This window comes from the organism of the source record quoted next, unplaced genomic scaffold (genome assembly GCF_019419815.1).
Source record: "Pyrus x bretschneideri cultivar Hongxiangsu unplaced genomic scaffold, Pyrus_bretschneideri_v1 Contig75, whole genome shotgun sequence".
NCBI lineage: Eukaryota > Viridiplantae > Streptophyta > Magnoliopsida > Rosales > Rosaceae > Pyrus > Pyrus x bretschneideri.
In genome coordinates this window covers 650,261-722,349 of record NW_025999815.1, presented here as the reverse complement: position 1 = coordinate 722,349, position 72,089 = coordinate 650,261, and the positions used below count along the sequence as shown (strand labels likewise).

Below are 72,089 nucleotides of genomic sequence, written 5' to 3'. Positions count from 1 at the left end.
AGAAAATTATAGAAGCTTTAGAAAATTAAAGAAGTATGTTTCACTTGAACAATTCTCCAATGAAATTCCAACCTTCAAACTAAACATTCAAATTCAAAGGCTTGTAAGTTGTAACACTTTCAAACCTTTACAAGGAAAACAATCAAATTAAAGTCTGAATAAATGAAGCGAAAATGAGGGCGTACCGAGTTGACTAGGTCAACGTGCTTTCTCGTCTACAACCAAGTTCGAATTCCTCCCCTGCAAATATCATCCAGTTTTCGATAACTCTACAGAATATCACTTGAACTGAAGAAAAAATTTCTCAGTGTAGAAAAAAAACTAACCAAGAATTTAAAGAAGGAAAAAATAATGTAAAGAAATTAAGACATGAAAAGTAAAACTGAATGACCTTTGAACTTTGAAGAGCTTTGAAAGTTGAACAACGATGGTGTGCGTGCGTGTTGAATTTAGGTACAAATTCCAAAGTCCATGAGAGAAAAGACCTTCACAACAGAAACGGACCAACTGAGGCAGGCTCTGCTCTTTCCGTGTACGTTAGAGAGAAAGCTGTCGGAGTCAGGCTCTTCCTGGCCCGTTTATACCTCCCTCCAATGAATATTCTTTTTTTTGTTATTATTATTATTATTATTATTAGCGAGTAATGCTCTACTTATTATTTATTTATTCATTCACTTGTACCATCTTTCTAATAGAGTTAGAGTCTGCCAACGCATGTGAGTTCGGTAAAAATTAGTGGTAAGAGTAGCATTTTGGTTATTATTTACTATTACATTTCTGCTAGTTTTATAAATACTACGACAATAACAATAAAGTCTTATCCTATTTAGTGGGGTCGGCTATATGAATCTTAGAACACTATTGCGCTAGGTTTTATGTCATGTTTTTTGTTAGATCCAAGTAGTCCAAGTCTTTTCTTAGAGTCTCTGTCCAAATCTTCCTAGGCTTTCTTCTACTCCCTTGATCCAGGCTCTGTTTCGTAATCATATCCTCTAACTGAAGTGACTGTAGGTCTTCATTTCACATGTCCAAACTGCCTTATCCCATTTTCGCTTATAAATAACTTTATATGTGTCATAAACCCCTCAGTTTGAGCTTCATTGATGTCTCGAAGTAGGTTCTTCTTGGCCAATAAGTGGCCACTTGTAATATAAGTTATGGTAGGGTCTCAACCTTATATGGGCAAAGGATTTTTATCACAAATGGCCCCTAAAATTGACCATCACCATCAAAATGGTCCTTGAAATTAAAAATCAATCAATGTAGTCCCTAAAAATAGGTGTCGCAAATCAATGTGGTCATTCCGTCACAATTCTATTGAAAATTTCGTTAAGTGCTGATGTGGCACATAAATGGGCCCTACAAGATTTACGGATTTTTATCATAAATGGTCCCTGAAATTGACCTACACCATCAAGATGGTCCTTGAAATTAACCCACACCTCAATATGGTCTATGAAATTGAAAATCAATCAATGTAGTCTTTGAAAATAGGTGTTGCAAATCAAAATAATCATTTCGCCACAATTTTGTAAAAAAAATTGTTATGTGTGCTGATGTGGGTTTAATAATTGATTAAAAAAGTTGTCTAAATACCTTTTTGCACAATGAATTTTTTTTCTTCTTATAATAGGGCCTACTTCGAAGATACATCCCTTCCATAAATTCTCAAAGGCACAAGGCTTAACCAAGGTCTAAGAGGGTGTGTGGAAATAGTTTTCAACCAACAATGGACGCACCTCGATTATAACCTCATTATCTCAAGGCAAACCTCGTCGTTCTTTGCATCACCAGACCGCCAGGGAAGTGTTGAACAAGCTCTTAACGATTAAGATTGTGAGGATGTTGATCGCCTAAATGTTAACGGTGATGTCTTAGTTTTAACAACCCGTTTCGAAAATTTCATTTTAATTAGTTAAAATTACGAAAATACCCTGAACATTGACTTGCGTTGACTTTCGTCCATTGACATATTCGAATTCTTCGTTTATTGTATTTCCGTAGCTCTCATTGATACGAACACATATGAGCGAACAAAATCGAATTTGGAGCTAAAACGAAGCTCCTACAATTTTTGAACGACAAAGGCATTTTTGTAATTTCACAAGTGGAGATATTTCTCCACTTTTGGACCTCTACATAGGTGACATGTGGCACCCTATGTCTGGTGCCCTTTTTCTTCCTTCCCTGTGATCTCTCTCTAGAACTCTCTTCCTTTTCTCTCTCGTCTTCACTCTTCTCTCCTCTTCGGCAAACTCACACACACCCACCTACATACACATAGATCACCACCATCACATCCATACCATTATCACCACCTGGACCTTCTCTCTCCCTTCACCTCTTCGATATCACTCTCTCTTATTCTTAGCACTGTGCTAGTGAGCTCCGACGAGATCCCAAGCTTTTCAGACCTAGGTAAGGCTCCAAACGTTCCTAAATCTTTGTGATTCATGTTTAGAAGTAGGTTTAGGTAGTTTTTGAAATAATTTGGTGACTTTTTTGACCTAGAAACCACTCGAAAGGATCTCTTTAGTTTTTCCGGTGAAGGATCGACGGTTGCAAGCGATTTCCGGCCGATTCTGACCTCGACATCATCCCTTTCTGGTATGACTCGAATCCTCACTTCTGTTGGAAGTATGCCCACAAAGCCACTCATTTGATGTAATAGCTTTTGGAATACTTATTGTGTTAAATTATTATATGTTTAATGAAGGGCAAAGCTTATTGTTAATCACTATTTATTGTATTATGTGTTTAAGCAATAAGGGAATCCAAGGAATGTATTTAATCTAAGAGAGAAGTGATCTAAGTAAGTTAGATTAACGAGATCCTTCTCTTATGTTCATTCCTAAAACATTCATAGCCATAGGATTACCAATTGGGCATTGATAATCTGCTAAGGTTAGTATGTGTTACGTTAACTTAAGCGTGAGTATGACTAGTCTCAAGTCATTTAGTGTTGGACATTGAGACAAACACATAGGTGCTCAAAAGGTAATTTAGTACATTGAACCACAATCAAAAGAGAGTTCAAACATACATGTCATGTAAGAACTCAAAAGTTGCAATATGCAAAGTAGTCATTTGACCTGAGGCATCATAGATGTCTAATGGTTAGGTCCTTGATCTTTGATCATGTCAAAGGCATTCCATCGAAAGTGTCCATGACAATGTTGGGGTTAAGCTATCTAGTTATGTAGGCATATGAATGCACAACAAGGGATCTTTAACCTTCCATGGTGGAGGAAGAATACTCTGAGATATGATTCGGGAGTCTTTCGCCAAAGTATACGAATATGACTTAGGAAGTTTGTTCCAAATCATATTCAATTGAATCATATAGAAGTATCACATTAGATAGTAGACATGAAACAAAATATCAGTCAAACAATGTGATTAAGAGTATTGCATTAGAGAAGGACTGTATTGCATTGTAATTGTAACTGGATAGGTTATCCAACCACTTGTACTTCGCTTGGGTAGCCATGACATATTGCTAGGTGTCACTCATGGTTTGTGGAAACCCTGAAGATTAGAAAACACTAATCTTCATCATAGGGAGTATTGAAATGTAGTTTCAATTCACAATTGATTGTTAAGAGTAACAATCACCCACTGCCTCGCTAATTGGAACCTAATGGATTGTACAACGAGTAAGGATGAAAGTGAAGAAATATAAATGAGATGGATAAGCAATTAAATGGTTTAATTGGGAATGGTCAACATTAATTAATTAGTTAATTAATTATACGAAAGGTTCGTATTGGGCTTTCAAGTTAGTTTCGGGACTCGGGCCTAAAAGGGTTTTGGTCCACAAGGCCCAATATGTTTAAGTTGTATGACAACTAAAACAAAATGGGCAATTAGCCTAATAACTATAGGATGGCCGGCCATAGGGTAAGTGGTAATGGACTTGGCTTAATTGCAAGTTTGCCACTCACATGTGAGGTGGTATAAAGGAAACTTTATAGACATTCTCTCACTAGGGTTTTCTTTGAGGAAAAAGAAGAGAAACTTTTTCTCCCTTTTTCTCTATAGAGGCCAACCACTTAGGGGAAAAATGGCTAGCAATCTTTTCTTCCTCTAAGTCATCCATTTCATCTTCCCACCTCATCCTTGGTGTGGAGACTTAGAGACACCAAACTTTTGGTGTTCTTGGAGATCCTTTCCTTACATCCTCAAGGAGCAAAGGACTATCAAAAGGAGGAAAATCACAAAGAAGATCTAAGGAGATAGGAGGTGACTTGAAAACCCTCCACTTGGGTGAATCCCTTATGTAAACAAGGATGAGCTTCAAGGGTAATGAATCTCAAAATCATTTCTTCTCTTTAATGTAGTTAAAGAGGTTTGTGGTTCACCATTCACTAGGCTTTGAAAGTCATGGGTTTTAGATTTTTTTTTTAATGCATGCCTACTTTAAAGTGTTATTAGTTTGCTTGTTCAAATGTTCTCAGATGTTCTTAGCTAGGACAAATTTATCCTTCAACTTCTCTAGCTTTGTGTTGGCGTTTGAATCATTGTTTTTAGTTGAGTTTCGACCCCAAAATTGAGTCAGAAAAATTCTCGGCCGAATTTCGGCCTTCTTCTTCACTAGGTCCGGTGACTCGTGAGTTTAAAAGGCCAAGCCCGGCTCGAAGCAACCTGGCCCAACTCTAAACCCAACCTAAAACCTTGGGCCTATATAGCTAAGCCCAAAACATAACCTGCCCCAAGCCCAATCCTAAAATCGGCCTATCCACCTATTAGCCTAGGCCCAATCCTTTGGGCCTAAACCAAAGGCCAAAACCCACATTGAGAACTAGCACAATCCAGAAACCTAGTTCCACGGTTGGTGTGTGGGTGTGCATGGGCATGCATGGCGACTGGTGCACGGAGCACATGCGCCTCCATCGGAGGTACTGTGATGACTTTTCTGGTGAATTTTCCGGCAACCCAACTCGGCGTGTGGCGGCCCATGTGACGGCTTGTGGCCTTCCGGGCTGCCGCCCTGGGGCGGCGTGTAGGGGAACCTGAGGTCCCTCTTTGGGTTTTTCGACGTGCCGAATTCGAATCCGCTCTCTTTGTGTTTAGGTGCATTGGTTGGAAGTGATCCAATCCTCCCTAGTTCGAGTAGCTCTCCAGTAGTGGAATACTTGTGAGTGGATCCCTTCTTAAATTGTATATTTTTATAAAATCTTAGGTTTGCATGCATTTCATATTTCATGAATCGAGCACAGTTTCTATTATGTTTCACGGAGTTCTATATTTATAATTTATTTGAATTACTCTTATGAAATAATTATGATTTATTGAATTACATTTTCTGAAAGGTTATGAATGATGAGATTTTAGTATATGACATTCTATGGCTTTTGAATATGATTACTTTATGGATTTATGAATATGGTTTATCATGATTGTGACGAGGCTTGAGCTTTTGAGTTTCAGATTTGGATATGAGGTTTTGAGGTATGTTTTCGGTACGTCTCTAGTGGATTATTATACATCCACACAACATGGGTATGTAAACGTCTATGACCATAGGACACAGTTGATGATGTTTATGTAGATACTTATTCTCCGGCGTAATCCAGAGTCGTACAACTTCCCCTTCGGGTGATGGACCATGGTTTCTTCATTGGCGTAACCCAGTGTCATACAGTTTCACCTTTGGGTGATGGACATTTATTGCCTTCGGGCGGATGAGGAGTTGATAATATTTATCCTATACCCCCAGTTTCACTAGACCGGGGCTAGTGTCAGTGTGTGATGTTATGCATCATCTTCTCCAGCGTAACCCGGAGTCGTACAACTTCATCTCCGGGTGATGGACCATGGTTTCTTCACTGGCGTAACTCATTGTCGTACAACTTCACCTTCAGGTGATGGACAGGTACTGCCTTCGGGCGACTATGATATCCCTAGAAAATAAGTGTTGATGAGACTTATGGATTTTCCTTCGAGTGGTGATATTCATTTTTGAGCACTATTTTATACATAATGATTTTATGAACGTTTGCAACATGCTAGAGTTTTTAGAAAATTTACTATATGTAGTACTATATATGTTTTCAAAACAGGGGGTTAGTATGTTCAAAAATTTGGAAATGGTTTTCCTATTATTTGTATTAATATAAATTACGGCCCATTCACGTTTTTTGTTTTTGCGCCCTCTCAGGACATAGTGACGACGAGTACAACCCGAGCATCGAAGCGCTTCCCTACCAGTGACCTTGCGTCCCTACACTTAAGTATGACTTCTTTTTATGATCATTGTTACTTGTCATTCTACATTCTTTGACATTTTCATTTTATGGTATGCTCTGGACATATTTATTATCGTTGAATATCTTGTTTCGTTCATGCTTAAGTTAAATTTATTGTTATTATACGTTGTGAATGTCATTTCCTACAAAAGTTTTGCATTGCTTGTTCTTTCTTATCCTCACTAATTCACACATTTTTGGCTTTCGTCACCCTTGGGCGTCGGCCAGCACGTGCCATCCAGGTATCATTTAGATATCTGGGTTGGGGCGTGTCACCAGTAGTTGTTGCCAATGGGCCAAGTCATCACCAAAGGTGATCTCAATCTAGGTTCAATTTGGTGAAGGGTGTCGAAGTGTGTAAAGATGGGTGTATTGAGTCTTTTTTTTAGAGAATAGAGAGCGAATGAGATAGAGAAATGTGGACTGGGATCAGAGGTGATTGCAGGACTGGGTTTTTGGGTTGACAAATTTTTTTATTAACTATTAAATTATTAAGCCTATTTTGTATTTTTTTAAAATTTAATTAGACTTGTATGACCTATTTATGTGTCACATCAGCTGTGACATCCCACATCGCCCAGGGAAGTGAACCTTAAAATATATATTCCCATTTCTACCTAGCACAAGGCCTTTTGGGAGTTCACTGGCTTCGGGTTCCGTAGGAACTCCGAAGTTAAGCGAGAAAGGGGCTAGAGCAATCCCATGATGGGTGACCCACTGGGAAGTTCTCGTGTGAGTTCCCAGAAACAAAACCTTGAGGGTGTGCCGGGGGCCCAAAGCGGACAATATCGTGCTATGGTGGAGTTGGGCCCGGGAAGTGGTCCTGCCCGGGCCAGGATGTGACAATTTGGTATCAGAGCCTAACCCTGGTCGTGGTGTGCCGACGAGGACGTCGGGCCCCTAAGGGGGGTGGATTGTGACATCCCACATCGCCCAAGGAAGTGAACCTTAAAATGTATATTCCCATTTCTACCTAGCACAAGGCCTTTTGGGAGCTCACTGGCTTCGGGTTCCGTAGGAACTCCGAAGTTAAGCGAGAAAGGGGCTAGAGCAATCCCATGATGTGTGACCCACTGGGAAGTTCTCGTGTGAGTTCCCAGAAACAAAATCGTGAGGGTGTGCTGGGGGCCCAAAGTGGACAATATCATGCTATGGTGGAGTTGGGCCCGGGAAGTGGTCCCGCCCGGGCCAGGATGTGACATCAGCATATAATAAAAAATTTGACAGAATTATGGCAAAAGGACTACATTGATTTGAGGCACTTACTTGCGGGACTACATCGATCGATTTTCAATTTCAAGGACCATTTTGATGTCGTAGGTCAATTTCAGGGACTAATTTGATGTTGTGGGTCAATTTCAAGAATCATTTGTGAGAAAAAAGGATTTAGGTGCCTATTTATGTGCCACATCAGCATTTGATAGAATTTTTAAAAGAATTGTGACGGAAGGACCGCATTGATTTCGACACCTATTATCAGGAACTACATTGATTGATTTTAATTTCAGGGACCATCTTGATAGTGATGGTCAATTTCAGAGACCATTTGTGATAAAAACCCTATGGGCAAATGATACATACAATCAACATTCAGAGATATTTTGCAAGATACATGGAACATGAGCTAATACACATCACGTATTATAATACAATGTGAAGAGACGTTGTAAAATATTCTCTCTTCGCTTATATTATGACATGTAATGTATTAGCTTGTGTTCCTGTGCCAAAGAAAAACGCATATGCACGTTTATGGGTAACAACCAAGTTTCCATCACTTTCTTGCAAAATAGACATTTGGTAAACTAAATGATATGAAAATTGATGATTGGATTATTACTGAAGTATTGATTAATGTACTTATTTTTTATTCGTCACATATTATTTAGTTTACAAATTTAGTATCCCTAGCATTACCCTTAAGTTAATGACATGATTGTTATCATAAATGATAGGGAGGAAATACGAAGACAAAAAGAATACTTTTCGACTGAATTCGAGATGAAAAATCTTTGTGAATTAAGTATTTTTTGGTCATAGAAGTTGATTGATCTAAGCGAGGCAATAAATTGACATCTCGAATGAATTATGTTTTAGACTTGTTTGGCTTGCTCAAGTATTGAAGCTGGCATATAAAGAGAGAGCCAATGAAATATGTTTCTACTTATTTGGCTTAAAATTTGTTGACTCAAATTGAATTTAATCTAATCTGATGATGGGTCTATATTACGATAAAAAGGTTACAGGCGACATTGGTTATAATTTAGTTCAAAATGATCGTTCTTAACATTATATACATATAGCCTCCAAAATAGAAAAATACATGTTTTTGATGAGTATTTATCAAATATAGTAAAAAATTAACTCTTAATTTCAAATATGTTTCTACTTGTAAATATATCCAAAATTTCACTTAAATAGACACAAATACCCTCAAATTTAACAATTAAATAAATTAAAAGCTTCTTAGCTACTATCGCGTCAAGCTCCGGTCCAACTTCACCTTTGCTTCTACACTCCACCATCACAACCCTATCCCCTTCGACCCCCTCATCATCGACATTGAGTGCCGCCGCAGTTACCGCAAGTGGAGCAGCAGAATTTCAATCATGCCTTCAACGCCTTTTTTCTTACCAATATCATTTTTAGTTTTAAATATAAAAATAGTTTTTAAAGTTAATCCCACATGGTGACACATCATCACACTAACAAAGCAATTGACAGATTTTTCACAAAAAAACTAAAATGATCACGATGGACAAATTCAAAGAAAGACAAATGATTCATGATAGACAAATTAAAAAACACTACTATTGATTATCATTAATTATTACGGACCAGATTAAGGAGTTATGTTAATGGCACGAATTATTTTGGCTAAAAAGCCTTTATTTTATTTGATTGTTAAATTTGAGGATATTTGTGTCTATTTAGGTGGAAATTTGGATATATTTGAAAGATTTAATAAAAAGTGACATTTTTGAAATTAAGAGTTAATTTTTTGCTATATTTGACAAATACTCGTTTCTAACAAGCAACGATAGATTGGTATTTCATTCATCATCTCAAATAGTACATAGGTGCCAATTGGGCACAATACTCCAGTGACCAAACAATGATCTGGAGGTGAATTTGCTCAAACAAGATAACAATAACAAAACCCCTAAACAGTTGCCATATGTGCGAAAACTTTACACGCCACCATACAAAACTATCACGGAATGATAGATATAACAAATTTATATCAGCAATTGCAAAGGGTCATTGCCGAAGAGCAAGGCCACATAAAGTCATCGTAGGTAGACGAGACCACATAACACATCGCTCAATGCGAAAACTATATCCAACCAACATTGCAGTGTGGCCACATGGTGGAAGAGAAGGAAAAAAAAACCATGGATGGGGGAAGGAAAAAAGGTGAAGAAATGTAGAGAGAAAGAAAAGGGCGGTGAAGCAGATGAGAGGAGAATGAAAAACTAAAGGAAGAAAAAAAGGAAAGGGAAGCTAGGAGGAAGAGACAGGGATGGGCTGCTACTGGCCCCAAGCTATGGCAAGGGGCCTGCAACTAGGGTGATTTGCAAGTTAGGGTTTCTGGAGGGAGAAAGGGCGATCACCTTTTCAGTCTGTAAAACAAGCCATAGAAAACTAGATAATAGTGTTATAGAGGTGGATGACCCACTTGAAGAAAAAGCCACCGATATCGAATAAATATTCAAGTTGTGCTGCCTACTTTCACACTTCTTAACCTTAACAAAGATGATATGGTTTTTTTTATATAAAGGCCTATCAGCTTACAAATAGAATAGAGAAGCATAGATACAACGTATTATTTCTATGACTTTGTAATTTCAGTATGATAATGAGAGAGACTGCTGCTATTACCCCGAGGACGTAGGAACACTTGCTCAACCTCGTAAATATTGTGTCTTATTTACTTTATGTTCCACTGCACTGTATCTCTCATTTTCACAACACATCATCAGCACTAGAAGCTCTCATGTCAGTGGAAAGTACAACGCCATAAATTCAGGGAAGCACTGACTACCTCTCACCTCTGCTGTAATAACTTGTCCCTAATTTTACAATTTTATTAATTTTAAATGTGTGAATTGATCAAAATGCCCCTAGATGAGAGATTGTTGACTTTCGTTGACCGTCATTTTGTGATGCATATGAACTGTTATTTTACCGTATTCTTGAAGTTCTCGACGATACAAATGCGCATAAGCGGAATCGAAATCAGAGTTACAGTTAAAATTTTATAGAATTACAAATCCGAAAGATTATTTTTGTAAAATTATTATTTTAGTTATTTTATTATTATTATTATTATTATTATTATGTTATTTTAAGTAGGATTTTTATGTTGTGGGACCCACACCTACCACTCACTCTGTTTCACGTGTCTCCCTCCTCGACTATCTTGAACACTTTCTCTGTCTATCACTTTTATCTCTCCCTCGCTCTAACTCTCTTCCTTAACACCTCTCATCTCTCTCTTAACTCCCTCTCTCTCAGCAAATGCAAGGAATTCGAGGACACCATCACTCGCCACTCTCTCCGACGAGCCTCACAACCTAGATCACAGTCACAAACCATCACCTGGATGAATAACACCTAGCGAGAAACAAAGATTGCATTGCATAATGGCCATCGCCACTGTTCATAATCTCTCCGACAAATCCTCCATGATTGCAGCTATGGTAAACTCAGAAATAGACGTCAATCATTTTAAATCACTGTTTTGTATATGATTCTTGCCTTATTTGAGAGACATGTTGAAGTTTTGATGCATATGAATTCTGGAGAAACTCTCCCCAATTTTCCGATGAGAATCTGACGCCTTTAAGCCATTTTCGGCCAACTCCGGCCACGGCAGGGCCTTATGTTGGTATATTTCTCTTCCTTTCCTCTTAAGCTTTAATTTGGTAGGTAGAATGTGAACAATGGTGGAGATTTTGAGCCAAACGGAGTCCGGAAAGTATCCCAGCCAAAATTCCTAGAATCCGACGACCTGCAATCGAGTTGACCCGACCTGATGGGAAAAAAAAAAGTAAAAAATAATATCTAAACCCGAATCCAAGCTTGGATCTGAACTTGGGATCTGACTCGGGCCATTTTCGAAATGAATCCATAATATTCCTGAATCGTTCTCTGAACTATTCCTTTCGTTTTTTTTTTTTTTTGAAATTTTCTCAAAAACCCTTATAGACTAATTTCGATGCTTAAGATCCCTTTTTGACATCCATTTAGTGATATTTCGAAGTTTTAACGTAGTTGACCGGCTCGGTGTTTCAGTTGACTTTTTTGTTGACCGTTGACTTTATCATTGACGTTTTATAAAATTTACCCGGAACCCTTCTTAGCATATTTTACGCCTTGATTCCAAATCTGTGCTCCGTTTTTCCTAATTTAATCATTTTAGTTAAGTTTTACTAATGGGTCCCAATATTATGCTTAGGTGTGATTACTATCGGAAACTCCAGCTTTCCTAGTTCGAACAGCTGCGACCTCGCAAGTATCTGTGGATGGGTCTTTGCTTTTAAATATTATATATTTATTTAGTTTCCATTTATATATTTGATAAAGAATTTTTTACGTTACGCCTAGATTAGATTAATGTTTATAAAAATTAACGTATTGACGGAATTTATAAAATTATGTTGCATCTTGCAGTATGCACAAGTATGCGTATTATTATGGGATGCCTTAATCATATTTATAGCCCTGAATAGTATTATGTTGCCTAGAATTATCAATTTAACGTTGCAGGATTATATATACATTCTTTGCTTATCATGTGCTATACTGGTGTTAGTACTCGGCTAGGACATGTTTAGTCTTCACGTTTATGTTCACATCGCACCATATGCTCATTTTGGATCCATTGTAGGTACCAGTCCTATTCTAGATTGCTTTAGGCAATTAGGACTCGTATGTGGCGCATAGCACCAGTCTTCACGTGATTGTAGTATTAGAACGTAAATCATTTCTCTACACCCAGACCTGTTCATGTTAGAATACCTCTGCATGAACTCGTGTGACAACATATGTCGACGAGCATTCGATATAATAATGTTTGTTTACGCGATAGATTGTAACTACCAGACGTTATGTCTTTATTTATGAATTATTGTTAAGTATTGCATTCTTGGGATATTGCTGGCTACGGTAAGTATTTTCATACCATGCGTGGTATGTTATATTTGGAAACTATACTTGTTTTACGGCGAGGGGTTATTACATTTTTGAAAAGGTTTTACAAAACTTTATTTTTAGGTCTACTCACCCTTGTTTTTCGCCCCTCTAGGTTTTAGTAGCAGAGCTTTTGTGTCGACGAGGATTCTTGGCAAATGTTGGTGTAGGAGGGTACCCTAGATGGTATAATTCTTATTCTAGTTTTATTGTACTTTACTTATATTCTGACATCACGTGTGAAATGGGTTCATTCCCACTCACATGCGCACCTTTTCATTTAATCACTTATAAGTTTGAATTTACTCACATTTTCCACATCACTACACTTTATGGCTTCGTCACCTTCCTAGTGTCGGCCAACACACCTTAATTCAGAGTCCAGATGGACATTGTCATCTACCTGCTAGATACACAAAGATAAGAGAATTTTCTCATTCTATTTTCATCGAAAATGATCCTCGCTGAATCCCTTTGATCCTAGGAATCCCGCAATAGTGACTGTTTATCATACATTATGCGGTTAGAAATCATTTCAAAATTTAAAATTTAATATAAATAGTATCTAAAGAAAACTGACCGTACGATCTACAATGAACGATCACGATCCAGATCCTTTTCCTATTTTCATATCTCAGCACGATTAATTTTCTTAAAACAGATATATCTTGTGATATGACTTCTATTATTTGCAGAATAAAGGGGTATATACATGGTGCAAATTCAACTATGCACCTGGGAAAGATGATGGTGAAAATTCCAATAAGAAAAAGAAGAAAAAAGAAGGAAAAATGAGGGGAAGGCTCTGCTTGCAGGTTCCCACTTCCAAATCCACAAAGTCGCAAAGATTGTTGAACTTTGGGGCTTCACAACGCATCAGTGATTTTTAGAGCTGGAAAGCGGTGGTGGTTGTTTAAAGAAAAAAAAAGGGGAGAGATTGGAATCAATTCCACAGCCCATCGCCTGAAGCAATTTCGACTTTTATACCTTCTTATCGACATCCAATGCCCGAAGCGCTTGGAATCACCATGTTTTTCTGGTGACAAGATCGACGACGGCCCAGGCTCGGATGAGAACGTGGAGGGTCGTATCGTCCTCGAAGTTTTCACGGATGATGGCCTTGAGCCTTGAGCTTGGCCCTCGTACTCCATATGTCGGAGATGGCAGTTTGCCGGCGAAGCACAGAACGCCCAGATCACTTGGGGTGCACTGGTTAATGACCCATGTTTTTTGCGCTTTAGGCATAGTTTGGTATTAATGTGTTTTTTTTAAAAAAAACTGCTTCTGTCGTGTTATGAAAATAAGCAACTGTAAAATTAAGCAGTTTACTATTTGGTAAAGTTTTTGTAAATGTGTTTTTTTTTTAATTAAAAAAAAGAAGCAGCGTCTAAGTATTTGGTAAATTTTTATAAAAAAGTGCTGTGAATATGTTAAATGACCGAAAATTGTATAATAAAAAAGAGTATGATGATATAATAATAATTTATTTTATTTTTATTTTATAATTTATATATTTACTTTTTTTATTTATAATTTATTAAAAAGAGTATAGAGTATGGGGTGTGATTAATTTATATATTTATTAGTCATTTAACATGCAAGAGCAAAAAGGCTGACTTTTTGAAGGCCTAATTCTTTCCATTTATTTTTACATAATCGAGTCACTTAGGGTTTTTTGCTCAAACACCGCCAAAGAATCTATTACATTATCAACCACAACAAAGCAGTTTGTTTTCTCCGTCACCCTCTCTTTTACGTCTTCATTTTCTCCGCTATCAACTCAAACTGATCCTCGAAACAAAATCCGCAAATTGCTGAAGCAGATCACGCGATTTCGGGCTCTTTTTTGCCTGATTTCAGGGTTTTCTTCCTCAACCCCTATTTGAAAAAAATTTCCCAGATCAAGATCGATGGATCAGTCGACTTTGACAACAAGATCCACATCATTATCGTGCGCAAAATAGGGTACGAGGATGGCTTCATGTGGGTCTCCCAATATGTCGAGTTTGATTAGATTGATAGACTAATGGAAAAGGAATGGATTCAAGTGGCTACGGGGGGATGGCTTTAGGTGGGATTCTAAAGCAACCCAGTTTAATATGATAATGTAAATTATTGAATTGCTTAAGGTTAATATGGGTATTTGAAAGTTTCATTAAAGGCCTCAACGTCTTTTGGAAAAGAGGTTTGCGCAGAAGCACAAAAGCTGGGTTTTCAAAGCTAGGAATTGCTGCTGTGGCTTTTTGGTTTTTTTTCATCTTAAACTGTGAAAAAAAGCTTATTCTAAGATGTTACCAAACACAAAAAATGTCTCAACTTTTTTTATACCTGTTTTTTTTTTTTAAATCACAAAAATACCAAACTGGTACTTACTCTGCAGGTTAATCTGCTCTTGGGCTTATTGCAGCAGCAAGCCCCACTTTGGGCTTCTCCTTTGTAGTCAAGGCCCAAATTGACCAAAAGACTTCAAGCCCATTTTGATTCATAAACCTGGTGAGGAGAAATTTGTCCTAGCTAAGAACATGTGAGAACATTTGAACACATAAGCAAACTAATCACACTTTAAAGTAGGCATGCATTCAAAAGTAATTCTAAACCCATGACTTTCAAAGCCTAGTGAATGGTGAACCAGAAAACTCTTTAACAAATTAAAGAGAAGAGAGAGTTTGAGTTTCATTACCCTTGCAGCTCATCCTTGTTTACACAAAGGATTCACCCAAGTGGAGGGCCCTCAAGTCACCTGTTTTGCTTCTTGGATGGTTGCTTCTTTGCTTCCCCTTTGCTCCTTGAGGATTTGAGGAGAGGAACTCCAAGAACACCAAAAGTTTGGTGTCTCTAAGTCTCCACACCAAGGATGAGGTATGAAGATGAAATGGATGACTTAGAGGAATGAACATTGCTAGCTATTTTTCTCTAAGTGTGGCCAACCTCTTTGGAAGACAAAGAGAGAAAGAGTTTTGCTCTTTTGCCTCAAAGAAAACCCTTGAAGTGGTAAAGCTATAAAGTTCCTTTTATAGCACCTATTGGGCTATTTACCCATTTTGTTTTAGTTGTCATACAACTTAAACATAATGGGCCATGTGGACCAAAACTCTTTTGAGCCCCGAGACCCGAAACTGATGAGCGCATATTTTACTACTTATTTTACTCCGAAAGCTACATTTTCTTGTGTTATGTTTGTTCAAAATGAATGCAAATTCATGGTTTTGAGAAAAATATGAATTCAAACCTTTTAAGTTCAATTCAAGTAAAGTAGCTGGAATGTGGTTTTGTTCAGTAAGTGGATTGAGTGGAAGTGTGTTTGTCATTTTTGTAAGTTGAAATTGGTCTTAAGTGATATTCACAAGTTGAGAAATTTTTAATTACATTTTTCTGGCTCATCCAAATCTTATGCAAGTCTTTCCTTCAAAAATTAGAGCAGCTTATTTGGTTGAATTTTTGTGTAGGGATCATATTGTTTTACAAGTCAACAAAAGGTGGAAGACATGCCTTGCACATGATTTATTCAAGTGCACAAAGGCTGGCCTTATCCTCTCATTTACACCGACAGTGGAAAGAAAGGCCTAGTCCAATTTTTCTGGAGCAAACCACCACATACAACTGCAGCAGAGCAAGGGGCTTTAGGCAATCAAATTAAAAAAGAGATGGAAACCTAGCTTCCTAGATCAAATTCCAGTTTGAGGGTCTCAACCAAAAGTATGAACATGAGATATTTATTTGATGATTTTGATTTGTTGTGGAGATTGGTCAAGTTGCAAATCTGGTGGATGTCCATTTGGGAGATGTGATTGTCAGTCAACACTTAGTAGAGCATTGAAGAGGTAAATTGTGGAGGCCTGCTACTGCAATGAATTGACTAAGAAGAATGAGGCTAGGGGTTATGGCAGTGAGATACTAATGAGAAGGAGTTGAAGTTTCTTATGTTTCTCTTCATTCATTCTTGTCAATTAATGGGTTTTAAAACCTTTGTCGGTTACGGAAAAGGAAGGAGAAGTGGAAAAAAAAAAAGCAAGAGAAAAAGAAAACAGAGAGGAAGGGAAGAAGGGAGACTAGAGGTGCGGCAAAGAAGGAGATTTTTCAGGCTTTTTCTAAACTAAATTATCTTCTTATTTCTTATGGAGTCAGTACCAATTTCGATTATGTTTTGGAACTAATTTCATTTTTCTAGGCTACGGTGTAGCCTAACCACGATTGCTTAATGTTTCAGTTTAATTATTTATGAATTTGCATTCCCTTATGTATCATTTTGCTGTGCTTATGAACTTGATTTTAATTCTTGTGATTAGCTGCCACTTGGGTTTGAGTTGAGTGTATGTGATGTGAGTTTACGTAAATGGTACCATGAATTCCTTGTTGTAGATGCCATACACCAGGTTTCATGCGGTCTTTTAGTTAGTTCCCAAATCGTTAATGAACTTGTGTGTGTTTAGTAGTCTAGATGCCATAGATTATTAGCACATATGAGTATACGTAGTAATCTAGATGCCATGGATATTATATAAATTAGAGGACGTAGATCGTCAAGTTGGATGTTTATTCATTAATAATTAACTGTTGGAATTAAGTAGAATTGGTTATGGTGAATCGGATGCTCTAGTGTTTTTCACAATTGAATTATAATTTGTTTACTTTGTCGTTATCATCACTTAGCTAAGTACATTTCATTTTATTTACAATCACCATTTCAAAATTCTTATTCAAATCATCAATTTTTCATTCCAATTCAAATGAAACTTAAATTTAGTTAGATAGTTAGAATTACATTCAATCTTAGTTGGAACGATCTTGTGCGTGCCTACTATATTATACTACGACTCGTACACTTGTAAGTATTAAAATTTGGATTTAATTGGGCTGATTTTGATTAATCTAATTTTAGTAACAGAAACTAACTTGAAAGCCTAATACGAACCTTTCGTGTAATTAATTAACTAATTAATTAATCTTGACCATTCTTAATTAAACCATTTAATTGCTTATCCATCTCATTTATATTTCTTCACTTTCATCCTTACTCAGCATATGATCCATTAGATTCCAATTAGCGAGGCAATGGACGATTGTTACTCTTAATGATTGATTGTGAATTAAAACTACATTTCAATTCTCCCTTTGATGAAGATTAGTGTTTGCTAATCCTCAGGGCTTCCAAAAACCATGAGTGACACCTAGCAGTATGTCATGGCTACCCAAGCTAAGTAGAAGTGGTTGGAGAACCTATCCAGTTACAATTACAATGCAATACGGTCATTCTCTAATACAATACTCTTAATCAAATTGTTTGAGTGATAGTTTGTTTCATGTCTACTATCCAATGCGATACTTCTCTATATGATTCAATTGAATATGATTTGGAATAAACTTCCTAAGTCATAATCGTATGCTTTGGCCAAAGACTCCCGAATCATGTCTTAGAGTATCCTCCATCTACCATGGAAGGTTAGAGATCCTTTGTTGTGCATTCAGATGCCTATATGACTAGACGGCTTGATCCCAACAATGTTATGGATACTCTCGATGGAATGCCTCTGACATGATCAAAGATAAAGGACCTAACCATTAGACATCTATGATGCCTCAAGTCAAATGACTACTTTGCATATTGCAACTTACAAGTTCTTACATGACATGTATGTTCGAACTCTCTTTTGATCGTAGTTCAGTGTACTCGATTACCATTTTGAGCACCTATATGTTTGTCTCAGTGTCCAACACTAAATGACTTGAGACTAGTCACACTCACGCTTGAGTTAACATAACATATACTAACCTTAGCGGATTGTCAATGCCCAATTGGCAATCCTTTGGCTAGGAACATTTTAGGACTGAACATAAGAGAAAGGTCTCGTTAATCTAACTTACTTAGATCATTTCTCTCTTAGATTAAATACATTCCTTGGATTCCCTTATTGCTTAAACACATAATACAATAAATAGTAATTAACAATAAGCTTTGCCCTTCATTAAACATATAATGGTTTAACACAATAAGTATTCCAAAAGCTATTGCATCAACTGAGTGGCTTTGTGGGTATACTTCCAACAATCTCCCACTTGCACTTAAAGCCACCTTCCCATGTATCTAATACCCATCCTTTCCATATGGCGGTCAAGTTGGATTTGAGATATTGGCTTCGTTAATGGATCTGCTGTGTTATCGGCTAAGGCAACCTAGAGGATGTTAACTTTCCCCTCGGTAGTATATCTTCTAATGATGTTAAATCGTCAATCAAAATGCTTGTTTTTTTATAAGCCTTGGGTTCCTTGGCTTGAGTTATCGCCCCACTATTATCACAATACAAAGTTACTGGTGATGTAATGGTTGGAACCACTCTAAGTTCAGTAATGAACTTCTTCATCCATAACGTTTTTTTGCCGGCTTCAGTTGCAGCGACATATTTAGCCTCCATCGTGGAATCAGCGATTACATCTTGTTTCTTGCTTTTCTAGCTGACAGCCTCACCATTCAGAGTGAACACATATCTGGAGTTGGAACTTCCATCATTGATATCAGATTGGAAATCTGCGTTTGTATAAGCTTCCACTCGCAACTCTGATGCTCCTCCATAAACCAGGAACATGTCCTTAATTCTTCTTAAGTACTTAAGGGTTGTCTTGACAATTGCCCAATGTTTTGATCCTGGGTTAGATTGATATTGAGTATTAATGCTCACAACATATGCGATATCAAGCCTTGTGCGTATTATGGCATACATGAGAGTTCCTATGGCTGAAGCATAAGGAACAACACTCATATGTTGTATTTCTTCATGAGTCTTAGGTTCCATGGACTTAGAAAGGTAAATTCCATGTCTCACAGGAAGAAAACCTTTCTTAGATTGTTCCATCTGGAGCCTACTTAGCACCTTATCTATGTACATAGATTGGGATAATCCAATTAATTTTCTAGATCTATCATGATAGAGCTTTATCCCAAGCATGTAAGATGCATCTCCTAAATCTTTCATGTGGAAGGTTTTGGATAACCACATTTTTACAAAAGAAAGTACTGCAGTGTCATTCCCGAATAGTAATATATCATATACATATAACACTAGGAATACAACTGCATCCTTAACAACCTTTTGATAAACACAATTATCTTCTTCGTTTTGAGTAAAACCAAACGATTTGATTTCAGTGTCAAAATGAATGTTCTAACTCCTGGATGCTTACTTAAGTCCATAAATGGACCTCTGAAGCTTGCATACCTTAGTCTTTTCAGACTTAGACATGAAACCTTTGGGTTGAGTCATATAGAGCTATTCCTCTAGGTAGCCGCTCAGAAAGGCCATCTGCATGTTCATTTGCCATATCTCATAATCATGGTAAGCAGCTATAGCAAGCAAAATCTGAATGAACTTAATCATGGCTACAGGAGAGAAGATTTATTCATAGTCAATCATTTCTCATTGCATGTAACCCTTGGCTACTAGTCTAGCCTTATAAGTCTCCATGTTCCCATTAACGCTTATCTTCCTCTTGAAGACCCATTTGTTTCCAACAGGTACTATACCTTCTAGAGGGTCTCTTGCCATCTGTTTGAATCAATATCGGATATTGCTTCAGTGTAGTCTCGAGGGTCTTCATTTGTGTCATTGTCACCCATAAGGTGCAATTCCCTAAAGTCATTATCCAAGCCATACCTCTTAGGTGGCTTGCTGACCCATTCAGATCTACGTAGAGTTAGGGGTTCATGTACAGGGTTATCAACTTGTTGAGTGCTTGTTTATGGTTCATCATTAATCTCATTAATTTCCATCGTTTTACTTGTAGTTCCTTTGAGAACAAATTTGTCCTCTATAAACTTCGTAGTTCTGGCGACAAAGACTTTCTGGTTGTCAGGATGGTAGAACTCATATCCCATAGTTTCTCTAGGATATCCCACAAAATAGCACCTAACTGATCTCGCTTCAAGCTTAGTAGCTTCAAGCTTCTTGACATATGCTTCACAACCCCAAATCTTAATATGATTAAGACTTGGCTTTCTCTCATGCCATATCTCATAGGTCATCTGTGAAACTGACTTGGAAAGTACTCTATTAAGTAAGTAAGCTGCTGTATATAGAGCCTATCCCCAGAATGTTACTGGTAGATCAACAGTTCTCATCATAAAACGAACCATGTTCATCAAGGCTTGATTTCTTCTTTCAGAAACTCCATCAAGTTATGGAGTTCCCGGTGGAGTCCATTGTGATATTATTCCACACTATTTGAGATAATCTAGGAATTTGTTACATAGATACTCTCCCCCTTGATCTAATCTTAGGATCTTTATCTGATTCCCAGTTTGCTTCTCAACTTCATTCTTGAATTCTTTGAACTTTTCAAAGGATTCTAACTTATACATCATAAGATACACATAGCCAAACCGAGAGTGATCGTCGGTGAATGTGATATAGTAGGAAAAGCCTCCTCTAGATGTAGTAGACATAGGTCCACATACGTCAGTGTGGATTAACCCTAGAATTTCAGTGGCACACTCTCCCTTCCCAGTAAATAGAGATTTGGTGATCTTCCCTTTCAAGCAATATTCACAAGTACCCATTTGGTCATTACCTAATAGGTGGAAATATCCGTCTTTCGACATCTTGTGAATCTCATCAAGGTTCACATGTCCAAGTTTAAGATGTCACATCTTTTCTTGGTTAACTTCTTCTCTAGCCCTTTTGGATTTTGAGGTATTCCCGCTTTCAATACAGTGCAACCTACTACTTGTCTCTAGTTGAAAAAGTCCGTCTATCATATTACCATGAGAGATAATACGACCGTTCAAGTATAAAATGCAACTCATTTTGTCAAACAATACTGAGTGCTCATCTCGTAAAAGCATATAGATGGAAATCAAATTCTTTATACATGAAGGAAAATATAAACAATTTTTAAGTTCCAAGACTTCCCCAGAGGGTATTTTAAGCATGTAGGTGCCTACTGCTTTTGCAAAGATCTTAGTGTCGTTCCCAACTCACACAATCATCTCACCATTGCGCAGTGTCCTGTTCCCTGTTAGTCCCTGCAACGAATTGCAGATATGTTGACTAACGCCTGAATCAAATATCCAAGAATTGAAGCTTACTATAAAAGCACTCTCTATGACAGAAATAGTCCCTTCAAAAGTTCGTGTCATAAGGCTCGCAATGCGCACCGTGTATTTCTTCTTCCAACGTTCATCCTTTCCATAATGAAAGCATTTTCATTTGGATTTTCTTGCCTTCTTATTATGCAACCTTTTCCTTGTGATTGCATTCTCACTTCCACTATCTTTTTTGAAACCTTGTTCAAATTCACAATATAGGTTAATCATCTCTGAAAGAGTATGATCGAATCTATTCACTTTATAGTTTACTATAAACTTAGTGAAATCATCCGAGAGAGATGCAAGAAAAAAGTCTTGGGCCATTTTCCCATCGATGGAAGTTCCTAAACTCTCAAGATCTTGAAAGATCCTTTCCATCTTTTGTCCATGTTTTCGGACCGATGTCCCTTTTACCATTTTGACATTCAATAGACTACAAACATTTGAGAATTGTATATTACTAGTCTCAATGTCATGCAACTTATGTAAATTATCAACCATGGCACAAGAAGTGTCCATGTGCTTATGTAGCTTCTTAAGCTCCTCACTAAGTGAAGTGAGGATTAGGCATTTGTTTTGTAAGTCATCCTCATAGTGTCTAGCATAATTTTGACACTCCTCCTTTGAAGCTAGTTTCATAGGAGGTACATGAGGAGGGGATTGCTTGAGCACATACGATATGTTATTCATCTTTGAGACATTCTCAATGTGATGATACCAAGCAAGGAAACGTTAGCTCTTAAGGCTCTTTTTGTCAAGTATAATGGTAGGTGTAATTTTAGGCATGTCGTTAACTACATAACATAACAGAAATCGTACTAGATTGTTGATTTTAAAAACTACTTGATTGGGTCTTAAATCAAATAGTACCACCCACTATTTTTGGCAAATTCCACATACCTCAATGGAATCCGAAAGTTATGTTGAACTCTTATCGGGGTATGGAAGGTCACCATTACCAAGCCCACCTCACAATGATATGATGTTGGTTAGCAATAACAATGATGAGAGAATAACGCTTTAGTCATTTACAACTCTTGTAATTACCCATCTAGTTTGGCCTCTAGAGAATGATGCCTCACAATGATATGATGTTGGCACCATTGCACTTAGTTAAGCCATTCCCACCATGCTAGTTCGTGTAGGGGTTCAAGAATAGCCTCACAATGATATGATGTTGGCCATCCTCGTTGCCTACCTCACCACATCATGTATGTACATATGAACTCCACTTGAATGTAAGCATATACTTTGAACTTCCCCATGATAGGATGAAGCCGGTGTATGAGTCACAAACGATTGGAGCCCACCACGGTGGAAGGCCTATGAAGAGATGTTCAAAGCATCTCTCGCTTACCATCTTAATATTTGTTTTGTTGAGGGAGTAGTGTTGGGTTACATCAATTTCATTTTAATCTTATTAAAAGAACTTGGGCCTATCACAACTATTGGTCCAAGTTTATATGAATTAGTAGTATATAATACTCTCACTATTTCGATGAAACAAACAAGACTATATGGAACTACTAACGAATGCATAGCATCCTCATATGGACTATATAGTCATTTTAGGTCTTAGGATGATTATGATCCATTTGATTTGATTCAACACAAGCCTTATGTTGGACCTTGGGTCTAAGGTAGGTAGTTGTTGATTTTAGTTCCGTGTTTAATCTAATTAAACCGTCATTTTCTATTGGGCGTTGGACCAAACTATTCCAATTTGCATGCAGATAAACAAAAAGAAATACTTGAAATAAAGAGAGGGGCTTATGCCCTTTTACAACACATTTGATGGACTTATGCCTTTTTACAACACATTTGATGGACTTATGCCCTTTTACAACACATTTGAACTAATCAAATTACATTCAAATCTAAACTACTTAACCCAAACATTCATAATGTAAAGCGGCAAATCACATAGCTCAATTATCGAGGCATTTGGTTCATAATCACCATTTTCTTAATCAATCACATTAACTAAGAAAGCAACTTAAACAGTCGGTTTTTGAATTTATAGAATTGATTTAAATGGAACTAAATGAAATGAAAATCCAATTCTCATTAAAGAGACAAAACCATTTTGTTATCATCATAATTTGGGCCGAAAATGCAATGACCTCAACTATTGGGCCACAATGCAAAAACAAAAAACTTTTGGGGTCACTTTGTAAAAACACAAAAGTCCACAACTTTATGTAATTACAAGTAGAACCCAAAAATTTCAACAATTACAAAAACTTCATTAAAGGAGCAAAACAATTTGTCCTTTAGTGATTTTGGGCCCTTACGTAAAAACGTAAATTTTTGGGTCAAAGTGCAAATACACAAAAGTATAAAAAATTTGTGTAATTGCATAAAAGCCCCAAAAGTACCCCCACTAAGGGGTGGCCGGTTTTAGATAGTGTAAAATAAGGGTTGGTTTTGGTGAAAATTCAAAATTTTATAAAGTGTTCAAAAGGTGAAATGTGTTGTAAATATGGTGGATGTCCACGCTGGCTACTAATCCACTAAGCTACAAGTGGGAATAAGGGCTGTCTTCCACTGTCTGCTGAAGCTTGATTCCTACGACTCCTGTTTTCTATATAAATGCAACACACACCAAACATAGTGGTGATACGAAAACAGGAGTCGTAGGAATCAAGCTTCATATTATAAATAAAAGCACCATTTCTGCTCCAAGGATGTACTCTAGTATGGTCATACTGACTGTAGAGGAACCTTGTAAATTTTGTGTCTTGTTTCATTCATTCCACTGCGCACACCGTGGATTTTACAACACATTATCAGCATGAGAAGCTCTCAGAATCTAACCTGTGAACAACCGGGTGTATTTTCGAAATGGAACATCAGTGGTGGCAGGAGCAGCCCACTGCGCTATGCGAACTTTGTTGGCAAGTTCGTCAATCCCAACGACCCTTTCTGGAACGCCGTTACAAGAGTACTCAGGAGTTCCAAAAGTCTCACACGCACCTTTACATGTGTCGCCATCGCCAACCCTTCACTCAGTCGAACACAATTAATTGCTTATCCATCTTATTTATATTTCTTCACTTCCATCCTTACTCGGCGTACGATCCATTAGGTTCCAATTAGCGAATAGTGGGCGATTGTTACTTTTAACGATCAATTGTAAATTGAAACTACATTTCAATTCTCCCTTTGATGAAGATTAGTATTCGTTAATCTTCAGGACTCCCACAAACCATGAGTGACACTTAGCAGTATGTTATGGCTACCCGAGCTAAGTGGAAGTGGTTGGAGAACCTATCCAGTTACAATTACAATGCAATACGGTCATTCTCTAATAAAATAGCACTCTTAATCACATTGTTTGAGTGATAGTTTGTTTCATGTCTACTATCCAATGTGATACTTCTCTATATGATTCAATTGAATATGATTTGGAACAAACTTCCTAAGTCATATTCGTATGCTTTGGCCAAAGACCTCAAATCATATCTCAGAGTATTCTCCCTTCACCATGGAAGGTTAGAGATCCCTTGTTGTGCATTCATATGCCTACATGACTAGATAGCTTGACCCCAACAATGTCATAGACACTCTCGATGAAATGCCTTTGACATGATCAAAGATCAAAGACCTAACCATTAGACATCTGTGATGCCTCAGGTTAAATGACTACTTTGCATATTGCAACTTACGAGTTCTTACATGACATGTACGTTCAAACTCTCTTTTCATCGTAGTTCAGTGTACTCGATTACCATTTTGAGCACTTATGTGTTTGTCTCAGTGTCCAACATTAAATGACTTGAGACTAGTCATACTCACGCTTGAGTTAACATAACACATACTAACCTTAGCGGATTGTCAATGCCCAATTGGTAATCCTATGGTTAGGAACGTTTTAGGAATGAACATAAGAGAAAGTTCTCGTTAATCTAACTTACTTAGATCACTTCTCTCTTAGATTAAATACATTCCTTGGATTCTTTTATTGCTTAAACACATAATACAATAAATTGTGATTAACAATAAGCTTTGCCCTTCATTAAACATATAATAGTTTAACAAAAGCTATTACATCAAATGAGTGGCTTTGTGGGCATACTTCCAACATCTGGACCTGCAGTCTAGCCTAAAAATAAAAGACAATTCATTCTTTTGTTATTAATGTTATTGGTGCGGTATAATCGCCAATCATATAGTGTGTGTGTGTGTGTGTGTGTGTGTATCAATATGAATGGTACAATTTGATCACCTTCACCCTTTATATATTAATATATGTGAAGGCGTGACACTGTTGCCCTTCTTATAATAACAATTATTATCTTTAAGTTTTGATATTTATGTGAATGGTGCTGAATTAAAGCCCTTGCCACAATCATTACTCATTTAAAGCAATTTATTTATAGTGGCTGGCATTACCGCCCTCTTCTTTAATTTATTTATTGTACTACATTTTGTTATGATGAGTATAACAAGGGCCTGAAGTCCCTTGATCAAATTTGAACCTGAAGTTTTTTTTTTTATCTTCATCATATAAAATGATTGGAACTGAAGTTTCATCATATAAAAAGATCGAACCTAGATTTCCTTGATCATCATCATATAAAAGATTGGGCCCAAAGTTCCTTGATCTTGATCAAAATCAAAATCTGAAGTTTGTGAATCAACTGAGAGAGCAGCAGTTCCTCAACTAAAAATGACAGCCATATGCGCCTCAGTCCACAGACTATTATATGAGGGTCAGAAATTCCTTGATTCATGTAAATGAGGACCATAAGTTCCTTAGTCCATGTACAGGTTAAGTATGGGTATGATTTTCAAAAATATGAACCTAAAGGTTCCAATGATGTCGATATTAAGAATAAATTTTGAGTACATATGTATAATGCTTTGATCTTAAGTTCAAAATATGAATAATGTTAAGAACTTAAAGTTTTAACATTTTTGTAGGCATGTGTTGTGCTATGAATTAATTATCGCAAGTTTTTTCATACCTAAATTTCTTCAATTTGGAACAAGAAAATGGTGGATTTAGTAAAACTCGATTTGATTATCATCGACATATTAATGGAACCAGAAGTTTCATGCATGTATAAAACCAGAATAGAGGGAACTTTTCTATGTATATACACGTGCATATACATAAGTTACAACTACAAAAAAACAAACAAAATAGAGGGGAGCCTTCACAAAGGTTGCCTATGTGAAGCCTCAGTACTTGGCAGAACCCCAGAAGGGAGAGGCACTGAAAATTGTTCATATAAAGCCTCAATATTTGGTGGAAATTCAGAAGGAGGAGGCACCAGAGGTTGATCAATTAAAGCCTAAACACTTGGTACAACACCAGGCGGTGGAGACAATGGATGCCTTCATAACAGAGCCACAAAACTCTGATGGTCGCTTTGAATACGACTTTTGGATTCTTGTAGCTGGTCGAGCTTTCTTTTCATGCTCGTCGAGTAATTATTTGCAAGCATGTGCAATTCTATATTCTCGTGCTTAAGCCCTTTAATCTCTTGTCTAAGGCTTGCCACCTCAACCATTAATGATTCAACTTGGCGAGTTTGAGCAAGTAGATGTTGGCCCATATTGGATACAGAGCTTGCACACTGAATACTGAAAGCCAAAGAGTCTTTGAACAACCAATATATCGGATTGTTTTGAAAGTTTTCTTATATTCTTGGGAGTGAAAAGATTTATAGCTACTACTGTGGCAATTATATCATTCTTTATCACAAAGTCACCAACCGTAAGAGGATCATTAGAGGATAAGAATGATGGGCACCATATATTGTCTCGAAGAGGCACGTCTGCATCTTCCACAACGTTTAAATTGAAACAATGGTCAGATGGACAAGCCATTTTCAGAAATGATGAAAGAAAAGAAAGCAACATAAATTAAAATCTCAGAGATACAACAGAAGTAATTTTCATAGGCAGACAACTTTCCGAGCATGCTTTTTCGATACAATTGATGCCTCTATAAAAGAAGAGGCAATAGGGACACTTGTTAAAAAAAATCAAAGAGACACCACTCTCTGAATTTCAAAAGATGGACTTTCCTGAATTAATTTCATTGGCATTTTTAGACGCAATTTCAGTTTTCTAGATATCAAGGACAACTTTGTCAAAATATCTTTGGGAAATTTGAAAAGCGTGAATTCTACTGTTCCAATTACACCACTGTTGCTGACAAGTGTGAAGGAGATGTTCCCAACAGCACCACTACCTACTATTGGAAAATCCTTATATATGTTGACCTTTGTCCTCTATGGCAAAGCAGATCTCCAAAAATGTCTAACTTTTATTTCTTGATGAGAATGCATCTTCAACCAAGCCTCTTAAAATACTCAGCTTTCCTCCTCTCTAAGAAAACCTCTTCAACCAAGTTGCTCAAAATACCCAACTAATTTACTTAGAAAGAAAATATTTTTGATCAAGAAGCTTTACATCAGCATCAAATCCTTGTGTTGTTTTTCTTCAAGAGCAAAAGTATCTCATATCATCAGGGTCGAGAGCAAGATTATCTCAAATCATGCTTTACCTAAAATAAAACTTCTGGTCTAGAATTAATTGCCTAGAACCTAGGCCTAATTGCTTACTTTGCATTGTTCTCGAGTAGTCATCTTCAATTATTGTTGGAGCCGAGTTTCAAGTCTCCAACATCCCTAACAGTTGGTATGTTATTTGCTCTTTGTACTGAAGCTGCCAAGTGTGGATGAGTTACCAAGAAGTGATGCTTTGAAGGACCATTCAAAGGCAAAGGTTGCACACTACTTTTGCTATGTGCAGGAGGCTGAAGCTGAAAGATCAATGATGATCCTATAGAAGTTCAAAGGGAGAAGATGAGTGGCTGACTAAGTGAATGGAAGACCAAAGTTCAATGATGGGAATCTTACTCATAGCCCCAGCAAACTCTACCGGTTTATATTATTCCGATGATGTAAAGGTAATACATTCTTCACGATTGCTAATAAACTATCAAATGCATTAACAAGTTACAAGGATGTCGTATGGATTGAAGTCTCAAAAAGATTGTCCATGGACTTGACACTACTAAACTACTGCATGCTTAAAGCATGACAATCGCCGAATGGATTCAAGTTCTTCCATGGACATGATAATTTTAATATATCTTATGCCTGAGGCATGATGGAGGTATAGATTCCAATGATTCAACTCCCAGAAGTGGAGATTAAAAATCCAATCTCTTTAACGCTCTAGAGGAGGTTATGATCCAAATTCTCCAAACAATTCATCTAATAAGAGATGATTGTCCTAGAAGAGACAATGTAAAGCCCCTGATGAGGCAAGGATATCCAAAGTAATGAAATGCTTATAAATATGCATGCACATGCACATGCACATGAGAATTATGGGTTCACAAATTGATGATTAACAATGTTAATTTTGGTTTTACAGTAGCTACTAAATTTATCAATGAGCCGTGTTGATATTGAGTCACGTTCTTTTGTTCGTTGACTAAAATGAAAAATTATTGGCCAAAATAGAGAAAGGCAATTCCATTACAATTTATTAAGAACGTAAACAAATGGACCTATAGTACAAATCGCCAAATGATATTGAACCCAAAAGGTTACATATGGGCATTTGTAATATAGTGAACTACACTCATATGATATGACACAAGGTTCCTAGTTGAAACCTGAAATTATGATATATTCCTGTAAACATGATTTCCCATTGTGAAACTTGTTCATTTAAATGGAGAATTATATATTACATGAAACTTTATGAAATGCCTGAAGCATATCTCCATAAGTAAATCCCTCAAGTATAAATGGAAGCAAGTTTCTTTGTATAAATTTCAAAAGAGAATGTGTCATGGAGTGTAGAAAATCCCTGAAGGACTCAAATTGCTTGAAGAAAGTCCTGGAAGCGTAAAGCATAAATTATGTACTCAATACCAATAAATGAAATAAATTGCGTTAGTGACTACTATCATTATGATATTGTTGCAATGTACTAAATCTCTTGCAAGAGTTGATATTAGATTGGGACTCCTGAAGAGTTTAGAAAAATTATAAAGTGTTCAAATGAATATTATCTCGAGTTGCAGATTGAACAATATGGCAACACGAATGTCACACCCTGGACACGGGGTCAGCAGAGAAATAAACCCGGCGCCCGGTGCGCGAATAAAAGTAAAAATAAAACAGGAAACAAACTTCTCTTAAAAAATAACTCCAAAATCTTTACAAGGTATTCATAAATAAATAAAATCCTTGAAATCCTTTGTCTAACACAACCTCAACTCGTTTACCCTTCGTTAATCTTGTACCAAACTTGCAAGGACTAAAATATATAGGGTGAGCGAAATCATAGCTCAGTAGGGACATAAGTCTTATCAAGGATAATTGTCATGGCAACTGTGCAGCAACACACACTAGATTGTCCTGATGGACAGTCTTCTTCAATACACAGCATCTCGGGTTCAAACATTTTTTTATCCTCCCATTCACTTGGTGTAGCTTAAAATAATGATCTCGTTTGTAATAATAATAATTAAAAAAAGTATGCATGTTAGATTTTTGGTCCCTGGAGCAGATTTCTGAAGAAGATAATGCGCAGTTCATTCAAACTAAAGGAACTACGGTGAAGGTACGACACTTTCGTTATTAATATACCACTGAGAAAATAGAGGGTTCATTCAAGCATCAACAAATGACGATTCATCAACTGAAGTGTCATGCTACATCAAAATTTGGGGCTCCATTTTCTAATTTCTGCTCTAAAATCAACCTCCTATGTATACCGATTTTTCACCAACAGATCTCCCTCAAATTTGAAATGACGAAAGATTATTTCCATGTGAAAGAATTCAAGGGAAAGATCACAGAGTGCCCCGGACATAAGTGAAACAACTGCATCTGACTGAACAAACATCTGAAACGATGTGGATTTTCATGGCCAACACCTTTTACCACAAGCCGATGAACTTCCACCAAATCCCTCCAACTCCAAGCCAAATAATGATGTTGACGACGGATATAAGGAATCCGTAACCCCACCACTTGGCAAGTGGAACGTAGTTAGCACCATAAAAAACAGGTGCCGACCCAATGCCGTAATGGGTAAGACCACCCATGAGGTTGGAGAGGAATGCAAGCACCATCGCTCCAAAGTATGGAGGAGTACCAAGAGCGGTAGAAACAGACAAGAAAGCTGTAAACATGGCACCGATATGAGCAGCTCCACTGGCGAAGAAGTAGTGAGAATAGAAATATAGAAGAACCAGAATGCCAAAAGATGCTTGCCATGAAAGACCCAATCCGCCAACAAACTGTAAAACGAGCAGAATAGTTGTTAATGATGACCAAAGGTAAAACCTACACTTTCAACATAAGAATTTCTAACATATACATGCATATATATGTACATATATTTAATGGGTTAGGATCTGGGGACACACTTTTGACCCACATTTTGACACACGTTTTTGTGGGGCTCATTCCATAACGTGTTTCAACAATCCGAACCTTCTATTTTTAGGTCTTCCCTCAAAGATATGTCTACCAAAAATCACCCAAATCTAAAACCATATTACCGTTGAATTAAACTTAGTATTTCTTTGTAGAACCGTATTTGTCCATTTTATTCACCACAAATAATTGTGTTATCTATTACCGTTGGATTAAACTTAGTATTTCTTTGTAGAACTGTATTCGTCCATTTTATTCACTACAAATGAATGTGTTAATAATTTTGGATTTGTCTTTTTTTTTTTTTTTTGCAAGGATGATCTAGGAATGATGTACTTAAATACAGACGGTTCAGATCGTTGAAATACATTATGAAATGAGCCCTATAAAATGGGTGTCAAAAGCGCATGTCCCCAGATCCTAACCCATATTTAACACTGGTTTTCTCACTATTATCAAAGTAAATTGCGTGCACAGGGCACATCATATCTAATTTGGTCTGAGTCTCACGTCAGAAAATTCATTAAGGTTGAGGTCTTGTAGCAGGAGACACAATATTAGTGCGCCAATGCATATGCTTTAATAGAAGTAGATAATCTAGCAAATTGTAAATACAGTAGTTTATGCCAGTAAACAAAAACATCCCGAAATCAGATGATGGATAACCGGCAGATTGACTTGTGAACTAAACAATTCTGAAAGGACCATAAATTAAGTTAGGATGAACCCTATTTTATGTTTCTGACCTAAAGTTTTTCACCACAGAAATCAACTACATTTATTACTTTTAATAGTGGTGATATCAGAAGCATGCACGAGTAAGTGACCAGAAAGCGGAAAGAAAGACAAACCTTAACTACGGTCTGGCTAAACCAAGAAATAAGACCGTATTTGTTGAGATACCCAGCCATTGCAATGAGTGCAGCAAACCAAGTAAGTGTATCCCAGGCCACTGATTCAGCTAAGCACTCCTTCCATGTAATAACACCAGTCACGAGGAGAACAGATAATCCAAGAATAGCAGCAGTAACAGCATCCACACTCAAAACTCCTCCAAAAATCCAAAGCCCAACCTGATGTTCTCAGAAAAAAAAGAGGGTAACTATGAGCATAGATATTTTAAATGACACAACAGATTTACATATGCATCCAAGACACTTGCATACACGTGTTAGTAAGGGGATATAATTTATGACAACCAAGTGAATATTGCTGCACTAGTATTTCATGCTAAACTGCTAGAATAATCAGCACATAACCCCTACGCACGCCGTTGCAAAGGTGGTCAAAGGGAACACCAGCAACGTTAGGTTACCTAAGCACTAATTGACTAAATCCCACCCCATGAAAAAAACTTAAAGTAGACGAGTCAAATTTGCAGGTGCTGAATACAGATCATGTCAAATGGGCATCTATATAAGAACCATTCTAGTGTATTCTAAATGGCAATTGACAGGATGGACCAATCAAATTGTCTAAGAAACATGCAAATTCAAAAACTAAAGGCACATACAAACTTAGAACATTCAGCTTCAGCTTGTCAACGGAGATCAATGACACTGAATGTAAGCATGCCGATGATAACCAATTAAATTCTTGAAACTATTCAATCCAGAAACTTGTTACAGCCTCTTTCGAGTGTCGCTATTCAATGTTGAAAATCATTGAAGTATGCTAAAGTAACTCAATGCGGTCGTCCTCAATGCATTTATACACCATACCCACTATTGTCAAATTTAGCTCATAAAGCAACTTCAAAACATACCCAAATTTGAAGCACACACAATCTACGAACAAACACAAGAAACTAACAAAAAAGAAGAAATGAGTACCGTAAGAAACAGTGTGCCGGCCATGATAATCTCTTTGTTAGACATCGGCCCCATCTTCTCCAGCCTTTCCCTGGCAAGCTTTGGCGCATCCGGGCTGCTCTTCACCTCCGGCGGGTATATAATGTACAACAACAACGGCACCACAATCAACGACACCAAACCGGGGACAATCGCCGCCTTGGCCCAATCCGTCCACCCAATCGTCTGCTTAATCGTGTTTAATGTCAAGTTGGCGCTCAAGGGGTTAGCAGCCATGGCCGTCAAGAACATTGCCGATGAAACCACCGAAGTCTGGAAGCACGTGAGCATCAACCACGACCCCAACTTACCCTCGGTCCCGTCGCCAACATTGCTGCCGCAGGCGACGCAGAGGGACTTCACCAACGGCAAGAAAATTCCACCAGCTCTGGCCGAGACAGAGGGGATCGCCGGTGCCAACAAGGCCTCGCTGAAGACCAGACTGTACCCTAACCCTAGAGAGGAGCTACCGAAGAGGGAAACGAACTGGTACGCAATTCGATTTCCGAGTCCAGTCTTGATGAAGCCTCGGGCGAAGAAGAAGGCGAGGGCGATGAGCCAGGGGATTGGATCTCCGAAGGCGGAGAAAGCGGCGGCGAAAGTCAGCGTTTTCGTGAGGACAGAGGCACCGAGGCCGAGCAAGGCGACGGCTCCGAGAGGCAGGGGCTGAGTAATGATACCGACGATGGTAGCGAGGAAAATGGAGAGGAGCTGCCACGCGTTTTTAGTGACTCCGGCAGGAGTGGGAACGAACCAGAGAATAAGTCCAGTCGCAATGGACGCGATTAGAGGCGTCATCGCCGCGCCCTGCCATGGTTCCTTGGCGGGAGTGATGGCGGACCCGCCGCTGGCTACAGTGGCCTTGACGGAGAAGCCGCGGCGGGAGGGAGTGAAGTCGCGGGTTAAATTGGAGAGCTTGGGGGAGGAAATGAGGGGGGAGAGGGTTTTGTTGAAACCGAGGGCGTCGCTTTTGAGGGAGTTTCGACGAGTTTGGGAGGCGGGAAACGGCTTTAGTACTAAAGATTTGGGGAAGGGAGTGCGGGATCTAAGGGAGGGGAAGGTGGGGGTGGTGGCGGCGGTGGTGAGGGCGAGGGACGCCATCGGGATGGCGGAGGATGGGATCTGCTGCGGTGGAGCTCAGAGAAGTAGCGGGAGCAGGAGCAGCAAGTGTTGGTAGTTAAAGAGAGAGATTGTCGAAATGGAGGGGCTTAAAGGGGGAGGGGTATTTATGTCAATGTTGGAGAGAAATGTGTGCTGTTGAATTGAGATCTGACGCCTGGATTGGTGATTGGAATGTACGCAGCGGCTTTGGAAATGTCGTCCGGACTGGCTGGCAGTTGGTAGTTTGAAAATCGAAATGTCCGTCCAAAGTCTTTTAACATCATCAATTTCTCAAATTTTACGAATTTAATAATATTTCTCTTTACTTATAGGTAAGAAATTTTATATTTGATTCTCGTTAAAGACGAATTTGAATTACATTATTGCTAGCCATTGTGAGGCTAAACATATTCTCTTCCCTAATGTAAATAATGTTATTCAAAAGAAAAAAAATCATCTATTCCTCTTGACTTTCGATTCTTGTGAGAAGAGGATCCATATGTTGTGTGACATAATCTAATAATATACTGTTATATTACATGACATAATCTAAGCAATTGAATAATAGAAGAGGATCCATATTACATGACATAATCTAAGCAATTGAATAATTGAAGAGGATCCATATATTACGTGACATAATCTAAGTAAATGAATAACTGAAAATAAAATTTATTTTTATTATTATGTGATGTTTTAATTTAATAATATACTGTTATTTGTAAACAGATACTTTTGTGGACATATTCTATGTGAATCTATAATGACAATAAACACAGGTTATCCGTATTATGCAAATCTTTATCTTCGACGTCAACCACAAGAGCATTGAGGGTTCTCGTTGACTTGTGCCGGTGGGGAAGTTCATGTGGCAGAAGCTGAGTGGATAACTTATAGCTTTGTATTGTTATGGAGAAGGAGAGGAGATGGACGAATGAAAAATGATTTGCTCCACGTGGTAGTTGGAATTGGTAGGGCGTATTTGTCTGGTCGTGGAATCAAAAGGAAGGCAAAGGACTTTCTGACTGTCTGGGAATAGGACTGTTGGTCCTATGCCTCTAGGCCACTAATATAAGGAATCTAAAAAGACATAAATGCCCCTAAGAGTGTATGAGTGGAAACTAACATGCACCACACAAGTGCACGTGGGCTGCATCTCCCCATTGTTTCTTCGTAACAAACTTGAACCAAAGGACTTAAGATATGTCATTAGACTCATTACTTACTAATGGTTCAGGATTCTAAGAAAAATTGTATATTTGTCAAAGTTTTATGTTATATTCTCAAAATTGGAGTATGTGTTATTTGTTACAATTTTCATATTACACATTGAGACTTTGAAATCATACTAGTTTATGCGTTTTAGCTATTTAACTATATGATCCTCTATTAAATTGGTTAGTGGGAAATGTGGTATCAGTCTTTCATCTGACCTAGATGCCTTGCAAAATTAAGAGGAAAATGCAAATCCTCTGGCTCTAAGATGACTATTTGTTATATAGGTGTTGGATGACTTTTAGGTTAAGGTGGACTTGGGCTTTGAGAACGTCCTCTTGTCTCATTTGGTGCTGATTCGTACCAAGTTCCTAAATATCTCGAAAGAGTTAGCTTGTCTTAGGAAATACCCCAATAACATCAACGATTCGAAGATAGCATGATTGATCAAGATAATTACTTGCTCAAGTAAAGCATGGTATGGAAGCTAGAAGATTATGAGTTTAACATGAGAGAGAAGAGATTTACATGGTTGCATGACATTCTTGGCCAAATAACCTGGGCTTTCCTAGGGTGATAGTAAGACTTCTAATGACTGGGATGCTTAATAGAAGGTTGAGGGAATTGCTAGGTTGCATGGATGGTGATCCTTGAGGCTTGAAGTATGCTTCTAGACTAAATGGAACTCTTTGAGCTTATTTCCTTACTTCTGGACTAAATGGAACTCTTTGAGCTTATTTCCTTGGTGGTTCTTTCCCCTGCGTTCTTTCCATCTCTCTCCATGTTACCTCTAATCTTTTGTCTGTGTTCTCTAATGGCTTCCCCTCCTTTTGTAAGTGAAGGTTTCTTCTCTAGGCTTCAAAGGAATTTCCCTTTGTGGCTTGGTCTACCATTCCTTTCTCCCTAGCCCTCATATTATTTCTGTTTTGGTGTAAGGTAGCTGCATTGTTGAGACCTGTAGTTTGTATCTGTGCAAGCTGGGAAGGGAAAGTCAGCACTAAATGCCTGACTTGTTGGGCTTAACCTATATTTAATGCAGAAATCTAGTTTAGTCCTAACTAAGAAGGTTGGTTTGCTAGGGAAAGGGATAAACTAAGCTAGTTATCTCTTAATGTTGCCTGCGTGAAATGCAAATGGTATGGGCTTGGATCTTTAGGCCCTCAAGCAACACAAAGTCTTCCATGACACCGATTCCATATAGGCCCAATAACCTTCTGTAACCATCCACACTACAATCCACTTGACAAGCCCCGAATATGTGACTTGGGCTTAGCATGAATAATGACTAGCATAAGGAAGCATGGTGTGAATATCTGGCTTAATCATCATGGCATGGCATGTTTGTAAATATATTCATTATCAATCCTATATCTTGGCATATGTTTGGGCTTGAATGTAGGTTTTGACAATTGGGCTTTGAGACTTAGTTGGATTGGTGTGTGACATTTTTGGGCCCTAACACTAGGCAGTGCCGATCATTAGGGTGCGCGCGAATTTGATTGATTTGGTTTCACTACTAAGCATAACTGCTTGGGTGACGAAGCAACAGTTGTCGCGCCAAGGAAAATATAGTCGTCGGAAACATTAGGCGGTGAAGAGGACGTCATGCAAATTCTATCACGCAAAGCTCGTGACGTCAAACATTGTACGACAGAGGAAAGTCCTTTGTCGCACAAAATGAATGTCATATGATGGAATTGGTGGTCATTGTGCAAAACAAAGATCGATGAATGGGTGTTCGCTGCACGAGATACTCCGAGCGAATGTTGATAATATTGTTTTATGTAATTTAAATTAATTTAATGAAATTAAAAACAGAAAATGTAAAGAAGAATATTAAATTAAAAAATTATTTAAAGTGTACATACAACGGAAAGAAATATTTTAAAATTTGAAAATAATTTTAAAAAAACTACAATATGTAGTTGTCCACGTCACAATTGCCTGATGGTGGTGTTGCTGCTGTGTTAGGGGGCTGGGAGGTTGTTGATGGAGTTAGTTCAACGTCAAAGAACCGAATGCCAGAAAATTGAAGGGCGGGATGGATTTGGTTCAACAAACTGCTTTAGGCCGCAAACTAAGACTGCTGGGCAACAATTTGCTTTTTTAGGTCTTCCACTTCAGATGTCAGCGATTCGACCTCTTCTATTCTCTGCCTGGATGAAAAGGCAAATGGGTCTCAAATACGGGCTTTCCCAAGCCCCCGATGAACATTCCTTTGCCTATGACCGAGGGTCTAATCGAGTGTGTCCGTCATGATCTGAAAACCCGCATCCTCAGGGGGAAACACCTCCTCGATTGGGGTCTTTGGGGAAAGCTGGGAAGCCACCTCCTCCAGAATGGTCTGGCCCTTCTCCACCATGGTGGACTAGAAAAATGAAAACAAACAAATTAATTTTAATATACATGTAATTAATATTACTACTAATTGAATATTAAAAGATTGAAATAACTTACATGAAGCTGCTCTGCCAGCTCATTCCTGGACCGAACGTATACCTCCTTCAATCTTACGAAACCTTGACCCCCTTGAATAAAAAAAAAATATATATTAACACATACATTACCAATTGTGTAATAGAGAGTAAAAAGAATCAAAACTTAAAATAATTATACGGCTACCTTATGTCGTTCCTCCAACCTATAAGACAAGCGTCGTAAGCCGAAGCGGTGAAGAAGTTTCTTCTTCGTTCGATTGATCGAGTTTGTCTTCTCTTTTTTCTGTTGAATAAAAAAACGTGTTAGTTTAGATAATTATAACAAATTAATGAAAAAATTAAAATATTATTTAAAAATAAAAAAAATTTGATTAAACATTATTAAAATATATATTATACTTACGAGATATTTCTCGTCTTGAAAATGGTCGCAGAGCTACTCCCATTCATCTCGGCGGTCCACCAACTCTTTAGGGCACCCAACTGCTAGAGCGACCTTCGGATTGTCATATTTCTCATAATGCTTGTGGAGGTTGCTCTTCAACTGAGTGAACCTGCCAGTGCAAATCTCATTGATGTACTGGTTTTGAGTGACATCAAGGTTCGTGAGCTCATAGTGATGCTACAAAACTCAACAAATAAATGGTAGTTAAAATTTATAATATTTGTATACTTTAATAAAAATTTAGTATTTAAGGTTGAAAATAGTTATCGATAATTCATGAAGAATGTCGTGCTTGACTTGATGTGGGACAACTTTTCATGACTCCCATAGGAGCAGGCAATGATTCCTGATAACCGAGTCGCTGGCCAACGCATTGTGCTGCTTCTTTGTTGTAGCCGCATGATGTTGAGGATCCCACGTAATTGTGATCTTCTTGGTTGTGGTGTGAGTGGTCTATGACGTCTTCAGAAGTCTGCATGGGCCTCTAGTTCTTTTTTTTTTTTTTTTTTTTTTTTTGTTGAACTACAAAATAAACAATGTAAACATCAGACAAATTCTATTTTCTATCGAAAATTCGGCAGAACCTCCCCTAAAATATAACATTTCCGAAAACCTGCAAGCAATCTAACAACTAAAACAACACATCCACCCAACAATTCAAACACTTTATACCAATTAGGGACTTTAAAACAATTATAATCTAAATTCCAAATTGTTAAATTGAAAATACTATGAGAAAGATGCATTACCTATATGGGACCCTTCTCCATGGACAAAGGAAGCCTTACCAGACTGCTTAGCCTCTTTAGAACTTTGGGGTTGTCGATGAGTTTGTTGGACGCTTAGTAAAGGATGTGTCATCGAAGAAGTTAATGACGCAGAAGCCGGAGACACCATTGGACCGAAAGGCGTGACGAAAGGAACACATGTCGTGCCCAAATTAGGTGGGGAGGTGGCAGCAGCACTACCTACTAGAGTAGGTGTCTGACTAACCCTACTAGTTGCCTGGCGGTTTGAAATTAAGTTCGACATCTACAAAAACAGTAAATAAAAGTTACATTCCACTACTTTTAGTCAATTTATTAGAGTATAATACATGGCACATAATATACATAATCCACCAACACCAACATGTTTTTGTTTTGCATATAAAAGCTATCAAATATTTATAAAAAAACATAAGCAATGAATCCTAATTAGCCGATTCACCAATAGATCAGTAATAGACAAAGAATGGTCAAATATATAACATTGTCCTTGATATATATATATATATATATAAAATATATATATATAATATATATATATATATATATATATATATATATATGGGTACACACACACAGAGATAAAATTAAGTTTATTTATTTTAGGGAAAAAGATCCAATACCAAACTAAAACACCAAATCTAGTGAACTTATTTGAATATACAGCTAGGGCAAAGTATTCGAGACAATATCATATATGGTTGGTGTAGGGAAACAAATAGCAAACTAGCAAAAATATGGGTATTAGCTATAGGCAACATGGTTTCATCGCATACTCCAGAGTATTGGGGCATGGTTTATAGCAATATATTGGTGGGGAATTGATAGGAGCATATTCATGCGACTTAAATGACTTGTTCTCGTGCATTTACGTTATGTTTCTTTAGTTATTTTAGTCCTTTAAGCTATTTTCGTGTGTTTGTAGGTCCAAAGGGCTAAAGGAGCAAAAAGATGCATTTTGGAGACTTTTGGAGCACTTTTGGGCTAAGGATGGATAGCTTATGCTTGGCGCCAAAGTGTTGGACGAAATTGAAGACCTAATTGAAGACCAAAGTGTTGGAACCTTGTTTCCTTTAGTTTTAGGACATTTAAACCTTTCCAATTTCCTTAGCCGTGCATAACATTCCAACATTCCACTCCTTCATTTCAGCCACACTCCCACATATCATTACTTATCATCACCACTCATTACTTATCATCACCACTTATCACTTATCATATCATACACTTATCATATCATTCACTTATCATATCATTCACTTATCATATCATACACTTAATTAATTAACCCACATGCACCCTTTATTCTTTCATCATTCCAGCCACTCCACATCCCTCACCAAGAAATCATTCAACACATGCATCCATAATCATTTCTCCAACCTTGTGCCGTGACTTTCCCATCCAATTTCAGCCACATGTATTCATCATTGCAGCCACCATTCATCCTAGTTGTCAATCACATACTTTCCCATTGTATAATTCATCCACATGCATCTTTAAGCAACAAACAAATCAGCCACACATTCATTCACTTTCCTTTGCCGTGACTTCCCCTTCTTTCCAACATAATTCACATGCATTTCAGATTGCATTCCCATTCTTTAATTCAACCAACACAACCATGCACTCCACATGCATTTCCACCCTTACAAGACCCTAATCATTCATCCACACAATCTGCCATCATTCACACAAACACCATAATTGCCATGCATCCCATTCCATCTCCCATTTCAGATTGCATTTCATTCATTCCAACCAAGCCACATGCACTCCCTTTAAATATATTCAACCTAGCTGTCATTCCACTTCAAAGCACATGCATTCCCACCTTTTAATCACATGCATAAATCAGCCACATGCATCTCCCATCACCATTTCAGATTTCCACCAAGCTCCTAGCTGTCATGTTCCCTCTTTTTCACCTATAAATAAGCATCCATTACACCTCAATTCTCATTCATTCTCATTCACACTCATTCACTCCTCCATTTCAGAAATTCATCCATTGTACATACCACAAACACTCCCCCCTTTGTGTCGTTAGTCTCCCTTACAATCCAAACACCATCCTTCCATTTCCACCACTCCCCAAACCATTCACACTATCAAACTATCCTTAGACCTTGTGCCACAATAAAGAGGAAGAGAAGAGTGCCTAAACGTTCATACAATTCAAGTTTGAGTTGTTGGAATGTTTAGGTGTTTCTTTGATTTCAATGTTTAATTTCAATACTCTTTGTTTTGTACGAATGAGGAATGGAAGAGAAGATGGCCTAAACGTTTATACAATTCAAGTTTGAGTTGTTGGAATGTTTAGGTGTTTCTTTGATTCTCTTTGTTTTGTACGCATAAGGAACTAAACCCCCTTTAGCTAGGGGGTGATTCGAAATATATATTTATGCTTGCATTTTGATTTGATTACTTCTAATTGCGTTTCATAAGTTGTGGATTCAAATTGTTTAACTGTTTGATTGATAACTTATTTATGTATGTTTATTGAGAGTGCACGCTTAATTTTCATGCATGAATATGACGCTAGAATATAAGTGAGTTTCACCTAATAGTTACGAACTTATATTCACAAGTAGTGGAGGTTGCTTATAAACAATCGCGTTAAACGAATTCTTGGCATAAGTTTCATGCAATCCATAGTAACGAATGCCTCGTCAACACTTATAATTTTCATAGAGCGTAATGATTCTTGCTTGTATCTCTTCTATGCATTCATGTTGAGGACTTGTGGGGAATGTTTTGAATTGTGTATGCGCTAACCCATCCAATTCAATAACGTTAGGAAGATTTGAAGGTTAATTAGTGCATCACGGTTAACTTGGGGTGTTGAGAATTCATGGTTTATTGAAATGCAATTGGAAATCATTTTATTATGCAAGTGTAACATGTATGGAGATGAACCCCTTGGCTAGCATCCATCCATTCTAATCTATCACAAATCCATATTTACATTCTGTCTAGTTTATTAATTTGTTTCATTATTTCAATTTTCGTCAAATCTAATTCCCCCTTTACTTTAATGTCCAATTTAATTAGAAATACATTTAGTTTGTGTTTATAAGTGTTGTGATTCAATTTATTACTTAATTTCGTTCAAATTTGTGTTTGTGCTCAAATCTGCCCAGAAAGTGGTTTTTAGGCAGATTTGAGTGTGTTTGTGTTGTTTTGAGTCTTTTGGTTTGTCTTAGTGTTTTAAAGTTTAGTTTTGAATTCTTTGAGTCTAGTATAGTGTTTCATATTGTTATTTTACGTTTTTGAGTCAAATCCAAGGGATTAACAATCCCTCCTAATCCCCGGTCTAGAACGATCCCTACTTACATACTTACTACAATCGATAAAAAGAGGGTTTAATTTGTGTGCGTATAAATCTCGCATCAGGAATGGGAATGAGAAATAGCATATAATAGTAATAACAAGATCTACATTGCAGAATTACATATAGAAGAAAACTATTCATACTATTGCAGAGGTTGAAAACTGTGGTATAAAATCAAATGAAGCAAACTAAGGTATAAAACATAAGAAATTTCAATCCAAATCCAAATCCAATTATTGACTACCAAACACAACATTATGAAACTCAAATCACAAATTCACAATACAATAAACATGTAAAAGTTTTCCTTCACCACGTCCTGATTAACAAGAAAAAAGCATCCATGCGTAGAGTGTACAACATTATATTCCAAAGTTGTTGAATGCTAGTCCACTTTTCAGTATACCAAATATCCAATTCTGTAAAGCCCCAAATTACGTAACTTAAACATAACAAAACATATATTACTTGAATGATAGAGACAGAGAATAATAAAGTTAAGATTCTAAATCCAAATAGTGAAAAAAAGAAATATGCTTAAGACTATGAGTAGTAGCATGATTCCATACACTGCAGTATGACAAAAAAATCAAATATTTTGGTGCCTTAGCGGGCAAGATAAAGGTAAAGCTTAAAAGGATCACTACAGCATTGGCAAGTTGTGAAACATGATGAGCATGTCCAATAAAGAAGAAACCAAATTAAACCTATGATAAAAAAATACTGCATAAAAATGGGAAGTAAGGAATCATTTAATAATTATACTGTAGTAAAACTTTTTTTATTTTATTTTTTGTGTAACTACTCCAACCTAGATGAGAGGGAGGGGGAAGGGCTTAAGCCCGAGACGTAATAATGTTGTGTTTTCTTAATGAGTTTGATTTATGATAGTAGTATTCAAAGCAAAATTTACAAATTTCTTAATGTATAGTAACCAGTTTTATTAATGGAATTTGTTGGGACTTCCTCTCCTTCACATTAGGTAATCCCAATTCAAAACCCCTATTTGATTCCCAATTCGATACCCAGTTTTGTTTATAACCAAAAAAATGGAAAAAATAAAAAATAAAAAATACAAACCCCAGATTTCCAATTCAAAAACCAACCTAATATTCTCAATTCGAAAACCATAACCCAATATTCTCAATTTGAAAACCCTAACCCGAGATTCCCAATTCGAACCCTAAATCCCTAATTGTTCTAATTAAAACAATTCAACAGAAAAAAATGAAAAACTGCACTAATAAATAATTGAATTAAGGGAGAGTGAATTAAGGGATACTGGGTGCTTACCTAGCAATGTTGAGGCAGCGATGAGATGGTGTGGCATCGGAGTGCGGCGACGGATATCAAGTGCGGAAGAGAGAGTGACAGAGAGACGGAGAAACAAAGAGAGAACGAGAGAGGGAGAGATTGAGACAGTGAGTGATGAGAGCGAGAGATGGAGAGAATCTAGAAAGAGAGAGGAGAGTGAGATTGAGAGAGAGAGAGAGAGAGAGAAGAGTGAGCTTCGTAGAGAATGAGAGTGAGATAAAGTCTATGAGCTTTGCAGAGAAGGAGAGAGAGAAAAAGAGAAAAGTGTTCTAATTTTCAACAAAATAAAAAAGCGCCCAATTTTCGTCAAAAAAATCAATTTTTTATATGTTTGCACGATGAGGGTGTTCTAATTTTCGTCGCGCAGAAGGAGAGAGAAAGAGAGAAGAGTGTTCTAATTTTCACCAAAATAAAAAAGCGCCCAATTTTCGTCAAAAAAATCAATTTTTTATATGTTTGCACGATGAGGGTGTTCTAATTTTCGTCGCGCGTCCATTTTTTAAATAAAAAACGAATTTTTAAATATTTGCGTGACAAAAATTTCCAACATGTTGTTGGGCATATTTGTAAATTTAATTAATTTTTTTTGTTTAATTAATTTTTTACAAATTTTAAAGGAAACTTTTGTTTGTATACAAAATAGATACCATTCAATAAATATCATTACATTTGCATCACAAGTTTTCAGTAATCCTTGTCTAAACTAGAATAAATATCATCACTTTCGTCAGATTCAGATTCTCATTCCTCCTCGTCTGAAGGTGATAGGATTTTTAGTACCTGCACAAATAGGGTCAAAATCACTGAAAATACTTGCAAGAGTATAAGGTTGTTGTAGTATAAACGGCTCAAGTAAGGTCGTTTTCCACAGGGATTAAATAAATAAATTTATGTAAATACCAAATGTTAATTAATTATTTGAAAACAAAGATTGGAAAAGGTTGATTCTGAATTTAAAAATAATAAAAAGGAATTTAATTAAAAAGGTTAAAGAAATTAGCAAAGTAAAGAAAACGTTTGAAAACCAAATTGTAAAAGCCTAGGGTTCCGCCGTCCCCTTAACAATCCTATACAATTTTACCAATTACTTATGAATTTCTACATATATGCTTTGAAGGTTAGGCTTTCCTAATACATATTTTCCTCGTGATGTTCAAGCGAAAACATATATCTAGCATGCAATCCATCTATGATGTTCAGATCAAATATAAACATGCAAGACTCATTAAGCTTTATGAAAACCCTTTGAAAAACCATGCAACCCTTAAGAGCGTGATGTTCGCTTTAAGTGAACTTACAATTACTAATCACAAGAAACCCTCCTCAATTTCAGGGTGATGGTCCAACAAAAATTGCATCAAATTACTTGTCTAAAAGCCTTAATGGTTGCGAATCACTAAGACAACTAGATAGTTTAATCATGGTGAAGCAAGCATGCATCCATTCATAAGCAAAAATCACATATTCATGCTAAGGGTTGTGGCTTCGCCCTAGCAAAACAACTAGTTACGAACAATCATAATAAAATATTATTAACAACAAGGATAGAAAACACCTAGAAAATAAACTTGAATTGTCAAAGGCTTGTGCATGCGTTTCCTCCTCTCCTGCCCTTCTAACCCTAACGGCTAAAAGTCTTATTTATACTACTACAAAATAAAACCCTAAAAATTCTTAGAATAAAACTAGGAAACATAATAAAATAATAAAATAGAAAATAAAAGGTTTCCTATTTAAATTGAAATTCGGACTTCTCAGAAAATTAGACTTTTGACTGACGAAATCAACTCCAATTTGGTCCCAAAAGTCTTTTTTGAAACCTGGAGACGTCCCCTACAAATCCTCAGAAGGAATCTTTCTCAAAATATGCCATCTTGACCTGCAAAATGCCTAAAACATCTAGAAACGTCAATCTGGAAAAGCTGCGCGCTGGGCCTTTATTTCATTGCCACGGTTAAACGGCTTGGTAGAAAATTTGAAACTTTGATACAATCATCTTGAAAAACTCATGAACATCCTTCACTGAATCACTTCAAAATTCATTCGTTTAATCACTTTTTGCTCCAAAGGAAGTCGAATATCCTACATTGAAAATATATAACAAAATATCAAAATTCTACCAAAATAACAAATATATTAATACTAAGATAAAGGTAAAATATATGGTATAATATGGACTCAATAGTAGGCACATCAACATCGTCGTTCAAGCGCTCGGGTGCATTGTATCGCGGTACATCATCGTGGTCAATCATAATGGAGTTGATCGGTATTTTGATTTCAGGACCTCCTGTTACCTAATACAGTTCTTGTACAATAGTTATATCATGCAGTGTATCTACACCAAATTCCGTAGAAGGCTCCAGTTGTTGGTCAGCAACGTCATAGTAATCATCATCGTTAGTAGGATCTCGGTTCGAAATATCATACAACCCTGTTTACTCAATCTTCTAAATTACTTTCCATCTCTTCCCGCTGTTAGGGTTATCTATATAGAAAAAAAATTTGGCCATCGTTGCCAAAATGTAGGAGTTCTCGTTATACAACATCTGTTAGTGTTGACCGATAGCAAACCATCATCTCGTTTAACACCTCCAACCCTATGTGGGTTTGTATCAAACCAGCAACACTTAAATAGGATAACTTGACATCGGTCTTTGTAAAGCAATTGCACAACACTTGCAAGTTTCTATAGAAATTAATGTCTGCCATGTCGCCTGCACTCCGGACATGTACCTCACTATTTTCCGTACACAGCTTGTCATCGTGATTAGCTGCCAAAAACTTGATGCCATTTAAATGACAACCAAAGTACAATTCTGCGCTTAGGGGCCCAATAGCCAATTTGTACAATTCTTCAATGTAAGTGGGTTAATTCATGTCCTTCAATTTCTTCACCTAAAATTAATGATAAAAGTTGACATGTTAGTTTACCATTTACAATTATACAAATAGCCCAAAATACAAACAACTTACATCGTCACGAAACCAACGAGGAAACAAATCACGATACTTCTTGGCATATAAATGTGAATGATGTTCCCACTTCATCAACTCTTCATGCTCATCTAGGTAGGTAATTGTCTCATCACAATTGTTAAGTACAAACCAATGTGCTACCTCCATGTCCATTTTGTTAAACGACTCCCCTCTAATTGGTTCGCCAAAGGGTTATGCAATTTGGGCAAAAACAAAAAGTATTTCACTTCTTAAACCACCATTGTTATTCCATTGTTATCGTTTGAATGTAGTCCCAACGTCTTGTAGGTACATTGCACAAAATGTAAGCGACTCAAATGTAACCTATGCCTCCACGGTTGATCTTTTAGGTTCTGCCCTATTCTATACACTATTTTTTAATTCACCCAGTAGTCTGCATCAATAAACAAAATAACATGTAAAATTAGTCAAATCGTACATACATCACGAACTAAAGTATTTATGGCGATTAAATACTTTTCTATCGGATACATCCATCAATAGTTGACGGGTCCGGCTAGAAGTGCTTTCTCCGGCAAGTGAATCATGATGTGGATCATGCTTGTGAAGAAAGCTGGAGGAAATATTTGTTCAAACTTGCATAACACTTCAATAATATCGTCGCGCAACTATTTAACATCAGACTTGTGCAAAGATCTTGCAGTTAATTGAGAAAAATATCTCGCCAACAACATAATTGGGTTCACCACATCTTCAGGCAAGAGGTGTTGAATTCTCACTAGGAGAAGGCATTGAAGTATCATATGACAATCATAACTCTTGAGCCCTGAAAATTTGCCTCCATCCATGTTTGCGCAATGGCTGATGTTTAAAGCATACCCATCCGAAAACTGTACAGAAGATAAAAACTACAAAAACTTTTTCCTCTTATTCGATTTCACCGAAAACGATGCAAGCTTCTTTCTGGCTATGTCTTTGTCCCTCATCCCTCGTCATTCATAAACCTGGCCTAATGCCCACTTTTTTCCAGATCGATCCTAGCTTTTATTGTGTCCTTTGTTTTTCCTTTGATGTCTAGTATAGTTCTGACCAGTGTATGAAACATATTTTTCTCAACATGCATTACATCAATGTTGTGTCTCAATTTTAATTTCAACCAGGACGGGAGCTCGAACAACCTTGTCTTGTGTGTCCAGTTCAGATGTGTGTCTGGTCTTGTCCAATTTACAAATTTCCCCAAATGAGCAAAATCCAAACGATTCACCTGAGACAAAATTTCATCTCCAAACCATTCTTTAGAACCTGGCCAAATCTCTATGCCATTGAAGAAGGCTATCTCGTTCTGACGCCACTCGTGGTCCCATGGCAACCATCTATGATGCCTTAGGTAACAAACTTTTCCCGCGTGCCAATCAGACGTTATGTTCTCTTTGCAAACTGGGCATGCATAATAACCCTTAGTGCTTCACCCAAACATCATAGCGTACGTTGAAAAATCATTTATAGTCCACATCACTGCTGCTTGCAAAGTGAACATCTTCTTGGTAGATTTATCGTACGTGGGAACACTGTTTTCCCATAATTCTTTGAGTTCGTCGACCAAGTATTATAAATAAACATCAATAGACGTGTTCGGATCTTCAGTTATCAACAATGTCATCATCATATATTCTTTTTTCATGCACTTCCAAGGTGGCAAATTATACGAAATTGCAATGATTGGCCAAGTGCTATTGTTTTGGTTTAAAACCTTGAACGGATAAAACCTGTCTGTCGCTAGTCCTAATCTAACGATTCGGGGCTCATGTGCAAAATCGAGGTACAACCAATCAAACTCTTTCCATGTCTTTCCATCTGCAAGATGTCTCATATCATCGTCATCCACTCGTCTATCCTTATGCCACCTTGTGTCGTTTACAGTGTGCGTCGACATATACAATGGTTGCAACCTAGGCTTTAATGGGAGATAACGCATAAGTTTTTTTGGAATCTTCATTGTTCTATTCTAAGAGGTCATTTTAAATCGTGACTCATTACATATAGGGCATATATCCAACACTTTATTCTCTTTGTAGAACAAAATGCAATTATTTTTACACGCGTGTATTTTTTCATATCCCAATCCAAGACCATTCAGCACCTTCTTTGCACTTTTATGATACTGTTATGATTTTTAGGTAGGCAATTGTCCTTCGGAAGCACCTTCTTTGCACTTTTATGATTTTTAGGCAGGCAATTGTCTTTCGGAAGCACCATCTTGAAAAACCCCCAAAAAGTAATCAAAACAATGGTTCGACATACAAAATTTTATTTTGCCATGCATCAACTCAACAATAGCCGTAGCATTGAAAATCCTTCACAACCAGGGTATAATTCTTACTTGGCACTTTTTAATAGTTTTTCATATTTTTCAAATGCTTCACTGTCCATGGTGGGAAGGACGTCATCTTTTACTTCCTCATTCGTATTTGAACTAGCGTTTGGAAAAGCATCATTGTTAATGTCCGTAATTTGTTCATTTGGGTCCACAACAGATTCAACTGTCTCCATTGCTAGGGTAATGTGTGAGGATGAAGCATGTTGTATTTGTTCTCCATGATGATTCCACGTAGTATAGGTCTCCATCATCCAATTTCTGACTAAATGGTATCAAACAGTTTCAAAATATTCAATCATTGAGTTGTTACACTTTCTACAAGGACACCAAATTTGAGTTGAACCCCGGTTGTTTGCAATTGCAATATCAATGAACTAATTTATTCCATCCAAATAATCATCAGCACATCTATTAGGATTACATATCCACTGTTTGTCTATATCACTTGCAAACATAAAAAATTTACAAGGGTTACAACAACTTCAATTATGACATGCCACCTTATGCCTCCGGTATGGGTCCTATCTCATTCGAGAATGCACAGTTACGTGCTGTAATTTACGGTTGCAACACATTAAAGTTTGATCGTGGAAAAATTACGATGCACTCGAAGAACGCAAACGTAAATACATTGCAGTTCTTCAAGTGCATAACGTAAATACAAAAAACTATGATGCACCCGAAGAACGCAAAGACATGCTACCAACTTCCCACGTTCAAACTTTAATGCGTGAACTGCAAAAATACAACGTGTAACTGTGCATTCTCAAATTGTTCAAAATTTTAGGACAATTCAAGAATTAATTGGACTGCAGTCATGCTTTCGCATCCATTCGCGAAATCCAACTAATTCTCAAACAAGAAACTAAGCTCATATGAACATTGCAAACCATATTTTGTACATCCATACAAAAATGTTTGTATACAAATACATAAACTCACAACAATTATAAACTACAAACAAAACAATTTAAATGAATGGAAATTAAATAAGTTATTTGAGAAATATACCTCCGAGATTAACGACAACATAGATAGAATTGGCTGGAAATTTCAGGAGGAAGGCAGTTGCTGCAATTGTTTTGCAACTTATGCCTTCCCGCATTCTGGTTAAATTCAATAAAGTGAAAAGACTTTGCGCGACAAAAGCACCGTCACGCAAAACATGGTGCTTCCACTTTTGATGCCATCCAACTATGCTTTGCCGTGTTTTTACATCGCGCATTACATTTTTATTTTTTTTTAACTTCGTTTTGTGAAAAAAAATTGAATTTTTCCATTTAGTTTTTAATTTTTTCAAACCACATAAATACTTAATAAATCAAGAACTTATTTCATTAAACCATTAATACATAATTAATTAACATAAATATTTATTAAGGGAAGTGTTATTGGCGCTCCAAAAATCCTATTCTACATTTCTCACAAGTATATTTTTCTTTCTAAATATAGAAAGTTTGGAGTGTAAAATGAGAATTTTGGAGCGCCAATAACAATTCCCTTTATTAAAATGCATTAATTTTATTGAAAATAAACGTTAAGTGCATATTTAATTAAACCGTTCATAGTAAAAAACTTCTAATTCAGATCTCATTATTAAATAGGCAATAAAATTATTTAAAAAAACTCTATCCTATTCCTCCACTGGTGGTTCTAGTTCTCGATGTAGTTCTGCAGCACGTTGATTATCAAACTTCCACTCCCGAAAATGAGACTTGAGGATGTTGTCGATGCACTTCATCAGATTTGGGTTACTTTTGTCCTAATTAGGTTGTCATGCAAAAATTAATAAAATAAAATCTGACTATTATATTAAATTTAACAAACATAATTATTATTTAACTAATAACTTAACATGTACAGCTAACTCATTGATGCAAACTAAATAAGCACATAAATTAAAACCCTCTTGTGACAATTGTAGTATATGTATAAGTAGGGATCGTTCTTAACCGGGGATTAGGAGGGATTGCAAAATCACTTGGAAACTGACTCAAAAACGTAAAATAAAGTTTAAAACACTAAACTAGACTCAAAGTATGCAAAACTAAACAATAAAACACTAAAACAAATCAAAAGACTCAAAGAATGCAAAACACTTATAAACACAAACTAAGATACTTTCTAACTAAATTGGACACTAAAGTAAAGGGGGATTGAGGTTTTGACAAAATTAAAATAAATGCACAGATTGTAATTAAGGGCAGAATGTAAATATGAATGTGATGAAAATATGGATGAATGCTAGCTAGAAGGTTCTTCTCCACACATGTCACACTTGCATACAATTTGATTTTCAGTTGCTCTTTCGATAAATTATGAAACTCAACACCCCTGGTTAATTAGGTCCGCTTAAATTAACCGTCAAGTTTTCCTTAAGTTAATGAATTGGATGGGTTAGCGCAACGCAATTCAAAACATTCTCCAAAAGTCCTTTACGTGAAAAGCACAATAAAGATACAATCAAAGATCATTAAGCATCATGAAAACTATAAGTATTGACGAGGCATTCGTTACTATGATGAGAATGAAACTAGTGCCAAGAATTCATTTGACGCGATTGTTTATAAGCAACCTCCACTACTTGTGAAAATAAGTTCATAACTATTAGGTGAAATTCAATTATATTCTAGCGTCATATTCATGCATGAAAATTAAGCGTGCACTCTCAATCAACATACATAAATAAGTTATCGATCAAGCAGTTAAACAAATTGAATTCACCATTCATGAAATTCCAACCAAAAGTAATCAATTCATATTGCAAGCATAAACATGGTTTCGAATCACCCCCTAGCTAAATAGGGGTTTAGCCTCTCATGTTCACAAAAAGAGAAATACAATTGAATTTAAACATAAAGCACAAAGGATTGATTACACCTAGAACGCACAACGAATCCACTTGAATTTCTGCGCGTCGAAGCTCCTCTTTCCTCTTCTCCTTGCTGCGGCAGAGAGTGTTTAGGGAATTTCTGGATGGTTTTCTGGGTTAGGGATGGATTTAGGGAAGTTGGGTGGTGCGGCAAGGTTGGAAGATGGTGTGTGAAGGTATGGAAGGTGGCTCCACTGGAGTGGAAAAAGTTGCGGCTGTTCAGAAAAAAATGGGATTTTGTGGCTACGGCTTTTTGGTTTTTTTTTTTTTTTGGGTGATGGGATGCACGACAAAAGTGGGAAATTAGGGTAAAAATGATGAATGGCAGCTACGGCTTAGGGAGTGAATTAGGGTGGTGGTGTGGAGTGACGGCTTAATGAGAATTAGGGTGCATGATTATGGAATGCACGGCAAAGGTAAGAAAATAAATGGGATGGTGGCTGCGGATTAAAACCTAGGGTGAATGGCTGAAAAATAGAATATATATGAATGAATGAAAAGGCTCTAGGGTTTAATTAAAGGGAACGGCTGAGATTAGAACTAGAAGGCTTAGGGTTTATTTTTGGATGGAAGTTGCGGTTGAAATGTGTGTGGCTGAATATATGGCTGAATAGAATTAGGGAATTAAATCAGGAATTAAAGGGAAAAATGGTTAATAGGTGCGGCTTGGGCTTTAAAGTGGGCTAGGGCCATTGTTTTGTGTCCTAAAGTGCATACAAGGCCTTCAAAGTGGCTAGAAAATTCGGACGTTTAAGTTTAGGAAAGGTTACCAAAACGGGAAACCTAGGGTTAACTTTCCTACTTCAAATAGGAAACCTTGTTTGAGTAGGATTCCTCGTTTTGGTAGGAATTCATCGTTGGAATAGGAATTCGTCGTTTCTTCAAGTCTTCAACTCATTCATTCCTCTTTCGCTCCAAAATACTTCAATTTGCATCTTCTTGCACACTTTGACCTTATAATCTGAAAATACACAATGGTGGCCTTAACACTAAAATAACTAAGTAAACACAACATAAATGCATGAGAACAAGCTAATTAAGTCGCATGAATATGCTCCTATCACTCATCGATCAAGTGCATCTTCAGCTCCTCAGAGATGGCTCTCCAAGACTCTTAATCCACACCACATTTGTCATGCACCAATACTCTAGCATTGGACCAAAACCTGGTGCGCATATCTGACTTCATAACCCCTATTAATTCGTCAAAAGTGATTCAGTAATGGCTCCCACCATTAGTGTGTCGGACCGATACCGTAGCTCTTTCCTTCTTGTCTATTAACAAAATATATATTCATAATACTGAAGCTAAATATAAACTTTATACAATCCGCAAAATTTACAATGCAAGCCTTTTCTGGAACCTTCGCCATCCATTATATTTTATGAACTCGCACCATAGTCAACCATCGTACCAAGAATCAAAGAACAAATTGATTATAATCTGCAAAATAGTAAAGCATTTCTAAAACGAATTGTGAAGAATAAGGAAAGCAGAAACACATATTTATTAGAAGGTTAGGGACTTTGCGCAACGAAGCCTTTGTCGCGCAAACATCTGCACTAAATACGGTATTGATTCCTCTTATTCACATGCACTGAATGCTCTGACTCAAAAACTGAGTGGACTTTGCGCGAAGAAGCCTATGTCGCGCAAGGTTTTTACGGGAAAAACTTCGTCATTCCTTTGATTCGCATGCACTTAATACTCTGACTCAAAACCTGGACAAACTTTGCACGACGAAGCCTTTATCGCGCAAGGTTTCCGCAGGAACGTCGCGCATTTTGTTTCGGTCCAAAAAAAAAATTACCCGCAGTTTTCTTACTAACTTTGCACGATGAATTTTTTGTTTTTCGTCATGCATACAGTATTGTGCAACAAAGGTGTGCATCGTGCAAAGTAGCACCATTCTTACGTGATGAAGTTATTGTTTTATTGTGCAAAACACACTTGTGCAACGAATTTTCAACGAATTTTGCTTTATTGCCCAAACATCTGTCAAGCAAATGGCTTTTCCTACTAGTGTTTGACACAAAAAGTATAACCGAACAACCAACTTTCAACGGTTTAGTTTGATTTAATTTGACCAATGCCACCATTGAAATCAAATTAAGTTTGTTTAAGCCTATTCCACCACATCAATAAAAAAATGTCTATTTCTCAAGAGTTTTAAATTTAAACATCTCATATCACTGCTACAATATTAGCTTTAGGTGTCGATGATGGTGGTGGTTTAATAAGCCATTATGCCGGATAAAAGATATCTAACACATCATTCAGTTAGTGTTAGATAACAATGAAATCCTGTCGGTTATAGCCGACATAAATTCCTAGCAGATATTTAGTGTCGGATGCAACCGCCATAAAATTATTATAACCGCCAGTATTTTTTAATTCTTTTAAAAAAATATATATATTTTTAAAATATTCCGGCGGTTTTTAAGTTAATGGTGGCGGTTATAATCGATAGAAATCGACTATTTTATTATTTTGGTTTTTGGTGGTTATTATTTTAGTATTCTGGCAGTTATAGCCGACAAAAATTGACTATTTTATTATTTTAAAATGTTATATTGATTAAAAATAAATAAATAAACACATGTTTCAATTTTTTTTTCACTCATGGCCCTATTGGATATAACCGACACGAACAAAATGAAATTTTGGGTGGCCACCAGAATAATCTCCGAATGTTTTTTTTTCACTCATGGTCCCGTTACATAATCTCTGAATGTTTTTTTTTTTTCACTCATCTGTTACATAATTTCTGAATGTTTTTTTTTTTTTTTTTTTTTTTTTTTTTTTTTTTGTGATTTTTTACACATGCTATCTTAGAGTATATACAAACATATTTGATGGTTGGATCATTGTAACTAGTTTCGTAGAATGCATATCCTATCAAATTGATAGATTTAACAAACACTTAAGAGTTAATGTTATACTTCCATTAAGTATAAAATAAGATTTATCTACTAGTGTAAATATTTTAAATTGAAGATCGCTTTCATTCATTACATTCTTATAGGGTTGAGGAGTGTAGCTGTAAAAAATCATCAAAATCGGAGATAAAATAACTGTTAAATTGTGATTTTTCGTTTATAACCATAAATTTTTTTTGTTCCGTTACCTAATATCTGAATGTTTGTTTCTTGCGATTTTTTACGTATGCGATCTCGGAATGTGTACAAACAAGTTTGACTGTTGGATTGTTGAAAAACGTTTCGTAGAATGCGTATCGTATCAAAACAATAGATTAAACAAACACTTAGAGTCAATGTTATACTTCCTCATCAAGTATAAAATAACATTTTGTGGTATCCACTAGTGTAAATATTTTAAATTGAAGATCGAATTCATTCAATGCATTCTTATAGGGTCGAGGAGTGTAACTATAAAATAACCGTTAAATTGTGATTTTTCGTTTATAACCGTCGAAAACTTTTGTTTTGTTACCTAATCTCTGAATGTTTGTTTTTTGTGATTTTTTACGTATGCGATGTTGGAGTGTGTACAAACAAGTTTAACGGTTAGATCATTGAAAAAAGTTTCATAGAATGTGTATCGCGTCAAAACGGTAGATTAAATAAACACTTAAGAGTTAATGTTATACTTCCATTAAGTATAAAATAAGATTTTGTGGTATCCACTAGTGTAAATATTTTAAATTGAAGATCAAATTTATTCATTGCATTCTTATAGGGTTGAGAAGTGTAGTTGTAAAAATCATTAAAATCGGGGCTAAAATAACCGTTAAATTGTGATTTTTCATTTATAACTGTCGAAAACTTTTGTTCCGTTATGTAATCTCTGAGTGTTTGTTTTTTACGATTTTTTATGTATACATTCTTCGAGTATGTACAAATAAGTTTGATGGTTAGATCGTTGAAAAAAATTTCGTAGAATGCATATCGCGTCAAAACGGTAGATTAAACAAACACTTAGAGTTAATATTATATTTCCATTAAGTATAAAATTAGATTTTGTGGTATCCACTAGTGTTAATATTTTAAATTGAAGATTGAATTCGTTCATTGCATTCTTATAGGGTCGAGGAGTGTAGCTGTAAAAAAATCATCAAAACCGGAGCTAAAATAACTGTTAAATAGTGATTTTTCGTTTATAACTGTCGGAAACTTTTGTTCTGTTACCTAATCTCTAGATGTTTGTTTTTTGTGATTTTTTACTTATGCAATGTTGGAGTGTGTACAAACAAGTTTGATAGTTAGATTATTGAAAAAAGCTTCGTAGAATGTGTATCGCGTCAAAACGATAGATTAAATAAATACTTAAGAGTTAATGTTATACTTTCATTAAGTATAAAATAAGATTTTGTGGTATCCACTAGTATAAATATTTTAAATTGAAGATCAAATTTATTCATTGCATTCTTATAGGGTCGAGAAGTGTAGTTGTAAAAAATCATTAAAATCGGGACTAAAATAACCGTTAAATTATGATTTTTCATTTATAACCGTAAAAAACTTTTGTTCCATTATGAAATCTCTGAATGTTTGTTTTTTACGATTTTTTACGTATGCAATCTTGGAGTGTGTAGTGTGTACAAATAAGTTTGATGGTTGGATCGTTGAAAAAAATTTCGTAAAATGCATATCACGTTAAAACAGTAGATTAAACAAACACTTAGAGTTAATATTATACTTCCATTAAGTATAAAATTAGATTTTTGATGTCCACTAGTGTTAATATTTTAAATTGAAGATCGAATTCGTTCATTGCATTCTTATAGGGTCGAGGAGTGTAACTGTAAAAAAATCTTCAAAACCAGAGCTAAACCGTTGAAAACTTTTGTTCCGTTACCTAATCTTTGAATTTTTTTTTTTTTTTTGCTATTTTTACGTATGCGATCTTGGAGTATCTACAAACAAGTTTGACGGTTAGATCATTGAAACTAGTTTCATAGAATGCATATTTCCATTAAATTTGCCTAAATTTTGAACTGGGAAAAGTAATTTGTGCTAAATTTTTATTTATGTTTTTCATGTATTGATTAGACAATATTTAGTTTGTGTGATGACATTTTCATTGTACAATTATCTTTTTGTTTCTTTATCGCATATTTTACATGGGTTATTATTTATTAAACCAAACAATTATTTATTTAATTTTTAAAAACGTATTTTATTTAAATACATATTATTTATTTATTTATTAAACCAAACAATTATTATTTTATTTTTTTAAATTGTAACAAAATTTTTTGGGGAGGGGGTGGGGGAATTTAAAATTTTGGGAGCGAATTTAAAATTTTGAAAAGGAATTTTGGGGATATTTGCTGTCATTTTTTTTTTTCTATCGGTTATAACTGACAATAATGAAAACTTTATGTTGGTTTTTATTTTAAAAAATGTTTATGTCGGTTTTAACCGACAGTAATGAAAATTTTCCAAAATAAAACCCCTCCATCTCTTTCTTGCGCCGGTGCAACACAAATCCCGGCTTCCGGTGATTGGCGTTTCGGTAGTGGTCTACTGCGGTCGTCCTCGAAAATGGAAGGCAAGTACATGCCATCTTTACCGTCCCAGTTCCAGAAAGGCAAAGGAAAATTTGGACCGATCTCCTCAATGAGCTTGGCAAGGATTCTCTCGTAAAAGTAGAGGTACCAGCGGTGGAAGGGGTAGAAGAGCCACGAGGAGTGAACTTGTATTTCATTGCAGTGAACTTTCTCCTTGCCATTTTTATCACAGCTAACATAGTAATATGCAGTTTTGTAGTTTTTAAAATACTTTTCACTGCTAACAAGTAATTGCAGTGAACTTTAGCTTGGTTTCAGAACTTACGTGGGTCGTCCTCGGGGAGGTTCTTCATCCGGTCGATGGCCGTTCTGTAGTTTTTTAAATATTTCATCGACTTTATGTGCCGTTGGCCTGGTGCGGAGTGAATTTGTGACTTTGTCTGGTAGCTTGAATTTGATGATTTCAGTAGACGGTGGTGGACAACAATGAAGTCCAATCAAATCCTCCGTGGTCGGGACGCATAGGTCAGGAGTGGGAATCGGAAGAGCGGTGGCGAATGGGTTGATCCCAAGGCCAAGACCGGTGGCCCCGTACAGCCCTCCAGCTCCAAGACCAATCAGCATGTTTCTGTTGTCCAGTTTTCCATCGTCTTGGTTAATACCATGTTCATCATCGCTCTTTCTTGCTTTGCATGGAGATCGATGCTTACCTTTTTCAACTAATGAAAGTTTCCCATCGTCTTGGTTTATATATTTTTTTTATTATTAAGATATTTTCTGTCGATTTTATCCGACAGAGAATGCTCTTATTTATTCATTATTAATAAATTCTCTGTTGGTTATAACCGACACAAGTTTTGTCGGTTTTATAGTATTTTCTGTTGGTTTTATCCGACAAATAATGCTCTTATTTATTCATTATTAATATATTCTCTATCGGTTATATCTGACACAATTTCTGTCAGTTTTATAGTATTTTCTGTCGAAAAATTCATTTCCTAACGCAGACAATTCTGTCGCTTTTTATATCCGCCACTACATCCATTTTCTGTCGGATTTTGCTTAATATCCGACAGTAATATAAGTTTCTTGTTGGTTATCATAACAATACTAATAAGTGGTTTTGTAGTAGTGTATATTCTAATTCAATCAAAAGACAGAATTTTTGTAAACATAAAATTTTCATTTGATCAACTGGGACTAAGTTTCAATTAAATAAATCTCTTGTTGGCAAATGATTTATTAGTTACAATCTCACATAAGCATAAAATTTAAACAAATTTCTAATTGTTAATAGCTGTTACAACTTATATATGTGAACATTTCTAATTGTTGTGGTCAAATCTCCAAGTAACCTGTAAAATGTTGGCATGTATAAAATAAATAAGACTAATAATAAAAAATACGGGAGATTTTGGTTCCGGTCTCTAGCCACTAACACTCTTTAACTAAAACCTTAATGGTATTTAATTTTTTATCAAAGTCCCTTGACTTTGTACACCTCATCATTACTACAAGTGTGTATTTCCATATGTTTTATATTAATTACTTGACATGTTATGGGATTTAAAATCTCATATTTATATGGCATACAAATTAAAAACGGTTATAATAAAAAGAAAATATTAAATTTTTTTGATAGAATAAATGGATAAAAACGTATGTAACAATATAAGAAATAATAAATGTCAAACGATTGTACCCATAATGTTAAAAAAAAATGTAAATAACCTATAATGTAATGTACCCCAAAATGCATATGGATACATTCGATGGCAAACAAATATAAAGTAATATGGATACATGATAGGAATAAAAATAGTGGCCTATTAATATATATGAGTACATAATTTAGCAAAAGAAAACCCACTTATATATATAGGTACATAATATTATAAAAAAATATATTATGGCCACATAAATAGTTATAGGGTTGTTGAAAAAAAAAGTTATGGGGTTGTTAAAAAAAAATAGTTATGGGGTTGTTAAAAAAATAATTATGGGGTACATAATATAAATGGGTACAATAAAAAAATTAAAACTTTTTGATTGAATAAATGGATAAAAATAATGTAACAATATGAAATAAAAAATGGCAAAAGAATGTATTTATATTGTTAAAAAATTTGTACATTTTACATATGAAAGTTTGCAAAAAAATTTGGCACATTTGACATATAACAAAGTGGTACATTAATAAAGAAAGAATGGGTACATTATAACTAAATTAGGGTTCAAATAATTTAAAAAATATGAGTACAAATGAAATTTTAAAAATATATGAGCAGAAAAAGAAATTAATACATGGGTACAAATTCAAACTAAAAAGAAAATTAGTACAAAGTTGAAAACAAGGGTTACAAATTAAAATTGGATACAAACTAAAATTAGAAATATATGATACAAAGTTTAGCCATAAATACAAATATACTTAATGTAATGTTTCTAAGACTAAATGAATATTTTGGAAATTTAATTTAATTATGTTGATTTGCAAACTTTTATTATTGAAATAACGACATTCATTAAAACATAAGGACCTTGATAAAAAATTACGAAGAAATAAGATTTTAATCAATGGAATAGAAGAAAGAGGAGGGTCACTTTGGTTGTGGTCCCTCGTCAGCTCAATTATTAGATTGAAACCATATTACTTTTTAATTTTTGATCAAAGTCCTTCGACTTTGTATACTTCAGCATTTTAGTATTTATTATATTTCTGTATCATTTTTTTATTTTTTAAATTTAAAATTGTTGATTGAAGTTTAGCATTTAAAACAATCTGCTTCGTTGTCCTTTTCATTTCAACATTGCTTTAATTAACAACATTCAAGGGATTTCCATGAAAAAAAAAAAAAAAAAAAAAAACAAACAACATTTGACACACCCCAATCGGAATCAAGGCGTGCTGGCCATCACGTGAGGGTCACGTAGCTATGTGCACAGTGCGAAAGCAAAAGATAATAATAAAAGTACGAATACATAAAAACCAAACTACTAAATAAACTAATTAAGGTAATACATTAGTGTGAGACTAAGTGTGATAAACATAATCAGAGCACAGAAAGCCTAAGTGCAGTCTAGAAGAACGAATACTAATTACACAACACCCAAAGGTGATCCTACATTTGTGATGTTCTGTCAGAACCACCGTCAAGTCCTCGTGAACCACCAAAGCTGCTTCTAACTAAAACCTGGAGGGGCGTAAAACAGAAAGTATGAGTGGGCAAAAACAAAGCTTTTCAAAATCATTTCATTATCAAAAGTTCTAACCCCTCGCCATAAAACCTATATAGTTTCCCAGAAAATAGAATATACACATATATCAAAAGGATGTTCAGAAATATGCCATGTCGAATGCCTCCATATAAAATGTAAGTAACTCAGGTAATGTCAATCAATGCAAGTAACATGCCAACCAGAGTTACCTAACGTGACCTGTACGACTGAATTTAGAGCTCAAATCCCTAACTCACTAACTATACCTGCACACGAGTCGGAACCACCTAAAGTGGTTTGTACGACAGGACTGGGTGTAAATAAATACGCTCAAGTGCTATAATCACGTGAAGACTAGGTGAATAATCGCGGGTCACCTACGAGTCGAAACCACTTATAGTGGTTTGTACGACAAGACTGTGCACTTAACTTGGATCTAAGATGAGTGTGTTGTGCGGGAGGTGAACATCACGTGAAGGACTGTGCCCTACTCTAGGCGGGAGCACTAACACCGGGGGTGCAGGTTATGAGCTCTCTATGCATCTCACATAACCACTAATTCATAATCATAAACCATAAACTTACCTGGCACTTACCTGCGTGTCCGCAGTACTAAACATACATATATGCAACTACTAATGCAAAAATAAATAGGCAAACGCTATGCATGGCATTTAAAACATATAAACATTCCATTTCATTTTTTGGGAAAAACCACAAGTATATAGGTATATATGGAAAACCAAAAGCCCACTCACTGATATGTGGAAGAGTCGTAAATCCCTTGCCTCGAGTAACTGCGCTCGTCCTCAGGATAGGTGTCACCTATATGCGAAACAACTATAAGGTCAATTTAAAGCACATAACCAAAACTAGGTAATAACTTATCATACAATGCTCAAATAGGATGTTTGGATATACCAACGTGATCTACTCAACCTCACGAACATCCCCATATTTTTAAAATAATTTTTCGAGGCTCCACGCACCGGCGAAGGCACGACCCTAAGCGCCCTCCACGCGCGGCCACGTGCCAATCACATTGACGGCGTCAGGAATATTCTGTTAAACCATAATAGATTCCGTTAAAACTAATCTGACGCTGTTAACAATATTCTGTTAACTTAACAGAATATTCCCTTATCTTCTCCGGCACTTCTCCAGTACCGTCGCCGTCGCCGAAAAATTGGAAAATTTTCAAATCTTAATATCTCACTCGTTTCTTCACCAAATTTCATGAAACCAGTACCAAATTGAAGCTCTTAACTTGTAGAACATTTCCTTACTTGTTTAAAGCCCCAAAGATCACGAGATGTCGTCGGAGAAATTCAAGAAAAATCGGCCAAACTTGCAACTCATAATCCTGACGTCCAATCCCACTCAACGAACCACCCCGAGCTTCCTAAGGACCTCACTAAGCTTCCTAAAAGCTTCAAATTCCCTGAAAAACCATATTTCACGAGTGCATGAACAGTGACCAAATCGGAGATTCCTGGTTCGACGTGAAATCGAAGGATTCTTTACCTGAGTTTGGTATGTTGAACTCATATGATCCTCACGAACACAAATGTACTATTTTCCACTTCGATTTGCAACGTTTGCAAGGGTTTTGAACCCCATCTATATAAGTGAGAAGGATAAAGATAGTGTGTGTGTGTGTGTTCGAGACAGAGAGAGATACACGAGGAAGATGATATGGATGCGTGGGTGTGTGTGGTCGAAGTGCAACTAACAAAACAACAAAACAATCACCCCAAAATAACAAATACCCACCAAGGGTAAAATCGTCATTTCACACCTACGGTACAAATAATTCGGGATGAGCTGTCACAACCTACGCTCCTTAAAAAAATTTCGTCCCGAAATTCATAACAACTCAAACTAACCACTAGTAACCATAGAACAACCGAGGATACAAATCTCTTATCCGGTCTTTAGTCTCCCAAGTAGCCTCCTTCGCGAAGTGATTCCTCCACAAAAGTTTCACTAAACTCACAGTCTTGTTCCTCAAAACCTTTTCCTTCCAATCCAGAATCGTTACCGGTTCCTCGTCATATGTCAAATCCTGATTAATTTCCAATGGTTGAGGAGGTATCACATGCGACGGATCCGCAACGTAATGACGAAGCATGGACACATGAAAAACATTATGTACTTTAGCCAGTTTAGAAGGTAACTCAAGCTGTTAGCCACTTCACCAACTTGCTCAGTGATCATATATGGTCTGATATACCTGGGACTTAACTTACCTTTCTTTCCAAACCGTACGACACCTCTTTATGGATGAAAGCTTCAGAAACACCCAATCACTAACTTTATACACCTTGTCAGTGGCATGCCTGTTCGCAAAGCTCTTTTGTCGATCCTGGACCGCTTTCAGGTTAGACTTAATTACCTGAACATTCTAAGTAGTCTCATCTATAATCTCGGGGCCCACCAAAACTCTTTCTCTGACCTCTGACTAACATAGGGCTGTAAGACAAGATTTACCATACAATGCCTCAAATGGTGACATGCCGATACTTGAATGAAAGCTGTTGTTGTAGGCAAATTCCATTAAATCTAACCGCTTGTGCCAAGCATCGCCAAACTGCAATACCGAAGATCTCAACATATCCTCCAAAGTCTGAATGGTCATCTCTGATTATTCGTCTGTCTGAGGATGATATGCCGTACTGTAGAGTAATCTTGTACCTAAAGCTTCTTGAAAAGCCATCCAAAATTTAGAAGTAAATCTTGGGTCACGATCCGAGACAATACTCACTGGAATACCATGGTACTTCACAATCTTCAATATGAATAATTTAGCTAATCAGCCCAAATAATACTTTTCCCTCACTGGAATAAAATGCGCTACTTAGTAAGCCGATTAACTATTACCCAAATGCCGTCAAAACCATTATGTGTACGCGGAAGCTTGTACACAAAATCCATCATAATATTTTCCCATTTCCATTCTAGAACGAGAAGCAGCTGCAACAACCCAAACAACTTCTTCCTTTCAGCTTTAACCTGTTAACAAATGGCACACCTACTCACATACTCAGCTATCTCTTTTTTCATACCGGGCCAATAATAAAATGGTCAAATGGTATGATATATTTTAGTACCTCTAGGATGCATCGCATAAGCTGAGATATGCACTTCATCAAGAATTGCTTTCTTTAATTCCAAATTATTAGGCACAAACATTCTGCTCTCCTGCATAAGCATGCCATCCGATTCTCGAACTTTGAAGTCTTTCTTTTTCCCTTGATTCCTTGCTTGAATTATTTCCTGGGTCTCTTCATCAACCATCTGGGCTTCAAGTATACGATCAATTAAAATTGGCCTAACTTGAAAATTAGCAAGTAAGGCTACCTCCTCATCTTCTACCTCTAACCGTACTCCAATTGATCTCAAGTCTGCCAGAAGAGGAACACGACTAGCGTACAACGCGTTAATACGGCCCTGAGATTTTCTGCTAAGTGCATCAGCTACCACATTCACACGACTAGGGTGATAATCAATTGTGCAATCATAATCACTAAGCAGTTTCAACCATCTTCGCTGACGAAGATTAAGGTCTCTCTGAGTGAAAAGATATTGAAGACTCTTATGATCCCTAAAGATCTTACATTTTTCCCGATAAAGATAATGTCTCCATATCTTCAAAGCAAAGATAATGGCCGCTAACTCCAAATCATACGTAAGGTAATTCAACTCATGAGGCTTTAATTGTCGTGAAGCATAAGCAATCACCCTACCATGTTGCATTAGCACACATCCCAGACCATTTAAGGAAGCATCACTATAGACTTCGAAATTACCACTATCATCCAGGAGTGCCAAAACAGGTGCATAAGTGAGACAATACTTCAATTGCTAAAAACTCTACACACAATTATCATCCCACTCAAATTTAACATTCTTCCTCCTTAACCTTGTCAGTGGTAAAGCAATCACGAAAAAATCCTTTACAAATCGTCGGTAATATCCTGCTAAGCCAAGAAAACTCCTCACCTCAGTGACGGTTCGTGGTTGCTCCCAATTCTCCATTATTGCTACCTTTAGAGGATCCACCAAAATACCTTGAGCAGCTATGACATGTCCCAAAAATGCCACTTGATCTAACCAAAATTCGCACTTACTAAACTTAGCATACAGTTGGTATTCCCTCAACCTCTTCAACACCAAAGTAAGATGTCGAACATGCTCAGATTTAGACTTAGAGTATACTAGGATATCGTCAATAAAGACAATGACAAACCTATCCCAATATGGCTAGAATACTCAGTTCATCAAATCCATAAAAACTGCTGATGCATTCGTCAATCCAAATGGCATCACCAGAAACTCGTAATGACTATAACGAGTCCTGAAAACTATCTTAGGGACATCCTCACTACTGATCTTCAATTGATAATAACCAAACCTCAAATCAATCTTGGAAAATACATAAGCACCTCGAAGCTGATCAAACAAATCATCTATACGCGGCAATGGATAACGATTTTTAATTGTTACTCGATTCAATTGCCGGTAATCAATGCATAGCCTCAAAGTCCCGTCTTTCTTCCTCACAAACAACACTAGAGCTCCCTAGGGTGAAGTACTAGGCTGAATAAAACATTTATCCACTAATTCCTGCAATTGGATTTTCAATTCCCTCAACTCAGCATGAGCCATTCTATAAGGAGTTAAGGATATATGATTAGTACCTGGAAGCAAATCAATAGTGAACTCCACATCTCGGTCTGGCGGCAATCCAGGTAAATTGTCAGGGAAAATATCAAGAAAATGCCTGACTACCCTTACGTCCTCCACGCTATTAGGAGCAACATCGTTCAACACTACATGAGCTAAGTATCCCTGGCAACCTTTTGATAACAACCTTTTTGCTCGCACAGTAGAAATAACGCCATGTCTCACCCCACTCTGCTCACCCACAACAGTGACAATAGGTAATCCAGGACAATGGAAGGTAATAGTTTTCCCGTAACAATCAATATTGGCATGATTATGGTGCAACCAATCTGTGCCCAAAATCACATCAAAATCAACAATATCTAAAGGGATAAGGTCAGCTGGCATAACTACATCCTCCACCATCACTGGACATCCTAGATACACACAATCAATATAACATCTCTCCCTTCTAGGCATAACAAACTCTAAATCATACCCTAAAGGTGTAGGGTGAGGTTGCGCCACTTGAGCAAATGTATATGAAATAACATAATGTGTCACACCACAATCAATCAATACTCTAGCAAAATAACCAAGGATATTTAACGTACCCATAATCAAGTCAAGATTATTCTGAGCATCCTACAGAGAAATATTGTGGATACGCCCTTGGGTCTGCTGTCGTCCACCACGACCTCTACTAGTTTGACTACCTCAACTCTGCACATTACGCCCCTGACTAGGCTGACCAGACTGCCTTGAAGATCCCGCACTACTAGTAGCAATTTCTCCCTGCTGAGGCTATCTTCCCTGGTACCACTGAGATCCACCCACTGGAATGGAAGGATACGACATATAACCTCTGGAGTACTGAGGATACCCATTTTAAGAATAAGGATCTTGAGGATACAGATAATGTCTAGGAGCATAAGGAACAGCATCACCCTGATAATAGTAGGCACCACCACGACCTATCTGACCAAAACTACTAGGCCTTGGAACCTACTGGATTGGCTCAATTAGTAGTAAGAAAGACTGCTGGGGCCCCTGCTGACTCTGGGGACAATTTGCAGCTCTATGTCCCATTTTCCCACAAGTGAAACAACCACTGCTGCCTTTCCTATATTCACCAAAATGTATATTGTTACACCTGCGGAAAAACGAAGCTTTTCCTCTACCAGTATCGCCCTGTCTCTAGCATCTAGGACCCCCAGAAAATCTACCACCTCTTCCCTGACCAGTGGCACTAAAACCTCCGCTGGAAGAACTTGAACTAGCTTCACTCTGCTTAAATCTCTGAGTCTTGCGAGGTCCTTGAGATGCTTGACCTTTGCCTTTATCGTCTTTCCTTTGATTGCCATATTTTTCTTCATCCTTACTCTTGCTAGGCATATTCTCAGAATCCTCAATCCTCAACAAAATCTCATAAAACTCCTGATAAGAGTTGCAAGGAGTAGTGGTCGCCATAGAATGTCACTTTTTCTTAGTCCCCAATAAAAAACGACGAAGCATTTCACCCGGATTGGCAGCAATCTCTGGATAATAACGAGATAAATCAGTGAACCTCCTATAATATTCATTCGCCATCAACTTCCCTTGCCTCAACTCAGTAAATTCTTGCTTCTTACGACCAATGTACTCAGGAGGCACAAACTTTTTCCTAAACAACTGCTTAAACACTTCCCAATCAGCCTTTTCCTCTAGGGTCAAATGACAAACCTCCTGTCCCCACTAGGATGATGATTCCTTACCTAAGAACCATGAAGTCTTCTCTACCCACTTTTCAACAGGAAGATTCCCTTGATTATGCAACACTCGAAAAGTCTTTTCAATATGCTCAAGCCACCGCTCAGCTCCCTCAAAACCCTCGTGGCTCTCAAACTTATCCATCTTTAAATTATACATGGTCTCCAAAGGAGTCCTCTGGGGAGGGCATAGCGCAAACTGAAGAGCAGTAGCAATAGCTTCCCCCAATTGAGCTACATCTGAGAAACTAAGCTCAGCAGAGCGACGTGGTTCCCTATGAGGCGACATAGTTCTGACAGAAGACACCAAAACAATTAGAACACTCACAAAATATGCAGGACTGCAAAACCTATGCTCTGATACCAAACTGACACACCCCGACCGGAATCAAGGTGTGCTGACCGTCACGTGAGGGTGACGTAGCCATGTGCATAGTGCGAAAGTAAAAGATAATAATAAAAGTACGAATAAATAAAAACCAAACTACTAAATAAACTAATTAAGGTAATACACTAGTGTGAGACTAAGTGTGATAAACATAATCAGAGCATAGAAAGCCTAAGTGCAGTCCAGAAGAATGAATACTAATTACACAACACCCAAAAGTGATCCTACATTTGTGATGTTCTGTCAGAACCACCTTCAAGTCCTCGTGAACCACCAAAGCTGCTTCTAACTAGAACCTGGAGGGGCGCAAAACAGAAAGTGTGAGTGGGCAAAAACAAACCTTTTCAAAATCATTTCATTATCAAAAGTTCTAACCTCTCGTCGTAAAACCTGTATAGTTTCCCAGAAAATAGAATATACACATACATCAAAAACATGTCAAAAAATATGCCATGTCCAATGCCTCCACATAAAATGTAAGTAACCCAGGTAATGTCAATCAATGCAAGTAGCATGTCAACCGGAGTCACCTAACGTGACCTGTACAGCTGAATCTAAAGCTCAAATCCCCAACTCACTAACTATACCTGCAGATGAGTTGGAACCACCTAAAGTGGTCTGTACGACAGAACTGGGTGTAAATAAATACGCCCAAGTTCTACTATCACATGAAGACTGGGTGAATAATCGTGGGTCATCTACGAGTTAGAACCACCTATAGTGGTCTGTATGACAGGACCGTGCACCTACTCTGGGCGTGTGGTGCGGGAGGTGAACATCACGTGAAGGACTGTACCCTACTCTAGGCGGGAGCACTAACACCGGGGGTGCAGGTTATGAGCTCTCTATGCATCTCACATAACCATTAATTCACAATGATAAACCATAAACTTACCTGGCGCTTACCTATACGTCCGCAACACTAAACATACATATATGCAACTACTAATGCATAAATAAATAGGCAAACGCGATGCATGGCATTTAAAAAATATAAACATTCCATTTCATTTTCTGGGAAAAACCACAAGTATATAGGTATATACGGAAAACCAAAAGCCCACTCACTAATATGTGGAAGGGTCGTAACCCCTTTACCTCGAGTGACGGCGCTCATCCTCACAATAGGTCTCACCTATATGCGAAACAACTATAAAAATGTCAATTTAAAGCACATAACCAAAACTAGGTAATAACTTCTCATACAATGCTCAAATGGGATGTTTGGATATACCAACGTGATCTACTCAACCTCACAAACATCCCCATATTTTTAAAATAATTTTTTGAGGCTCCACGCACCGGCGAGGGCACGGCCCTACGCGCCCCCCACACGCGGCCACGTGCGAGTCACACTGACAGCGTCAGTTAACGCCGTCAGGAATATTCCGTTAAACCCTAACAGATTCCATTAAAACTAAACTGATGCCATTAAGAATATTTCGTTAACTTAACGGAATATTCCCTTGTCTTCCCCGGCACTCCTCTGGTACCGTCGCCGTCGCCGAAAAACTGGATATTTTTCAAATTTTAATATCTCACTCGTTTCTTCACCAAATTTCATGAAGCTAGTACCAAATGGAAGCTCTTAACTTGTAGAACATTTCCTTACCTGTTTAAGGCCCCAAAGATCACGAGATGTCGTCGGAGAAATTCAAGAAAAATCGGCCAAACTTGCAACTCATGATCCCGACGTCCAATTCCACTCAACAAACCACCCTGAGCTTTCTAAGGACCTCACTAAGCTTCCTAAAAGCTTTAAATTCCCTGAAAAACAATATTTCACGTGTGGATGAACAATGACGAAATCGGAGATTCTTAGTTCAACGTGGAATCGAAGGATTCCTTACCTGAATTTATTATGGTTAAACTCGTATGATCCTCACGAACACAAAGGTACCATTTTCCACTTCGATCTGCAACGTTTGCAAGGGTTTTAAACCCCGTCCATACAAGGGAGAAGAGGGGGGAGAGAGAGAGAGAGAAAGTGTGTTCGAGACAAAGAGAGATACACGGGGAAGATGATGTGGATGCGTGGGTGTGTGTGGTCCAGGTGCAACCAACAAAACAACAAAACAATCACCCCAAAATGACAAATACCCACCAAGGGTAAAATCGTCATTACACACCTACAGTACAAATAATTCGGGATGGGCTGTCACAACATTCGAGGGATTTAAATCCAAGAATTAATGTAATTCAAAATTTTAATAATTATGAAATTCAGTCAATCATCAAATCTAAAAAAAATTATGAAATTGTAAAAATCCCATTAATTTATGGGATTATGGATTTACAAATCTCAAGGATTATTAGAAATTTATATAATAAAAATCGTCCACATACTTCTGCAAAATTTATGTATTCCATCGAATTTATTATGGGCACATACAAAACAATGTACCCATAAACTTGACAAAAAGAAGTACCAATGAACATAAAAAAATTTACGTACCGAAAACACATAATACCAATGGGTACATATACTGAATTTACAAGAAATTTATAATTAATATTTTACCCAAATAAAAATAAAATATAAGAGCAAAAAACTCTGGGTACATGTTAAATCTCATGGAAAAGAATGCACCGCATTGTTTTGTAAGAATGCATATGGGTACATAAAATGCAACAACCAACATAAAATTTTCTCCAAAAAAAAAAAAACATTGTACCTGTATCAATATGTATAACGGAATTGTAGTCACAAAACATATTGTACCAATATGTATTTGAGTGAAATAACATGTAAAATAAAATTGTACCCATGAAATATAAGTGTAGCCACCCATACATTTAACAATCACGATTAATATTCAATAATAAAGGAAAATAAAAAATAAAAAGAAGAAAGACAGTTGACTGCATATATAATGGTCTAGGGATGCTGCTGCTATGGAGAGTCAGGGGGTTTGACGTCTGGTTGATGAAGAAACACATTGGATTGAGTTTGGGGTCTGTAGGATGTGTATAAGGGAGGAAAGAATGGAGGAGTTTAAATGGTTGTTTATTTATCTTAAATTTGGGAAGGGATGAGATTTCAATTATCAACTAAAAATCCGGACAAAGCAATTAATATTAGTTACAAAAAAATTAGGCAATACTTTAACTAAAAATTAACCAAATATAACAAAGTGTTGACATGTAAAATTTTAAATTCTACAATAATGATGTGGACAAAGCAAAGGACTTTGATAAAACATAAGAAAACAATAAGGTTTCAATCAATGCTATATACAAATTAATTAGGGGTGCGAACCTAATTTCTTCTAATTTAATCTTCTTTTCGAAGAAATGGAATAAAACTGGAGTTTTATGGTTGATTTAAAAATCACCTTAAGCATCGAGGTGTAAAATGTGGTTCGATTTGAAAATCACTTTAAACCTTGAAGTGTAATATGTGGTTAGCTCTTAAGTTTATCAACAATATTTTATGCATTGGGGAGAGATCAATGAAGAGCAAATCACATAGCCGAACGAATTCTCGAATCGTTTAAATGTGTTTAGCTCTTAAGTTTACCAGTTTCCACCATAGATTCGAGAAATAACTCAGCTGTTCAATCAGAAAAAATGGAAATCGGATTATCAGACAACTACCTTTGTTATTTTTGGTGTTTGGCTCTGAAAGAGTGAATGACTCACGAAAGAATGATATAAATCTCTCATTTATTTATTTATTTTATCTTTTTCTTTGCGTAAGACCCTTTTTCTTGCTGTATTTACTCGACTATCCTCCACGATATCTATACAATGATGGCCGCATTTGTTATCCATCCTCCCTTTCTTCCATTTCGAAGGTAAGCAATTTAATATTCTGGTGGGCAAAGATACATTTTACGCACTCGAAGTTTGATGTCCGTAACACATTGGTTCTCGAAGGCTTAAAAAATAGCAAAACTTTCGTCTGGCGACAGATTGTTAGTGTTTATGGTTATGTTTCTGAGCTTCAGTGAACGATTTATAGGTTTTGGATTTTTGAGAAGGTTGCAGAGAATTGCAGAGAGAACGTAGAAGATGCTGATGTGTTGATTGATTGTTCTCTCACACAAGAAGTGTGATATTACCGATAGAGGAAAGTAAGGGAGATCCTTCTCTCTCTTACATCAAAACAAATCCTAGCCCTTTATTTAGTCACCCTATGAGGTGCTTACGCTTGTTATAATCTATCACTTAAAAAAAAGGCTAGCTAAAGAAGCCACTTGGATTATGATTCAACGACTCTCATTACATTTCAAGAAAACATTATAAAATGAAATTCAAACATTTCTTTGGCACTAAGAAATCTGCTGGAGGCTATGCACCAACACAAATTTGGAACGTAAATCATGTTTAAGGACAACAAGTACGTGATACATTGATATATATGGTATGGTAGCAAGTGGCCCTCTACCATAGTGGTAGAGAGGAATGTTGCCCTTACACCACAGCGTGGGTTCAAACCCTTTGGCTTCATAATCTAAAATCTAATATAACATCTAATCCAACAAATCTATCGTTTGACTAAAAAAAAAAAAAAAAATATCTGGCATGATATAAGGCATGCATATATTGCACATGAAGGCTAGGTTTGAAAATGGCTTGATACCAGTTCATGGCATTCTAACCAACCAAATATCTCAAAACTTTATCACGATTATCCTTCTCATCACCACCACGTTCAATCACCATTTTCACCCTCGTCACAGATGTTGTCCACAGCAGCAACCTCTTTTCCGGCCAAATATTCCTCCATCAAATTAGGGAAAGTTACATTTGCTCCTTCGGGGTTTGCCATTTTTAAAACTAGAGGGACCAATGTATAATTTTCCCTAATTTTGTTTTTCAACAGTATGATTAGATCCCTATTACATGTTTATACAAGAATGTTTTGTTGGCTCCCAATCTTCTACATATAAAGCCGGCAGGGCTTTTGAATAGTGGTTTTTGGGGTCACAGACTTCACAAAAAGAAAAAAAAAAAAAAAGTGGACAGAAATGCTCTTCAAGCAAAAAACTTCAAAAGCAG

The 72,089-nt window shown here is 36.8% G+C and overlaps 3 protein-coding genes across 13 annotated transcripts in view; all 3 read right to left on the bottom strand.

The window, feature by feature from the left end:
* The window catches only part of LOC103940534 (protein DETOXIFICATION 42-like), a 4,462-nt gene extending 3,891 nt beyond the window's left edge, over positions 1 to 571 (bottom strand). For 4 of the 11 annotated variants that reach the window (XM_048574833.1, XM_018645819.2, XM_048574837.1 and 1 more), the window contains exons 1-2: positions 392 to 570; positions 186 to 288 (exon numbers count right to left, since the gene is read on the bottom strand). The gene's annotated coding sequence lies outside the window, so the exon portion shown is untranslated. Of the gene's footprint in view, positions 1 to 185; positions 368 to 391 lie in introns of those variants that run through there. The other 7 variants (XM_048574835.1, XM_009350676.3, XM_048574838.1 and 4 more) reach the window with 3 other exon arrangements.
* A 29,536-nt stretch (positions 572 to 30,107) lies between these two features.
* On the bottom strand, positions 30,108 to 33,986 carry LOC103955931 (dicarboxylate transporter 1, chloroplastic). Its single transcript, XM_048574816.1, has 3 exons — positions 32,771 to 33,986; positions 31,790 to 32,011; positions 30,108 to 30,799 (listed from the first exon to the last, which is right to left on the bottom strand). Exons 1-3 carry the CDS (start codon positions 33,887 to 33,889, stop codon positions 30,437 to 30,439), a joined length of 1,704 nt encoding a protein of 567 aa, XP_048430773.1. The 5' UTR covers positions 33,890 to 33,986; the 3' UTR covers positions 30,108 to 30,436.
* Positions 33,987 to 37,340: 3,354 nt separating this feature from the next.
* Positions 37,341 to 57,689, bottom strand: LOC125472857 (polyphenol oxidase II, chloroplastic-like). The gene is made up of 6 exons (XM_048574811.1): positions 57,391 to 57,689; positions 57,009 to 57,297; positions 37,983 to 38,164; positions 37,746 to 37,825; positions 37,562 to 37,632; positions 37,341 to 37,472 (listed from the first exon to the last, which is right to left on the bottom strand). The coding sequence occupies exons 1-6, from the start codon at positions 57,687 to 57,689 to the stop codon at positions 37,341 to 37,343; spliced, it is 1,053 nt and encodes a 350-aa protein (XP_048430768.1).
* Between the last annotated feature and the right edge of the window lie 14,400 nt (positions 57,690 to 72,089).

Bases quoted from the DNA above. Each gene is read 5' to 3' on its own strand.
- LOC103955931 (XM_048574816.1), bottom strand. From the start codon at position 33,889: ATGGCGTCCCTCGCCCTCACCACCGCCGCCACCACCCCCACCTTCCCC. The intron at 32,012-32,770 runs GTACTCATTTCT...TGAGAACATCAG, and splicing joins CCGGCACACTGTTTCTTACG to GTTGGGCTTTGGATTTTTGG. The intron at 30,800-31,789 runs GTTTGTCTTTCT...CTCGTTTTACAG, and splicing joins TTAGCCAGACCGTAGTTAAG to TTTGTTGGCGGATTGGGTCT.
- LOC125472857 (XM_048574811.1), bottom strand. From the start codon at position 57,689: ATGCTGATTGGTCTTGGAGCTGGAGGGCTGTACGGGGCCACCGGTCTT. The intron at 38,165-57,008 runs GTTTTATTTTGG...TGAGTTTTGTAG, and splicing joins CGCAAGAAAGAGATGGAGGG to CATCACTATGAGCTCACGAA. The intron at 37,633-37,745 runs GTTGGAGGAACG...TTTTTATTCAAG, and splicing joins TTACGACGCTTGTCTTATAG to GGGGTCAAGGTTTCGTAAGA.